Genomic DNA, 72,089 nt, shown 5'->3' with positions numbered 1-72,089 from the left:
TTCTCTTTCTGTTAATTAACCATGACAGTTAACCTCAACTGAACTCAACAGCTAATAGGCTAACATTTTCATGCCATTGATACTCCCTGCAAAATCTATCGTTTCCGCGCATGCAAGTGAATCGAATCGGGTGGTGGATGTTGATTCCGATTCGTAAATAGAGTATTGGAGCCTGGGTTCTTCAATTTGTATATTGCAATGTGAAGAAGGTGAAATTGCAGACGGAAGTGCGACGATGACGAAAACGTGATTCTACGAGGAGCGCTTTGAGCCATTTTTTGTGTGATGCTGGTCTGGTTTGGGCGTTGAACCAGGCCCAAGCGAATTTGTGTATTCTTGCACCACCAATCGCCAAGCCTAAACCCCCTCTGGTTTTCATTCCAAGCGAACCCTTTTTGGTTTGCTAACCAAAGCTTCTTGGGCTGAATCATTTTTAAGCCCGTTTTAGTTTGTGTGTGTGTTATTCTAAAAATTAATTAATATTATGTTTAGTTAATTAGAATCTTAATTAACTTAGTTAAAATTTTCTTTATGGAATAGATATTAACTAGATTTGTAGAAATTAGTATATTGTAATTAGGTCATGTTTAGGTCTTGTTTTGATTAGGATAATTAGACTAATTAGAATTAGAATTAGATAATTAGGCCTAATATAGCTCTTAATTTTGAAACTATTTTCCTAACTAATTCATTTTTAGCATAATGGCCATCTTGCCCTTAGGGCCTAAAATCTTAATTTTTTACATGATCCTTTAGTTTAGGGCTCTTAATCATATTTTTCTGATTCTTAACTAGTTGAATATCTCAATACTTTATTATTGTACATATCTCAACTATTATTTTAATCTCATTGATTAGTGTTGACCAAAGGTCGCTTTGGTAAATCAAATCTTTGTAATTGTGATGTAAGCCTTAAGCTTATTCAAGTGACCAAAAGACCCTTGATCACTTTAAAGGACAAGTTCATTGTGCTCAACCTATTGTGGATATACTGAATCTTAGGAGCTCAACACCTAAAGGTTCAAATACAAGATTAAGACTTCAAAGTCAACATTAGTCAAGCATAGCTAGCAAAGTGGACTACTTCTCAAAGCACAACAAAGGTATCAACATTTGACAAGTGCGATTCAAATTGTAAGCCATAAGCCTTAAGTAGTGAGGAATGATGAGACAACGTTTCTCCAACCCTTGTCTAGAATGACTTTGCGTACGGTGCGTAGGCCCTAACTATTCAAAGCATTCGTCCTCATTCATAGACTTCAGCGTAATTCGAATCAAACAATTGTCAAGTATTCTCAATACAACAAACAACATGGAATCATCAAGCTCAATAATCAAAAGCCTCTAACAACACCTGTCAATCATGATAACGATTACACACTATAAGCCTTAAGTAATGAGGAATGATGAGACGGAGTTTCTCCTATCCTTGTCTAGAGTGACTTTGCATACGGGGCGTAGGCCCTAGCTATTCAAAGTATTAGTCATTGTTCATAGACTTTAGTACAATTTGAATCATGCAATTGACAAGTCTTCTTCAAGCAAGCATCAATCATTCAATATTTCAATAGTGAAGCATCATTGCACATCAATCCTCCTTTAATAATGAATTGCCATTACTCTCTTCTTGGATTCAGTATCAGACTCTCCTCCTTGATGTTCATACATCTCCTAGGATCATCATCTTAGGTTTACGTACCCATTTCTCAATCATCTGCTTCATGCATTGTCTATCAGTTCAGACTATGTAATACTTTGTTGCTTGCCTCCAAGGTGAAGACCTTGGTAACTTCCTTCATCCCATGCAATTCAGACTCTGGCTTTATTCTTTGTCTATGAGGTACATACCTTAGCATCTCGCCCACACAGTTCAGACTGTGGCAACCTTTATTCTTTGCCCATAAGGTACAGACCTTGGCATTCTTGCCACGTTGAGTTCAGACTCTGGCAACCCTTGATTGTGCCCATACAGTTCAGGTTGTGGCATCTTTATCCTCTTCCTATAAGGTACAGACCTTGACATTCAGTCCATGGAGTACAACCTCTGGATTTAATCCTTGTCTATAAGGTGAAGACCTTGGCATTCAGCCCATGGAGTATAGACTCTGGATTTGTTTCTCGCCCACAAGGTGCAAACCTTGGCAACCTCTTTTAGCATATGGTATACAAACTCTGGCTTTGTTCCTTGCCTAAAAGATACAGATCTTGGCATCCTTGTCCTATTGAGTTCAGACTCTGACCACCTTGATTTTTCTTATAAGGTGCAAACCTTGGCATCTTGCCTATACAGTTCATACTTTGACATTCATTCATTTAGCCCATGGAGTTCAAACTCTGGCTATCTCTTTCATTGCCTTGCATTTCAGACTTTGGCATCATATTCTTTTGCCCTCACTGAGTTTAGACTCTGGCATTTAGATCATTTCTTTTGCCTTGTATAGTTTAAACTATGACATGCTTATACATCCTGCCCATGGAGTTTAGACTCTGACAACCTTTGACATTGTTTTAAAGTTTAGACTTTGGCATCATATTCCATTTCCCTTATTGATTTCAAACATTGGAAGCCTATTCCTTGCCTTTGTATTAGTTCAGACTATGAAATTCATCTATCTTGCCCTATAGAGTTCAGACTCTGGCTATATCTCATTCTTCCTTGTGGGATACAGGCCTTGGCAATATCTTTTCCTACCCCAGGGAGTCTCAGACTCTGGTAGCATCTTTGGTTCAGACCATGCCTTCATTGATACCTTATGGTTGATTACCATCATTGGTTAATGCCACGTCCTTACTTTGTTAAGCAATTTGCTTTGCCTCTGGGAAATCCCATGAAATATCTTCCTTTGTTTCAGCCTTACTTGGTTAAACTATGATTGCTACGATGAGAATACATAAGCACGAGGGTTCGAATCCTCCGCGAGCATACTTTTTATTTCTCCTCCACCCATCTTCATGATGCATTCATTATTCTACCTTCATTCATTTAATGTGATATACTAGTTATATTTGAGGCAAATACATTGTCACTTTGAGCTTCATCTTGTATTTCCTTGTGAGCCAAGAGTTATTTGGCTCGTATCCAAACACTTAATTCTCCTTGCTTTCGGCTATACCATATAGTGGCGAATGTTCAGACTATCCACATATTGGTCAACGCCGGTTTTACTCTTGGGTTCGTATTTCACCCCTTTTGGAGTTCAAACAATACAGTTCTTTGGTTCAGACCATACCTTATCACAATTATTTTCACCTCCCGCCACTAGTTCCATGAACTACGGAGCTCTGAATTCCTCATTGCACTATGAGGATACGTAGGCATGAGGGCCCTAATCCCCACCGAGCACTCTATCTATTTCCTTTCTTTCCCTTATTCTTTCGCGAGTGATCTTTAGATATAACACCCATTCAAGCAAGAACAATCAAAACGGTTCTCATGGAGCACCGTGGATGTAAGGGGTACTAATACATTCCCCTTGCATAACCGACTTCCTTACCCAGCATATCTCTTTCCCCCGGATTTGATCGATATTTTCCCTTTCCTTCGAGAATAAATAAAGTTCGATGACGACTTTATTGTATGTTCGAGCATGCGATGCGTTCGGGTATATTTCCACTAGCTTCACTAGTATAAAAATATTTCACACTGTTTCCAAAGGACTTTTTTTCTTCTAAATATGAGATTCAGTTGTATATCCAAAGTTGATACCTTAATTACTATATTATTTTTACACGATTTACAACAATGATTTACTAGTACATTTTACTATTATAACTAAAATACTAGTATTTATATAATGAATTTCGAAAAATAAAAATATTTCAATTCAATTGATATAATGGTTGGAGTTGCTTCTGAACCAAGAGCAATAACTTTTTTATGGATTGAAGGTCAATAACTTAGAGAATCATTATCCATCAAATCCATTTAGGTTCTTTAAAATTATTTTACACTTTACAATTATTTAAACAGCTCTTCTAAATTTTCAAAATATACATACAATTTATCAAAAACTTTAAGAATGTTTGGAAATTTGATAACGTGCATTAAGCTTGAATTATCTATAAAACTCTGACATTGAAGATTTGGGAGTAGTGTAGAAACGGTGCAAAAACACCGATAATGTTGCTCTTACACAACAATGAAAGTTACACTATTTCCTCCGACTTCAGTTGAAGAAAATTTCTATGGCTTGAAACCAATACGTCATTACATAAGCTATTCTAATGAAACAAACTTACATAAATCAAACAAACACAAATACAATTGATATATCAATCTCTATTCAATAAAAAAATTAAGAATTTATTCTTGTCACCACATAACCAAACAACACATAACGAAAACTTTAAAATGATAGTAAAATATCATAATCACGGTGGTCAAGTGAGTTGTCAAACATTAAACACACAGTCAATCACATTGTTACTATAGCATATAATAGATATATTTGATCTAAATATATATTTAAATGAAAAAAAAAATCATAAGTTGTTTAAAGAACCGTGAAGTTGCTTAAAGAAAATAGAGATACACGATGAAGTTGTTTATTGATAACAAATTCATACTGCTAAGATTCTGAAATCCATACTTCTAAGATTCAAATTTTATAAAATTGGATGAAGATTAATGGAATGAAATTTTTAAAGTATTGATTCTGAAATAAACTCTAAGTTTCTGCATAAATAAAAATAAAATCATCTTGTAATAGAGAAGTTGATCTAAAATTTATGAAATAAAAATTTAAGTATAAATATGGTATTCCAACTTTATTATAGAACCACTGAAATGACAAACATTAAACCAATGCAATAGATCAAATAAAAATGCCCAAATATATAATGCAATGGCAAAAAAATACTATTAAATATAATATTTTATTATTATAAATTTTTGTAAATCAATTAAAAAAAAAATCATCAACAAATTATAGGTCAAAGATCTCAACCGTTGAATATAAATAATAATATATCAAGGATTAAAAACCCCACTTCTATATAGTTTTCAAAAATTCAGTTGCATAAATGCCACCACATTTTCCTAGTGATGGGGTCAATGAAATAATTATGAGATTCAAATAAATAAATTTAAAACATGCAAAGGCAGGTTTCAAATTCTCAATGAAAAGGTTTGGGATCTTTTAGTAGCTAAATTTAAAACATGCAATAATACTATAAGAAATGGACAAGAATGAGGGCATGATGGACCCAAACCCAAATGAATTTGAAAATTGAATGATTGTACAAATTTAGCGGAGTGAGTAAGACGTGTGAATACTAACTGCACGCAACCTCTGACCTTTCATCACTGCCAATTTCCAATTATTTTTCTTCTCTTCTTTACCCCATTAACATGCCCCAATGCAATTATTTATCTACACTTTTTACAGCTTACAAATATTAAAACAAGAAATAAAAGGAAACATGGACAGAATACTATGTGAAAAACACGCAACATTGCATCGGATTACTAACCTAAATCCAATCCCACAACAAAAATTATATTAATTGAATTCTTGATTTTTTCTAAATAATTTATATATAATGAAAAAACAACGTATGAATACCAAAATGATAAGTTATGAACTGGCTTGTCTTATATATTTTTTTTAAAATAATTTTTAATGTTTCATATTATTATCTTGAGAATGAATATCTGGTTCTTATGGGTTTAGTTGAACCAGTAAAGAGTGGCTCAGAGAAAATGGTCTTGAACAACTTGGTTTGTTTTGATTATTATTAGAAGTAATTAGGTTATTGAAGTGTGGGTCATGGAGAGAAGGATGGGAATAAAAGTATAGAAAGATTTTCGGGAGTTCTGGTTAGATTTTTTATCGTGTTTTCAAGAATTACACGTCAGAGATCGTGTTTCTGGGATTGTGAGTTGTTATTGATCAATCGCTGCAAAGATGAATGGTAACGGAAATTTACCAAGCTTCCTTCCAACTCTTAACGGAAAGAATTGGCTTCGATGGAGAAAACAGATGCAATCTCTATTTGACTTTCATGAAATCCTAGAAGTGGTTACTAATTGTGTTCTTGCGGTTAGTGAAGATGCAATTGATGCACAGAGAACCGTTCACAATGATGCCAAGAAGAAGGATTTCAAGGAGACGTTTTACATCCAATCGGCAGTTGATGCGGCTAATTTCGACATAGTCACTCATGCTGAATCGGCGAAGGAGGCATGGGATATTCTTGTCAAACACTATAAAGGAGGCGACAACATCAAGGTTGTCAAGTTGCAAACTTTGGGAAGATAATATGAATTGTTGTCGATAGGAGGAGATTAAAAAGATTGCAAGCTATGTGTCGAAGGTGCATAAACTCATCCATCTCATGAAGGGTTATGGTAAAACCCTAACTGATAAGACGGTAGTTGATAAGGTAATGTGTACATTGACCTCTCACTATGATCATATTATCGTAGCTATTCAAGAATCCAACAATCTTGAAACCCTAAAAATGGAAGATTTGGTTGGTTCGTTGGAGGCGCGTGAGATTAGGGTTATCGAAAGGAAAGGAGTTCAAGACTCGATACAAGCACTATAGGCTCAGTCATGGAAGAAGAATGGTGGTTCCAACAAGTTCAAAGGTAAAATCGACAAGACTCGGGGTAAGAAGTCTTGGTCGATATGTTGGTGTAAGCCCTAGAGGCCAATACTTTTGGTACTTGTATCGAATTATTCATTGGTACTTGTATCGAATTATTCATTAATAATAAAAGGTTTTTTTCTTTATTATGTTTGTTTAATAGAGTCCATAGAATAGCTAGTCTGTTTAATGTATCAAGTGTGACTTAATCATGAGATATCATTAAACATAAGGACATTTTTCTTAAAGTACTTGTAGTCGAGCTTTGTTATAAAGTGAGATAACATTAAAGCATTAAGACTATTATGTATATAGACTGATGATCATATCTCATGGATCATGGATAAGGAGTTATCAAGTTTTAAACATAGGTATGAATATTAAGAGTAATATTTATACTGGATTGACCCGCTATGAGAATACTATATAGAATATTATGCAAAGTGTCATAAGTTATTCTCATGGTGATAGTGGTGTATACCATCCTTCGACCTAAAACCACTATGACCCTAGATGTAGAGTCGAGTGCTTTATTGTTGATCAAACATAGTCAGGATTACCGACTGACCCCACAAACCAACATGGGTCTTTTCAGCATATTTTGTCCTCACTCACACGCTTTCCAGGAAACTTACCAGAAGGTCACCCATCCAAATACTACTCCAAGTCAAGCACGCTTAACTATGAAGTTCTTATCGGTTGGGCTACCGAAAAGAAGATGCATCTTCTTTTCGGTAGCCCAACATATAAGAACTCATCAGTTAAGCGTGCTTGACTTGGAGTAGTATTTGGATGGATGAACTTCTGGGAAGTTTCCCGGAAAGCGTGTGAGTGAGGATAAAACATACTGAAAAGACCCGTGTTGATTTGTGGGGTAAGTTGGTAATCTTTAGTACAGTCTGAGGCGTTACAAATGGTATCAGAGTAAGACCTCTTCCAGTACGATGTGGTTCGGGAACAACCCAAGCGGAAGTTGGTGTGCATGTAACACTCGAGGCCATAAAGGGAGGAGAGTGGTTACATGTAACACCCGAGGACGTGGGAGTGGTTGTCGATGCATGAGGCATGACAATGAGACACTCTTAGCAGCTTCTGGGGAAAAACTGAATTCACATCGAAATGAGAGGGATCCTGAAACTGTACAAGCATGGGATGCATGGTTGAAGAAATGCTTATAAAAATTAATTGGTGATACCTATACCAACAAGATGCATCTTCTTTTCTGTAGCCTAACCAATAAGAACTCCATAGTAAGCGTGTTTGACTTGGATTAGTATTGGGATGGGTGACCTTCTGGGAAGTTTCTCGGAAAGCGTGCGAGTGAGGACAAAACATGTTGAAAAGACCCGTGTGGGTCAGTCGATAATATCGAAAGCAGTCTGGGACGTTACAATGGATACTCCACGAAGCATAATGAGGGATATGAGTGACCTAGATGGAATTTTCCCATCCTGCGTAACATGATAAATGTCTAAGGGCCCAATATTGAATTGGACAATGATGACACGGTATATGTCTTGTGTTCAGTATAGGAATAAGGGCAAAAGGATAAGTGTACACATAAGTATTATCACAAAAAGGGATTTGTCATATCACATGGCATTTTCGTGCCTTAGGTAGCAGTGATGTGTTGCTAGATACCGCTCACTGTTTATTATGTTAAATACGTGATTTAATATAATTGTCAATGTCGCGAAAACCTACAGGGTCACACACAAAAGGACAAATTGATGAGAGATATAGTAAGTAAGGAACACCGTAAGGTACGGTGCACTTAAGTGAATTGTGGAACATCATAAGGTACGGTGCACTTAAGTAGAATACAAAATATGGTAAGGTACCACGCGCTTAAGTGATTTTTTGGTATACCATAAGATATGGGCCACATACACTTAAGTGGGCTTTTTAGCTTGCAACCCACACAAGTGGTTCTATAAATTGAACCCTTGTGCAGAAGCATTTCATTAGATGAAATTTCGTTTTTCTCTCACACTCTCACTCAAAGTCTTCATTCGTAGCAGTTAGCACTGAGACTGAAGGAATATGTTCGTGTGGACTGAGTAGAGACGTTGTCACCATTCAACGTTCGTGATCACTCCTTAGATCTGCATCAAAGGTTTTAATCGCCATAATAGGTAACGATTTATATCATTGATCATGCCCATTCGTAATGATCACTAAAGGAGAAAATTTTAATTTCTGTTGCGTTTTGGATTGTCATTCTCCTTCAGAATCCTCACAAGAATAAGGTCGATGATAGAGCTTCTGAATCCTCAAAAAGAGGAAAAGGAAATTCTTATCAGAAAGACAAAGAAGAGAAAAAAAAAGGTGTGTAGTGCTATAACTGTGAAAAGTGGGGTCACATGGCCAAGCATTGTTGGTACAACAAAGACAAGGGATCGACAAAAGGAAAGGACGAAGGAGCGAACCTTGCACGTCAAAATTTAGATGATTCTGATGATATGGTGGTTATGGATGCAGTTGCAGATGACCATGTCGAATCCAAGTTCTGGTTCTTCGACTCAGATTGCTCGAATCACATGACTGGTCAAAAAGTATGGTTAGTAGATTTTGACGAGTCGAAGAAGAGCAATGTTAAACTTATTGATAATAGCTTGTTGCAAGCTGAAGGTACTAGAAACATAGTTATTCAAAGGAGTAATGGAGTGAAATCCTTGATCAAAGATATACTCTATGTCTCTGGAATAAAGTGTAATCTTCTAAGTGTTGGACAATTGGTTGAAAAGGGGTTCTCAGTGGTTATGAAAGATGGAGCCTTAGAACTTTTCGACATCCAGAACAACTTGGTCTTGAAATCTCCTTTGTTGAAGAATAGAATATTTAAGACCATGATCATTTCGACTGAGATACAAGGTATGAAAATAGTTGTCGGCCATAAAAATAGTCGGTTGTGGCATTTGAGGTTTGGCCATCCGAATTTTAGGTCGCTCAATCAACTGATCACTCAAGATATGGTAACCGTTATACCAAGTCTTGAGATGGCCGACAAACTCTATGAAGGTTGTCTATTTGGAAATCGGTCCTTGAAGTATTTCATTTCGACTATGGCAATAAGATCCTCCTGCATACTCGAAGTTGTACATTCAGACGTATGTTGTTCTGTTAAGGATCATACCATTGGTGTAAACAAGTATTTTGTTTCGTTTGTCGATGATTTTAGTCAAAAGTTGTAGATCTATGTTATCAAGAGAAAGGACGACGTATTCGAAATCTTTAAGAGATTCAAGATGCTTGTCAAAAACCAGAGTGAAAAGAAGATCAAGGTTCTGCGAACAGATAGAGTTGGCGAATACACATCCAAGATATTTGAAGCATTCTATGCAGAACATGGTGTTAATCATGAGGTAACTGCTCCTTATACTCCTCAACATAATTGAATAGCAAAAAGAAGAAACAGGTCCATATTTGACATGGCGAGATGGATGTTGAAGGAGAAGAGTTTACCAAAATCCTTATGGGTGAAGCTATTTTGATTGTTGTTTATATACTGAACATGTGTCCTACTAAGAAGCTGAAGAACAAGGTTCCTAAAGAAGCTTGGAGTGGAAAACGACCATCAATGAGTCATCTAAAGGTGTTTGGCTCTCTGTGATATAAGCATTTTCCTGATGCAAGAAGAAGGAATCTTGATGACAATAGTGAACCTATGATTCTGGTAGAATATCATAAGACTGGAGTATACAGGTTGTTCAATCCAATTAATTAGAGTATACAGGTTCTTCAATCCAATTAATTAGAGTATACAGCCAGCGGAACCCCCGGCTAACTCTTCGTAGTGTGATCAATCACTGAAATTTAATTTGGTTTATTTAATTAACAGAATTTAAATTAATAATAATGTGTTTATTATAATTGTCTTGTGGTGATCAGTTATGGCCTTAGTTTTCCTTTATTTTGTTTTTGGGATTTTAAAATACGGCTTGCCTGTCGTGCCTCTCTTTCGATCACTTAATGTAACTTCTTTTCTCATCTCACTCCCTCGTATGTAAAACGAGTTTCTTTTATGTAATGTAATATTATGAAGAAAGAGAAGAATATAATATCAAAGGAGTACAACCTTGAAGATCTTGCTTGGAGAAGCTTAGATCGTTATTAGGTTAGCTTAGGTTATCTCATTGGCTTGGGAGAACAATTGCAGTAGGGGTCATAATTGTTTCATTTTGTATGTATGTTGATGCATGTGAATGTATGTTGATGCATGTGAGATACGATTTATATAATAAATAAGCTGGTGAGATCAAAATAATTGCAATTTCACTCAAATTAAATATTAAGTGTATGATTTCCGAGCTTTAGCACTCACCAAGACTAGTATCGAATAATGTAGGTTTCACCTAGGCGAGGTGCATGTTCTATATTAGTAAGGTGCGACGGGATAATTGTAATATCCAATTGCTAAAAAAATGGGTCAAACTTAACTAAACAAAGTATAATAAGTTTATATACGTTTAGAAGGACTTATTCACCCAACTAAAATATTCTAGAGTTGTATTAGATACATATGGAAGGAGTTCCTACCTAAATAACCTAGTTTTGTGTAATCCGCCTACATGGACTTAAAACAAAGTGAAATGTAGATCTAAACCCACTAGAAAATCTTCCAACGGGACTTTCCGAATCAAATGGTGCGGGTCATTTATTTTGAGTAAAATAATGGGAGCATATTTAATTAAAGGCCTAATTAAATATGTTATTTTAGTGATACTTATATTTTCATATTTTTCATGTAGATTACCATGACAACAAACACCTTTAACAACATTTTACGATTAATCCTTAATAAGGAAAAATTGTCTGGGACAAATTTTCTGGATTGGCACCGAAGTCTGAGGATTATCCTCAAGCATGATATAAAGTTGTATGTCTTGAAGAAACCTGTTCCTGAAGAGGAACCTCCTAGTTCTCCACCTAAGGCAGAAAGAGATGCTTATAATAAGCATGTCGATGATGCCAATGAAACTGCTTGCCTCATGCTAGCTACCATGAACTCAAGGTTGCAAAAGTAACATGAGAACATGGCAACGTTCGATATGATCGGACACCTAAAGATGCTCTATCAAGAGCAGGCGAGGCATGAAAGGTTTGAAGTTTCAAAAGCAATTTTTCAAGGCAAGTTAGCTGAGGGATCCCTTGTAGGTCCCCATGTGCTCAAGATGATTGGGTATGTGGAGAACCTTGAGAGGTTGGGTTTTCCCCTCGGAAAGGAACTTGCGACTGATTTGATCTTGCAATCGTTGCCAGATAGCTTCAATCAATTTGTCCTTAATTTCAACATGAATGATATGGACAAAACTCTTCCTGAAGTGCTAGGCATGTTAAGAACTGTTGAGCAGAATATGAAGTCAAAAGGGAAGTCCATTCTGATGATCGGAAATGAAAAGAGACAGAACAAAAGGCCCACCAAGCGGGATGGTAAAGGAAAAGGCAAGGAAGTTACAAACCCAAACCCAATGCTCATGATTTGAAGCCTAGTGGAGGCATAGCAAAGGGAGGCACCTGCTTCCATTGCGGTAAGACCGGACAGTGGAAGAGAAACTGCCCAAAGTACCTGAAAGATAAGAAGAATTGAGTAGAGACTTCAACTTCAGGTATTTTTGTTATTGAAATTATCTATCTACTTCTACATCATGGTTATTAGATATTGGATGTGGTTCTCACATTTGTACCAATGTGCAGGGCTAAAAAGGAGTAGAGACTTGGCAAAAGGTGAAGTTGACCTACGAGTTGGCAATGGAGCAAAGGTTGTTGCTTTAGCCGTAGGAACTTATGCATTAACTTTACCTAGTGGTTTAATAATTAAGTTAGAGAATTGTTATTATGTACCTGTAATTAGCAGGAATATTATTTCTGTTTCTTGTTTGGACAAGTTTGGTTTTTCATTCATAATAAAGAACAATTATTGCTCCATTTATTTGAATGATATATTCTATGCTACTGCATAAATGAAGAATGGATTATATGTCCTTGATCTTGAAATTCCTATTTATAACATTAAAACTAAAAGGATGAAACCTAATGAGTTAAATCCAACTTACTTTTGGCATTGTCGATTAGGCCACATAAATGAGAAACGCACTTCCAAACTTCATAAAGATTGACTCTTGGACTCTTTTGATTATGAACCATATGAGACATGTAGATCTTGTTTAATTGAAAAGATGACAAAGTCTCCATTCAATGGAAAAGGTGAAAGAGATAATGATCTTTTGGCCTCATACATACTGATGTATGTGGACCACTAAACATACCTGTTAAAGGAGGTTTTCAATACTTCATCACATTTACTGATGATTTTAGTAGATATGGTTATGTGTATTTAATGAAACACAAATCAGATTCCTCTGAAAAGTTCAAGGAATTCAAGAATGAAGTACAAAACCAACTAGGTAAGAATATTAAAAATCTTCGATCAGATCGAGGTGGTGAATATTTAAGCCTAGAGTTTGATGACCATCTGAAAGAGTGTGGGATTCTATCCCAACTTACTCCTCCTAGAACACCCCAATGGAATAGTGTATCTAAGAGAAGAAATCGAACCTTGTTAGACATGGTCCGATCCATGATGAGTCACGCCGATCTTCCAAACTTGGGAACATGCACTATTGACAACGGCTTACACACTTAACCTTGTTCCATCCAAAAAGGTTGAGAAGACGCCATACGAGATATGGAATGGTAAGAAACCACATATGTATTATATGAAGATTTGGGGTTGCGAAGTTTATGTGAAACAATAAATTTCAACTAAGCTTGAGCCCAAATCTGAAAAATGCTTATTTGTGGGGTATCCTAAAGAAATAAGAGAGTATTACTTATACAATCCTTCTGAGGGAAAAATGTTTGTCGCTCGAACTGGAGTCTTCCTAGAAACGAATTTTATTTCCAAAGGAATCAGTGGGAGGAAAGTAGAGCTTGAAGAAATTCAAGAATCACAAAGCATTGATACACCTATGGAGGAATTAGAGCAGGAAACACAAGTAGTTATGGAAGAGCAACCTCCTCAAGTAGAACAAGACCAGCGTAGGTCAAGCAGGATATTCACCTACCTGAGAGATATGGATATCTCATAACTGATCAAGGTGATGTATTACTCATGGATCAAGATGAGCTTGTGACCTACCAAGAGGAAATAACTAGTCCTGAGTCTGATAAGTGGCTAGAAGCCATGAAATCTGAAATGAATTCCATGTACACAAACCAGGTTTGGACCTTGGTAGAGCCTCCTGTAGGAGTTAATCCTATAGGATGCAAGTGGGTCTTCAAAAAGAAGACTGGCATGGATGGTAAGGTACATACCTATAAGGCAAGACTGGTTGCAAAAGGATATAAACAAATTCATGGGGTTGACTATGATGAAACCTTTTCACCAGTTGCAATGCTTAAACCTGTTCGGATTTTACTTGCTATTGTTGCATATCATGATTATGAAATATGGAAGATGGATGTCAAAATTGCTTTCCTTAATGGGAATCTTCTTGAGTATGTGTAGATGACATAACTTGAAGGAATTGATATACCAGAAGAAGCCCAAAAGATATTCAAGTTACATAGATCAATCTATGGATTGAAGCAAGCTTCCAGGAGATGGAATCTTCATTTTGATGAAACAGTAAAATAATATGGATTCATCAAGAATAAAGATGAGCCTTGTGTCTGCAAGAAGGTTAGTGGGAGCATGATCGTCTTCCTGGTATTATATGTAGATGACATATTACTTATTTGAAATGATGTCCCTACCCTACAACAAGTAAATACTTGGTTGGGGAAATGCTTTTCTATGAACGACCTAGATGAAGCAGCCTATATATTAGGAATCATGATCTATAGAGATAGATCACAAAATCTGCTTTGCCTAAGTCAGAGTACATACATAGACAAAGTGTTAAGACGCTTTAATATGCATGATTCAAAGAAAGGATTCATACCTATGCAACATGGCATGTGTCTATCAAAAACACAATCCCCTTCAACTAAGGAAGAAAGGGATCACATGAATGAGATTCCATATGCATCTGCAATAAGATCTATCATGTATACCATGTTATATACTTGATCAGTTGTCTCATATGCTTTAAATGCAATGAGTAAGTATAACTCTAATCTCGGCAATGGTCATTGGGTAGCTGACAAGAATATATTTAAGTATTTGAGAAGTACTAAGGACTCATTCTTGATATATGGAGGTCCGGAAGAACTTGCTGTAATTAGATACACTAATGCTAGCTTTCAGACAGATAAAGATGACTTTAGATCGTAATATGGTTATGTATTCTGCTTAAACAGTGGCACTATGAGCTGAAAAAGTTCAAAGCAAGATACAATTGATGATTCTACAACTGAGGTCGAGTATATTGCTACCTCAAGTGCAACAAAGGAAGCTGTTTGAATCAAAAAGTTCATTAGTGAACTTGGCATAGTTCCTAGCATTGTGGATCCCATTGATCCCTATTGTGATAAAAATGGTTCTATCGCACACGCTAAGGAGCCTAGATCTCACCAAAGATCTAAACATATACTTATGCGTTATCACCTCATTCGAGAGATAATAGATATAGGAGATATGAAAATATGCAGAGTACCTACACTTAACAATATTGCTAACCCACTGACAAAGCATCTTGCGCAGCAGAAGCATGATGGCCATACTAGATCTATGGGTATTAGGGGTATGCCTGATTGGCTATAGTGCTAGTGGGAGATTGTTGGTGTAAGCTGTTGGTGTAAGCCCTAGAGGCCAATACTTTTGGTACTTGTATCGAATTATTTATTAATACTAAAAGACTTTTTCTTTATTATGTTTGTTTAATAAAGTCCCTAGAATAGCTAGTCCGTTTAATGTATCGAGTATGACTTAATCATGAGATCACATTAAACATAAGGACACTATTCTTGAAGTGTCTGTAGTCGAGCTTTATTGTGAAGTGGGATAACATTAAAGCATGAAGACTATTATGTTTATAGATTGATGATCACATCTCATGGACCATGGATAAAGAGTTATCAAGTCTTAAACATAGGTATGAATATTAAGAGTAATATTTATACTGGATTGACCCGCTATGAGAATACTATATAGAATGTTATGCAAAGTGTCATAAGTTATTCTCATGGTGATAATGGTGTATACCACCCTTCGACCTGAAACCACTATGGACCCTAGATGTAGAGTCGAGTGCCTTATTGCTGATCAAACATTGTCCGTAATTGGATGACCATAAAGACAGTTGATGGGTACTCCACGAAGCATGCTAAGGGACATGAGTGACCTAGATGGAATTTGCCCATCCTGTATAATAAGATAAATGTCTATGGGCCCAATATTGAACTGGACAAGGATGACACGGTCTATGCCTTGTGTTCAATATAGACATAAGGGCAAAAGGGTAATTATACACATAATTATTATCACAGAAGGATTTGTCAGATCACATGACATTTTCGTGTCTTGGGTAGCAGTGATGTGTTGCTAGATACCGTTCACTGTTTATTATGTTAAATACGTGATTTAATATAATTGTCAATGCCGCGAAAACCTATAGGGTCACGCACAAAGGACGGATTGATGAGAGATAGAGTAATTAAGGAATATGGTAATGTACGGTGCCCTTAAGTGAATTATAGAACATCGTAAGGTACGGTGTACTTAAGTAGAATACGAAATATGGTAAGGTACCACGCGCTTAAGTGATTTTGACATATTATAAGATATGGGCCATATACACTTGAGTGGGCTTTTTAGCTTGCAGCCCACACAAGTGGTTCTATAAATAGAACCCTTGTGTAGAAGCATTATTGCAGTTGCAATTTCGCTTCTCTCTCTCTCTCTCTCTCTCTCTCTCTCTCTCTCTCTCTCACTCACTCACTCAAAGCCTTCATTCGTAGCAGCTAAGACTGAGATTGAAGGAATCCGTTCGTGTGGACTGAGTAGAGGTGTTGTCATTGTTCAACGTTCGTGATCGCTCCGTAGATCTGCATCAAAGGTTATAATCGCCACAAGAGGTAACGGCTTTATCACTGATCATGCCCATTCGTAAGGATCATTAAAGGAGAAATTTTAAATTCCGCTGCATTTTGGATCGCCCTTCTCCTTCATAAGCCCTAGAGGCCAATACTTTTGGTACCTGTATAGAATTATTTATTAATAATAAAAGGTTTTTTTCTTTATTATGTTTGTTTAATAAAGTCCCTAGAATAGCTAGTCTGTTTAATGTATTAAGTGTGACTTAATCATGAGATCCCATTAAACATAAGGACATTATTCTTAAAGTATTTGTAGTTGAGCTTTGTTGTGAAGTGGGATAACATTAAAGCATTAAGACTATTATGTATATAGACTAATGATCATATCTCATGATCATGGATAAGTAGTTATCAAGTCTTAAACATAGGTATGAATATTAGGAGTAATATTTATATTGGATTGACCCGCTGTGAGAATACTATATGTAATGTTATGCAAAGTGTCGTAAGTTATTCTCATGGTGATAGTGGTGTATACCGCCCTTCGACCTGAAACCACTATGGACCCTAGAGGTAGAGCCGAATGCTTTATTGCTTATCAAACATTGTCTGTAATTGGATGACCATAAAGACAGTTGATGGGTACTCCACGAAGCATGCTAAGGGACATGAGTGACCTAGATGGAATTTATCTATCCTGCATAACAGGATAAATATTTAAGGGCCCAATATTGAATTGGACAAGGATAACACGGTATGTGCCTTGTGTTCAATATAGACATAAGGGCAAAAGGGTAATTGTATACACAAGTATTATCACAAAAAAGGATTTGTCAAATCACATGACATTTTCGTGCCTTGGGTAGCAGTGATGTGTTGCTAGATACCGCTCACTATTTGTTATGTTAAATATGTGATTTAATATAATTGTCAATGTCGCAAAAACCTACAGGGTCACACACAAAAGGACGGATTGATGAGAGATAAAGTAAATAAGGAACATTATAAGGTACGGTATACTTAAGTGAATTGTGGAACATCGTAAGGTACGATGCACTTAAGTAGAATACGAAATATGGTAAAATACCACGCGCTTAAGTGATTTTTTGGTATACCATAAGATATGGGCCACATACACTTAAGTGGGTTTTTTAGCTTGCAGCCCACACAAGTGGTTCTATAAATAGAACCCTTGTGCAGAAGCATTTCATTAGATGAAATTTTGTTTCTCTCTCTCTCTCACTCACTCAAAGCCTTCACTCTTAGCAGCTATCACTGAGACTGAAGGAATTTGTTCGTGTGGACTGAGTAGAGGCGTTGTCACCATTCAACGTTCGTGATCACTTCTTAGATATGCATCAAAGGTTTCAATAGCCATAAGAGGTAATGATTTCTATCACTGATCATGCCTATTCGTAAGGATCACTAAAGGAGAAAATTTTAATTTCCGCTGCATTTTGGATCGCCATTCTCCTTTAGAATCCTCACAAGAATAAGGTCGATGATAGAGCTTCTGAATCCTCAAAAAGAGGAGAAGGGAATTCTTATCAGAAAAACAAGGAAGAGAAAAAAAAGGTGTGTAGTGCTAGAACTGTGAAAAGTGGGGTCACATGGCCAAGCATTATTGGTACAGGAAAGACAAGGGATCGACAAAAGGCAAGGAAGAAGGAGCACACCTTGCATGTCAAAATTTAGATGATTCTGACGATATGGTGGTTATGGCTACAGTTGTAGATGACCATGTCGAAACTAAGTTCTGGTTCCTCGACCCAGACTGCTCGAATCACATGACTGGTCAAAAAGTATGGTTAGTAGATTTCGACGAGTCAAAGAAGAGCAAGGTCAAACTTATTGATAATAGCTCGTTGCAAGCTGAAGGTACTGGCAATATAGTTATTCAAAGGAGTAATGGAGTGAAATCCTTGATCAAAGATGTACTATATGTCCCTGGAATGAAGTGCAATCTTCTAAGTGTTGGATAATTGGTTGAAAAGGGGTTCTCAATGGTTATGAAAGATGAAGCCTTAGAACCTTTTGACATCCAGAATAGCTTGGTCTTGAAATCTCCTTTGTCGAAGAATAGAACATTTAAGACCATGATCAGTTCGACTGAGGTGCAATGTATGAAAACTGTTGTCGACCATAAAAATTGGCGATTGTGGCATCTGAGGTTTGGCCTTACAAATTTTAGGTCGCTCAATCAACTGATCACTCAAGATATGGTAACCGCTATACCAAGTCTTGAGATGGACGACAAACTCTATGAAGGTTGTCTAGTAGGAAATCAATCCTTGAAGTCTTTCCTTTCAACGATGGCAATGAGATCCTCCTGTATACTCAAAGTTGTACATTCAGACGTATGTGGTTTTTTTAAGGATCATACCATTGGTGTAAACAAGTATTTTGTTTTGTTTTTCGATGAGTTTAGTCGAAAGTTGTAGATCTATGTTATCAAGAGAAAGGACGAATTATTCGAAATCTTTAAGAGATTCAAGATGCTCGTCAAAAATCATAGTGAAAATAAGGTCAAGGTTTTACGAACAGATAGAGCTGGAGAATACACATCCAAGATATTTGAAGCATTTTGTGCAGAACATGGTGTTAATCATGAGGTAACTGCTTCTTATACTCCTCAACATAATTGAATAGCAAAAAGAAGAAACAGGGTCTTTCATTCAATGATTCAAAAGAAAAGGTAACAAGAAAACCCAACAATTGTTCACAAATTATAAAATGGAAAACACACCAAATCGAAAACCCATTACAAATAACAAACTCTAACATGAGGTAACTGCTCCTTTGTTCATTCAATGATTCAAAAGAAAATGTAACAAGAAAACCCAACAATTGTTCACAAATTATAAAATAGAAAACATACCAAATTGAAAACCCATTACAAACAATAACTTATAACATCATTCCTTAATCCTAGTCCTAAATTCCTCCACCATGTAATGGCACATCTTGAGAAAGTCACAAATTTCTCTTTGAGGTTTGAAGATGTCTGCCATGAACTCAGCTTCCTTTAGACTTTAGGGAATTTCCTCAATCAGGTCATTAGATAATATGACCAACTTTAGATATTTTTCCCGATAGTATCTGGCTTCTTCTTGAGGTTTTATCATAATGGCCTCGTCTTCCTCGAGAGCATCCACTATTTTTTTATTATGACCTTTTATATAAATGCACCAATTCCTCATTTCATCATATGCTTTTTCTAAGAGATGCATTTGTCTCTTAAGACCTACCACCTCTTCGTAGGCTTCACTCCATTTATAAGGAGGTAAAGGTTTAATCGCTCAAATATGATCTAAACATCACTCTCTTTAAGTCAAAGATATTATGGGTGAAGCAGAAGAGTTTACCAAAATCCTTATGGGTGAAGCTATTTCGACTGTTGTTTATATACTGAACATGTGTCTTACTAAGAAGTTGAAGAACAAGGTTCCTAAAGAAGTGTGGAGTGGAAAACGACTATCAGTGAGTCATCTGAAGGGTTTGGCTCTCTGTGTTATAAGCATGTTCCTGATGCAAGAAGAAGGTGATGACAATAGTGAACTCATGATTCTGGTAGGATATCATAAGACTAGAGTATACAGGTTGTTCAATCCAATTAATTAGAATATTATGATTAATAGAGATATTGTGATTGATGAAAATTCTTCCTGGGATTGGAATTCTATTAATGCAATTGACAAGCCATTGATGAGTTATAATTTTGACGAAGCAAGTAATGATGTCGAAGTCAAAGTTATTATCGATATTCCAGTTAAATTCGAATTTGTTGCTGACATACCCGACACATTTGAAGTCTGAGAGGTTATGGCTAGCACAAGTCAGAGACCTCAAAGAACTAGAGCTCGTCCAGCAAGACTTCAAGACTATGAAGTGGTTGGTGATGATGAAGTCACAACAGATGGAGAACTAGTTCCTTTTTCTTTACTTGCAGGTGTTGAACTAATAAAATATAGCAAGGCTTTAAAGTATATGAAGTGGAAGTCTGATATGGTTGAAGAGTTACAAGCAATCAAAAGAAACAACACATGGGAGTTGGTCGAATTTCCATCCTATACAAAAGCTATCAAAGTAATGTGGGTGTTCAAGTTGAAGAAAAATGTTGACGGGTCGATAGAAAGACATAAGGCGAGATTGGTAGCTCAAGGATTTCTTCAGTGAGCAGGACTCAACTACTCTAAAGTTTTTACACCTGTCACAAGATTGGAAACTGTTCGACTAGTGGTAGCCTTGGCATATAAGCAAGGTTAGTTGACATTTCACTTAGATGTGAAATCAGAATTTTGAATGGAACTTTTGAAGAGGTTTATGTCACACAACCTACTGGGTTTATGATTCAGAAGGAAGCAAGGAAAGTATACAAGTTGAACAAAAACGCTCGATGGTCTCAATCATGCACATAGGGCATGGAAAAAGAAGATCAACTCATACTTGGTCGAATTGGGATTCGTCAAATGCAAATCTGAGTATGTTATTTATGTTTAGGTTGTGGGACAAGATATAGAAATCATCTACTTATATGTCCATGCCTTGCTAGTAACTAGAAATAGCTTGAAGAACTTGTTAAAGTTCAAAGAGCTGATGAAGAGAGAATTTGAAATATCGGATCTGGGAAAGTTTTCATACTTCCTAGTCATAGAATTTCAAATGTTGAAGCAAGGTATGGTGCTACATCAAAGAAAGTATGTCAAGGAGATACTCAAGAGATTCGGAATGGATGATTCGACTCTTGCACCTTCGCCTATCAAACCAAATTTTAAGTTGGAGAAGCATGGAGAGGAATACAAAGTCGATGCAACTTTGTTCAAACGAATTGTCGGATCTCTGAGATATGTGTGCAATAATTGACCTAATATATGTTTCTTAGTCGAATTAGTGAGAAGATATATAAGTGAACCAAGAGTTTCACACATGAAGGCTACAAAAAGAATCCCGAGATACTTAAAAGGATCGATAAACTATGGAATTTTATTTCGATGAGACTCTGAAAGCAAATAAGCTATGGTTACTTATTATTCAGATGTTGATTGGTGTGGAGATAAGTAAGATTAAAGAAGTATTATTGGATATCTCTTTCAAGTATTTGGTGCCCCAATCTCACGGTGCTCGAGAAAGCAATTTGTGGTAGCATCGTCATCGTGTGAGACTGAATATATAGCAGGATCATATGTTGCGTGTCAAGAAATTTGGATCAGATCTGTGCTGGAAGAGATCGAGGTCAAAGTGAAGAAACCTCTGGTACTGCAGATCAACAACAAGTCAACCATAAATCTTGTGAAGAATCCAATTTTACATTGAATAAGTACGCACATAGAAGCTAGATTTCACTTCTTAAGGTAGAAGGTGAATTGAGGTGAACTTGAAGTAACGCATAATAAGAAAATTTCGGATATGAAGTGTGAACCCTAGAAAATGCAAGACACTTTTCTTATTACAAAATGCTTCAAAATGAAGAGTATTATACGTTTATAGAACATTTTTATCGCGTCATTACAACTTAACATTTGTTTATCAAAGCTTAACAGAAAAGACCTAATTGGCTAACTGACTCATTTTTTAGGCACTAAATAGTACTCCATATGGTCATATTTATAAGAGAAAGTGAACTTTTTAGATTCTTTGAATAATTAATGTATTCAGTCCATGATATAGTCCAAACACATTGATTATTCGATGAACATAAAAAGTAAATTTTCTCTTATAAATAGTACCGGAGGCAGTAATATTTATTATATGAAGGTATTAAAGTGAAATTTTAAATTAAGTTAAAATAACTCAAAACTAATTAAGTAAAAAATAAAACATAAAACAAAGATTAACTAAAAAATAGCAAAAGAAAAACAATTTGAAAATTTTGAAACGGAGTAGTCTGAAAGAGTACTAAAAAGTTCTCAGAGATGAAAAAGGAATGTTGTCCCAATGAAAAAAATAAAAACCACGAAATATATCCAAAATTTAGAAGTTTAACTACACATGTATTTCCCTCTCTTAAGACATGAGAATAAATCAATTTAATTGTAACTTCGTACAATTAAACCATTTATTTTGTATGTCTTTTGGAACTTACAAGATTTGGAAATGCACTAAGATCTTCAACTCTTATTTTTGATTGGTCACCCTTCCTTTGGATAACGAAGAGCTAGCTGAGCTTTGTCCTGCACTAAGATGTGGTTGATGGCGGCATGCATTGTGGTCACCGCACTATTGAATATCAAATCATTTCAAACAAGCCATATGCAACGTAGAGTATATACATTGAATATAATGAAGGTTTCCTTTGATTTTGGATGCCATTAAGGATTCCGAAAATTATAATAACGTCAGAATCAATCAATCAAAAGTACGTGAAATTTGACAATTTAACATGATAAATTATTTTTCTTGTTTGTAGCTCCATTAACTACAATAGTCATTTTCTCATTGGGATAATCTAGAGCTATAATGCATGTTCGGATGTAGAAAATATAAATTTCGTGAGATGAGGAAAGTGAACCAAACATGGGCACTGTTGGTGTAAGCCCTAGAGGCCAATACTTTTGGTACTTGTATCGAATTATTTATTAATAATAAAAGGCTTTTTCTTTATTAAGGTTGTTTAATAAAGTCCCTAGAATAGCTAGTCCATTTAATGCATCAAGTGTGACTTGATCATGAGACCACATTAAACATAAGGACACTATTCTTAAAGTATCCTCCGTAGTCGAGCTTTATTGTGAAGTGGGATAACATTAAATCATTAAGACTATTGTGTTTGTAGACTGATGATCACATCTCATGGATCATGGATAAAGAGTTATCAAGTCTTAAACATAGGTATGAATATTAAGAGTAATATTTATACCGGATTGACCCGCTATGAGATTACTATATAGAAAGTTATGCAAAGTATCATAAGTTATTCTCATGGGGATAATGGTGTATACCACTCTTCGACCTGAAACCACTATGGATCCTAGATGTAGAGTCGAGTACTTTATTGCTGATCCAACGTTGTCCGTAACTGGATAACCATAAAGACAGTTGATGGGTACTCCACGAAGCATGCTGAGGGACATGAGTGACCTAGATGGAATTTGCCCATCCTGCGTAACAGGATAAATGTCTATGGGCCCAATATTGAACTGGACAAGGATGACACGGTCTATACCTTGTGTTCAATATAGACATAAGGGCAAAGGGGTAATTATACACATAATTATTATCACAGGAGGTTTTGTCAGATCACATGACATTTTCGTGTCTTGGGTAGCAGTGATGTGTTGCTAGATACCGCTCACTATTTATTATGTTAAATGCGTGATTTAATATAATTGTCAACGTCGCGAAAACCTACAGGGTCACACACAAAGGACGGATTGATGAGAGATAGAGTAACTAAGGAACATCGTAAGGTACGGTGCACTTAAGTGGAATACGAAATATGGTAAGGTACCAAATACTTAAGTGATTTTGGCATATTATGAGATATGGGCCAAAATACACTTAAGTGGGCTTTTTAGCTTGAAGCCCACACAAGTGGTTCTATAAATAGAACCCCTTGGGTAGAAGCATTAGCACTCCACTCAGACTAACACTCAAGTGAAGACTTGGAATTTCGTTTCCCTCTCTCTCTCACTCAAAGCCTTCATTCGTACCAGCTAGCACTGAGATTGAAGGAATCCGTTCGTGTGGACTGAGTAGAGACGTTGTCATCATTCAACGTTCGTGATCGCTCCGTGGATTTGTATCCAAGGTTTTGATCGTTACAAGAGATCTGCACCAAAGGTTTGAATCGCTATAAGAGGTAACGATTCTATCACTGATCATGCCCATTCGTAAGGATCACTAAATGGAGAAATTTTTAAATTCCTTTGCGCCTTGGATGGCAATTCTCCTTCAGGCACCCCTTATAATCATTAACGAGAATAAATTCACACTTGTGTATGATCTTGTGTTATGGTAAAAATGTCACTGACATGGACCAATCGCCAACTTAGGCATCAAAGAGGTCAGACACTCATTGATCAAATGATTAATTATAAGTTGTGGAAATGCAAAGCTTCAGGGCTTCTCCCAACTACTTTGAAAATACTCTGGTTGATCCACGTGGATAATTAGTGGTAATGACCCTGTTCATCATCATACAATTGGTTTATATTAAAATATGTGACATCTTCTATCATATCTGTCAGAAACTAGTTCATATTTTTAAACTCATGGTTCACAAAGAGGTTCAAGATGTAAGATAATTTTAGGCCAAATACACCATTTTTGGTGATTATTCTATCACATCCACCATTCAAGGAGCTTAAGGGTGCCAAGTTCATACAAGCATTAAGCAAATTCACGCCACCAACAAAATGATAAGACATTCTCTAGTTCAACTGATCTTGACACAATATGTATCTTTTATCTCTACAAACTCTTATAGTAGTACTTTTTATTGTTACAAGTGAGTGACACATTTTCATAGTAAACATGTTATGTAAGATTTCATGACATGATGCTGAAACATATGGTCTCTATACGCTCAAAATAGGTTGAAAAGATGAGGTGCCAAATGTCTCACATGTGTTGGAACATTATGCACCAGTAGCTTTTGCACCTTGCCGATAATAGAGCACCAAATTTGTTTCCTTATTTATCTATAACTTTATGTGATTTTTGGAATTATGAAAGAATTCCTAAAATGGTAAAAAGATCAAGACCAAATTAGTAATTTAGATTTTATTTATGAAAGATTTAAAATCAAATTAAATCACTTTGTGAATTGTACTTTTAGATCTTTTTACTTCTGTAGCAAGTTTCGAAAACCCTAACGTTTAAGTTGCATATGTCGTGTTTAGATATTTAAAGAATGTTAATCATTAGCAGAAGATTTAGACCTTGAGAAAGCAATAAGGCATTTTGCGTTCATTGAGTCTTTGTGTTTTTGTGATTTACTTGTAAAACTATATATGTTGTTCATTCCTATAATAAGGAATATAGTTATGTCTTTTTTTGCAACCAAGTTCTTATTTAAATTGTTTTGTACTTGTCCAACTAGGACTAGTTGTTGATAGAAAGTGAAGGGTTCTCATAGTTAGAGGGATTCCTAAATAGAAATTCACGGGTAGTATTAATAAAAAAGACAATGAACTAGAAGAGTTCATCGAAGACAGATTTGTACTTTTACTATTAAGAGTGGATTTCCTTTATTGGGTTAACGCCCTCTAGACGTAGGTGTTATTGCATAAAACTGGGTTACCAATCCTTTGTGTTATATTTTATTTATTTTAATTTTAGTGTTATTGTATATATAGTGTCAAAGGGTGGACACATCATATGGTTACTACTGCAGATGGAACTCAATCTCTGAAGCTAGAAGTAGGTTGTCCAAATGAAGAAGATGAAGAAACACATGGAAACTCACGTGCTCTTAATGTTATATTCACTGGTGTTAACAAGAATGTCTTTCTTCTTATCAACATGTGTACTAAAGCAAAAGAAGCATAGGGGATTCTCAAAATTACTCATAAAGGAACCTCAAAAGTTAGGATATCCAGACTTCAACTTCTCACCACCAAGTTTGAAAACCTAAGGGTGAGGGAAGATGAAACCATAGTTGACTTCTATGTTCGTATTTGTAACATAGCAAACAGCTCCTTTGCACTTGGTAAAAAAATGTCTTAAGAAAAACTAGCCAGAAAAATCCTTAGATCACTCCGAAGAAAGTTTCACATGAAGGTTACGACTATAGAGGAAGCTCGAGACATCAGTTTGATCAAAGTGTATGAACTTATTGGCTCGTTACTAACTTTTTAAATAGCAATAATTGACAAACATGAAAATAAAAGCAAGAGAGTTGCTTTCAAAGCTGATGTGGTAGAAGAGAATGAGCAAGAAATAAAAGACACTGATGAGAACTTGTCCAACTCTATTACTATTCTTGCAAAAATATTTGGTATAGTTACAAGAAGACTTAACAAGCGTGCGAGGAATAATGTTATGAATAATGTGAAGGGAAAAATTCTTGATAACTCGAGAAATCTTAACTCCTAGCATAGGCTCAAAGATGGTGACAATCAGAACAAAGGCAAATGAATATAATGTCATGAATGTGAAGGTTTTGGGCACATACAAGCTGAATGTACAAATTACCTCAGAAAATAAAACAAGGGATACTCTTCTACCTTTTCAGATGAAGAAAATGAAGATGAGAGTGGGGATGAAACAACTAACAATGTAACTGCCTTTACTGTTCACCTATGGTACAAGACAGATGATCAATATGATAATGAGTCAAGTGATAAAGAAATTTCATATGAAGACGTGGCAGAAGTATACAGGTTGTTGTATATCAAGTGGAAAGAATAATGCATGGCATATGAGAAGGAAAAGTCTCAAATAAATACTTTTCTTCAAGAAAAAGCAAATCTCGCCAAAATATCTGTTGACTTAAGGGAAGAAGTTATTCTTCTAAATTCTAAACTAGAAGGCATGACCAAGTCAGTTCGTATGCGCAACTCTAGTTCAATATACTTGGTGAAATCCTAAGGTTTGGAAAGATATCTAAAGATATGAGAGGTGTTGACTTTGACTATAATTTTGTGAATGAAGAAGAAAACAAATTTATTCATCCTGAATAGAAAATGGAGTTCAAGATGTCAGATAACTTTTCAAAGCAACCTGCTCAAGTTTATTATCATCATAGTAATCATTTCCATTGAAGAATACCATTCAAGAAACCTTTCTAAAGATGTCATTATTATGGTAAACTTGGGCACATACAACCTTACTGTTATGAACTGCATTGAATATCCTTCTACAATCACAAATAACTACCACCCAAGCAGACTCCAAGAAAGGATCGTGTTGAACAAATCTAGAAAGTTAAGGAGGTAATTACAAGCAATATTTATCACACCTCCCTAAGAGCCTCCTATGGTGAAGACTGGTATTTTGATAATGGATGTTCTAGGCATATGACTGGAGAGAAGAACTATCTCAAAGAAATAAAGGCATACACTAACAGCTATGTTACATTTAGAGATGGTGTTAAAGGAAAGATAGTGGGAAAAGGTAAACTTGTATACCTATGTCTTCCAAATATAGAAAATGTTCTTCTGGTTGAAGGATTGGTTGCAAATATTATCAGTATTAGTTAGTTGTGTGATCAGGATCTCTGTGTGAATTTCACTAGATCTAAATGCATTATCACAAACAAGAATTAGGAGGAAATCATGAAAGGCATGAGATCATCTAATAACTGTTACATATGGAAATCACATTATTAGATTGCAACATGTATGCTAATTAAAGAAGATGAAACCAAGTTGTGTCATAAAAACATTAGTCGTCTGAATCTAAGAAGCAAGAGAAAAATCATTTCTGCAAAGGCCATCAAGGGCCTTCCTAACCTCAAAACTTAGGAAGGGAGAATCTATGGTGACTTTCAGATTTGAAAGTAGACTAAAATTCCACACAAAAAGTTGAAACATCTTACAACATCAAAGGTCCTTTAGTTACTTCACATGGATCTCATGGTACCAATGCAAGTTGAAAGCTTAGGAGTAAGGAGATACATGTTTGTCTGTGTTTATTATTACTCAAGATTCACTTAGATTGACTTCCTTAGAGAAAAATCACACACATTTGTCACCTTTCAAAGCTACGCCAAAAGTTACAGCATGAAAAAGGAAGAGATATTGGGAAGATTGTCATAATTTGAAGTGATCATGAAAGAGAATTTGAAAATTATAGTTTTCCAAATTATTGTTCCTCTGAAGGAATTGATCATGATTTCTCTGCTCCAATTACTCCTCAACAAATGGAATGGTTGAACAGAAGAATATAACTCTTCAAGAGACCGCAAGAGTTATGCTACATGCAAAGAACCTACCCTACTACTTTTAGGCTGGAGCTATGAACACAATGTGTTATATTCACAATCGAGTGGCCATTAGTCAAGGCACAAACATTATTAGTTATGAGTTGTGAAAAGGAAGAAAACCAAATTTCAAATATTTCCATGTGTTTAATAGTAAATGCTTCATCATGATTGATTGAAAGCAAAGACGCAAGATGGATCCCAAGAGTGATAAGGGATATTCTTAGGATATTTAGTCAAAAATAGGGTATTTCGTGTGTACAATAACCGCACTAAGAATATTGTGGAATCAATTAATGTTGTGATTGATGATGCACCTCAAACTGTGACAGGCGATGAAAAGAAAGACTACATTCACGGTAATGATCAAAATATGACGACTGAAGTGCCAAACAAAACTGACATCTTGAAAAAATTTGATACTGAAAATTCAATTTAAGAAAAGAAAGATGACTCAACAAATAAAATTCTCTCAGTTAGAATTAAAAAGGACCATTCAATTGAGAATGTGATTGGAAATCTAAATGATGGAATTATCACCAAAGCAAGAGAAGTCATTGCTACCATGTGTTTCATCTCGAAATTTGACCCCAAAAATGTCAAAGAAGCATTAACTGATGAATATTGGATCACTTTCATGTAAGAGGAACTTGTTCAGTTTGAAAGAAACAAAGTTTGGGAGTTGGTCCCCAAACCTGACTCAATCAACATTATAGGAACAAAATGAATATACAAGAACAAGTCATATGAAAACGGTAATGTAACTAGGAATAAAGCTCATATGTTTTCTCAAGGGAACACTCAAGTAAAAGGTATTTATTTTAATGAGACACTTTCTCCCATGGTACGTCTTGAATTTATTAGACTTATGTTAGGAATATCATGTCTTCTGAAATTCAAGTTGTTTTAAATGGATGTCAAAATGCCTTTCTAAATGGGTTCTTAAATAAATAAGTCTATGTTGAAAAAATCAAAGGATTCGTTGATCCAAACGCACCAAACCATGTCTACAAGCTGAAGAAATCTCTATATGGGTTGAAACAAGCTCCAAGAGCTTGGTATGAAAGAGTCACTGAAATCCTCGCCACTAATGGCTATAGCATATGAGGTGTTGACAAGACTCTATTTGTCAATAAGGACGAAGGAAAACTGATGATTGCCCAGTTTTATATGGATGACATTGTCTTTGGCGGAATGTCAAGAAAGATGGTGGAACATTTTGTTCAACAAATGAAATTTGAATTTGAAATGAGTTTGGTAGGTGAACTCACTTATTTTCTTTGATTCTAAGTCAAGAAAATGAAAGAAGGAATATGTGTGTCCTGAAGCTAGCGAAAATATACCCGAACGTGTCGCACGCTCGAACATACAACAGGGTCGCCATCGAACTTTATTTATACCCAAAGGGAAGGGAAAACATCGATAAAACTCGGGGGAAAGAGATATACTGGGTAAGGAAGTCGGTAATGCAATGGGAAGGTATTAGCACCCCGAACATCCATAGTACTCCATGGGAACCGTTTTGATTGTTCTCGTTTGAATAGGTGTTATCTAAAAATTACTCACAAAAGGATGGGAAATAAAGGAAATAGATAGAGTGCTCAGTGAGGATTGGGGCCCTCATGCCTATGTATCCTCATAGTGCAATGAGGAATTCATAGCTTCGTAGTTCAAGGAACAAGAGGTGGGAGATGAAAAGGGTTGTGATAGAAGTATGGTCTGAACCACAGAATAGTGTTTTGAACTGCAATGAGGGTGAAAAGATGAACCTAAGAGTAAGGTGATTGTTACCAATACGTGGACTAGTAAGACTTCCACTATAGGGTAAAGCCGAAAAGGAAGGAATTAAGTGTTTGAGGTTGTAGCCCAAACAACTCTTGGTTCGCAAGGTGATGCAAGAAGGAGCACAAAGAGGTAGTGTATTTGGCTCAAAGATAACTGGTATATCACATGGAGTGAATGAAGGTAGAATATGAGTGTATCATGGAGATGAATGGAAGGAAGTGACCAAAGTCACTGAATTGAAGGATTCGATGATAAGTGACTGAAGGAGTGTTGTTTGAAATTGAAAGGTGAAAGTGTATTGGAATCCATAAGAGAAATGAGATTTCTACCATAGAGGGAAAAGGCTTTAACCGCTATGTGGACCAGCAGGCCGCCACTGTAGGGTGTTTAGCCAAAAAAGAAGGAATTAAATGTTTGAGGTTGTATCCCAAACAAATCTAGGTAGAAAGTCGGACTACATTAGGTGTCCTAAAAGGATGTATATGGAATTCCAAAGAGAGTGTATTTCAATGTCAAAGAGATAATGTTTCATTGGGTGAACGATTTATGATCGAAGGTAGGTGATGAATAGTGAAAGATATGAATAATGCCCTAAGGCGGAAGAAGGAATGCTTAGAAGTATGCTCGCCAAGGATTCGCATCCTCGTGCCTACGTATTCTCATCGTGCAATGAGAAAGTCAGAGCAATCGTAGTTCGGAACCACGAGAGTAGAGAGAGGCATTTGTCTAAGCAACAGGGGCTCACAAGACAAACACCACTTTCAGAAGTTAATTGTCATGAAATAAGTAGCGAGATATTTATCTAAGCGGCGGGGACTCATAAGACAAACACCACTTCAAAGAATGATTGTAGTACTGTAGTATAAAGAATAGTATCACTTGTTGGGGAAACAAATAGTTCGAGATCAACGAAGGATAGTATCCTGGATCCAAGAAGGATATAGACCCTGAATCGGAGAGCAAGGTAGGCATTTACCAATACGTGGACTAGCAGACCGCCACTATAAGGTAAAGCCAAAAGGAAATGTTGAATTAAGTGTTTAAGGTTGTAGCCCAAACAACTCTCGATTGATGAGGTGGACTGTCGTTAAGACATCCCAAAAGGATAGACAAGGAGTCCAAGGAGAAGTATGATTGATCTCAAAAAGGGATGGTATAGATTGCATGAATGGAGAATGATTACTTGAGCAATAGATAAGGTAGATTGATAAAAAAGATAGCTCACGAAGAATCTGAATTCTCCTGCCTACGTACCCTTATGGTGCAATAAGGAAATCAGAGCTTTCATAGTTCAGCCCACTAGGGCTGAAAGCAAGGTGATTGAAGGCAAAAGAATGATTGAATATAAGTGAATAGAATGGAGAGATGAAATGAGAGACTCCATCTCATCATTCCTTACGGCTTAAGGCTCGTTTCGTGCAATTTGAATCATGTTAACCAAGTGTTGACCTTTGATTTGTCTTGTATAATCCATTGCTTGGTGTGACTGAGGATGCCTTGATTTGAAGATCTTGACTTGAGGCTTCGAGCTCCACAGTTTAGGAGAAAAGTCTTATTAAGAGACCAAGGGTCTTTTGGTCACTTAAATTAGATTGTGGGATTATACAAGTTCAAAGGATTTAATTGATCAAAATTGCTTTTGATCAATTTGAACCGTGGGTTTGAAATGATTTGGGATTTTTGGTTAAAACCTAATCTGATTGTTAGAATTGAATTAGACTATCCTAAGGGATCATGTTATGGTTAATTAAAGTTGATAAAAAAACCTATGTTAAAAATCTAGGAGAGCATGTGCATGTTAATCAATGTTTCAATCAAAATGTCCATGTCAATTCTATTCCTAAGGGAGCATGTGATTTTATGAGCAAAATGTCCAAAATTACCCCCAAAAGGGTAAAATAGAGTCGCTGCTTGAAACCACTAGGACATCTAATGATTCATAACCATCTTGCAGAATGGTTACATTACCATTATGATTTCCACCATGATTATTCAATCGATCATGGTAGACCTTTCTTGTGGAACCCTCCTTCTTACAATGACAACCCCTAATAGCAGGAGTATTACCACCATAAGAATTATGTAGAACTTTACCCTTCTTATTCTCAAACCTACCATTTTTCTTCAAGAATTTCCCCTTAACAGACAAACATTCACCAAGTGAAGATGGTTTGTGCTCCTTTCGTTCTTTCAAATCATTAAAATACAATGTTGATTGAACATCTTCAAAGGTCAACGAAACTTTTACATGCAAAAGAGTTTCTTTGAAATGAGCATGAGACTTAGGTAAAGCACACAACAACAACAACAACGTTTGATCTTCATCATCAATCTTGACCTCGATATTCTTAAGATCAAGAATCAACTTGTTGAATATATCCAGCTGCTCAGCCAAGACTTTGTCTTCACTCATCTTGAATGAATACAAAGATTGCTTCAGCTAGAAATGATTTACCAACGATTTTTTCATGTACAAACCTTCGAGTTTCGTCCACACACCAGATGCAGTTTTCTACTTTGAAACTTGTTGGAGAACCTTATCACCAGGGCTCAATACAATGGTGTTATGGGCTTTCTCGATCATCATCATCTTCTCTTTCTCCGTTAGGGCAACATCCATCTTCGCTGATCCTTTTAATTATTCTAACAAAGTCTGCTGAGCGAGTAGGGCTTGCATCTTCAGACGCCATAAACCAACCGGTGAATTTCTCAATCTCATGCTTTGTGAATCGACGTCATCAAGAACAAAATAAAATATAAGAAAGATTGAGTTTCTTGAACAAATACAAGAAATCCTATTAGGTTTTATAAAAGAGAGAGAAGAATAAGAAGAATCAGGATTGGTTATAATTGTTTTACTATTCACTTTCTCTATTAGGGTTCAAAGATTAGAACTGAATATCAACAACTCAACTTCTCTCAACAACCTGAGAGAACTAGTTTATTTATAGACTACTAAACTAACTTAAGCTACAAGCTAACTTAAACAATTTGACTAAACAAAAGGCCCAATTCGACATGCTAACAATTCTAGTATTTCGACTACTGCATGTTTAAGCATACTTCGACTACAACATGCAGGATCAACATGTGAACAGGCTTCGACTACATGCTAGACCTTTGCCGAACCAAGAAGTTATCATTGTCGATACTAGAGTTCGATCCAAATTCTCACAATATCAACCATATTATTGAAGATCCGATCATTCATGTCTTTCCACAATATGTCAAATCAACATCAACTCATGCTTCCTAAGAATTATAAAATAGCAAATAAATTGAATTAATTGTGAAAAAATAATTACTTTCCAACCATCACACCAAGAGTCATCCACGCCCGATATCAAAACTTTGAACAACTTCGTATGTAGCTCCTACTCAAGCGCTTCATACATAGTTCCACCACTAGAGGTTCCTTTGTCATTCACACATCTCCTAATTTACATTCCTTTTGCTCCGAGACTAAAAACAAGTGTGGAAAACAGAGTCTAAGAGGTTCATTTTCACCAAATTATCATTCTAAAACAAAGTAATCATACCATTCCCCACTCTTTTGTTCACTACACTCGTGATCCTCTCAGCATTGCCTCTATAATCCAAAGATTTTCCATTGGTGATTGACCAATAAAGAGAGTGTTGTTCGCAAACTAAAGATGAAAGATAAATAGGCTTGTATAACTCATTGAAAAAGGTGTAAAACTATTATCTTCCACCATTTTTTTCATAAGAGCACTCAATCACTAAAAGAAAGAGTAATGTGCTAAAGGACCCTTTTGGTTTAGCCCTTTCTAAATTTGAATTTGTTTCAATGGAATCTCATTCACCAAAATCGACATGCTTTCTAGAAACACACAAACATGAATCCAATATAACCTTTTATCATAGATATCAAATCTCCCCAACATATAATCTAGAAAATCTCAAATCACTTAATCATATGTTTTATTGAAACAAAAAATTTTAGGCCCTCAATTCTTGATACCTCTGCATCGAAGAACAAAAGACCAGGTCTAAGACCATTTCGCATCAACTCCTACAACCTTAGATTTGTCCATATTGCTAACCAAAACCCTATCTAATCTACTCGTCTAAACAACATTTGGATGGAACCAGGTTAACCTTTTGCCTAAAAGGAAGAACTATCATTCCCAACTCCAAAAACTGTAAATCGATCTATACACAATCGAATGTGATTTATCAAGTTTTGGTTTATGTAACAAGATGTATACACAATCAATGTGATTTATGTAACAAAGATAGATACAATGTAGATTACACAGCAACAATTGTGACAGATAGATTCTTCTATTGTATTTGATCATACAATAAAGTTTAACAAAGATATCAAATTCTAATAGTAATTCTATCTTTGGAGCTAACTACTATACGTTCAATTTGATTTCATTCAAAAGGATAGAGACATGTTGGACATAGAGCATCAACAACTGTGACCACCTGTGGCTGTAAAATTGATTTCTTCAACCTGTGGCCATTAGTTACAAATCATTCAAATCTTCACACACAAATGGGTGATTCATTTCAGAAGCATAAGCAATATACAAAGGAAGTTACCACTCTAAGCCTTTTTTTTAACTTTCTATATAACAAATCTATACCAAAATTCTTTCTTGTTCTGATTACTGCCAAAGTCACCACCTTCCCTTCAATCTGCTTTTTGTACAGCAGTCTTGAATAAAAGGATGTACAATTTCTGATCCATTGAGAAATATAGAAACCCTCCAACAGAATGGGTGACAAATGAACCAAAACTAGTCCCCACAATACAGTGCCATGCTGGCCCATACACCCCATCAAATTCCTGTAATGTTTCAACCACACAACCGAAATCATTGACCAATCAATCACACAAATGTTGAAATGTACTAGTACACCCAAAAAACATTGACCAATTTTCACAGCATCATCAGAATGAATCAAATTCAATTGAATAAAAATGCACATAATGAGTAATAATGATATGAATTGTACCTTCTTGAGAGAAGATGCAAGGGTTTTTGAAGTGAATTTCTCCATACTATCAACAGCTTTTCTAGCACAATCAACAGCATGGATCTGCATAAACGGTGGCATATCAGCCGACACCATTTTCGCTCCATTGATTGCAAAGAAATCACCTAAATCAACCATTGATCCACATAACGATTTTCTTCTTCCACCACTTTGACCCATAGGAACAGAAACTCTCTCCTTAACAACATTCGCTTCTTCCACAACAGCTACTTTCCTTGATTTTTCATCTTTAACATCTTTAACATCTTCAACAACACACCCTTTACAAGATTCCTTCTTCTCGTTCTTTAACAACCCCTGAAGTTTCCACCTTTCCAATTCTGAACCCGGTTTATGAGGTTTCTCTTTATGGGTTTTCTTTGAGGTCAAAAAAATACTCTCTTTTTCAAGCTTTGGTGTTAGTACTGTGTTCTGTGCGTTGTGGGTTTTGTTGGGTTTTGAGGATTCGAATATAGCTGAGGTTGTCATGGATTTTGTCTGCAAACGTGAGTCAACATGTTTGGTTTGAGAATGTTTGGTTTTTTTGCTACCTAAGTTAAGGCTTTGAAAGGGTTTAACCAAAAAAGAAGATTTAGTAGCCTGAATCAAATCTGAGTTTGGCTTAGTGTAATGAGAAGGAGAAGGTGAGAAGATCGTGGGTCTAGGTTGCTTTGCCGGAACTGGCGGACCTCCCGGAGCAGAAGGTGGAGTTGATTCCGGCGGTGCAGTGTTTCGCCGCCGGGAAGAACGGTGAGCCATTTGTTTTGGTGTGTGTTTTTGTTTGGTTGTGGAAGAAAGATGGGATTAAAGAATAGAAAGTGTAAAGTGAAAGTGTTTGGGATATATTTTGTAGGTGTTGGGGGAAAGAACAGGGTGAGTTTGATTGAAACTGTGTGTTTGATAGAGACTTGTGCGGTGAGATTTAGATTAGTGAAGTTGAGTGTTGGGTTGGTTTTGTCACGCGCCAAGGGTATGTGTGACCTTTGACTAGCTCTTACGTGTGTGAGAATGAAAAATAGAGGAAGAGCATAAGAGGATGTAGGTTAGGTGAGGTTAGGTCATGTCTTGGATTTAGAGGTACAAAATGGATTCTCTCATAATTGTTGATTCATCTTTCATGGCTTGTGTGAGTTGGTTTAATTTTTGAAAAACAAAAATGATTTTAGAGGTTATTGATTTTTTTTTTAAATAGAACATTAAATGCAGTTTTGGTTTCTTTTTATTTATTTTTCTAAATTTTTAATCTCCATTAGAAAAATTAGGTTTTAAATATTCTTGAGTTCTTTTTTTCCGGTTGACTATGTGGCACATTCAGCTATGAGGTGGCAAATGAAATGTTGACATAAGTTATTTAAAAACATAATAAAAAAAAATATTTTAAATGAAAAACATTATAAAACTCGACATGAAGTTAAGTTGGGTTTGTGTTCTTTCCCATTTGCACCCAATAAACCTTAAAAAAACGTGATGTTCTTATTCTTTTCTAGAAAGTCATAAGTTTTGTATCAATCTTCACGATCCAGCGCTTAGCAATCATGTCCCAATATTCAACATCAAGTAATCGTAATGTGTCTCACTCAATCATGTCGAATGCAGGTGTGGTTTTCCTTCTCCATTGATGACGGCGTGGAAGGATTTGAACTCGGGTCGTCATTTTTTTGGGTGTGGGATGTACAAGGTTTGTTTGATTTGTAATATCCATGAACGATGTTATTTTGTGATTTCTAGAATCAGTGATACAAGAGATGTAGTCACTTCGTCTGGTACGACGAAGAAATGTCTCAACGGGCCAAAGAAGTAATATCTTCAATGCACCAAAAACTAAACCAAAAAAATGTCAAGTTGAATGAAGCCATTATCAGAGAGGATCAACTGAAGTTGAAGATCAAGTTCTTGAAAATGATGAACAAGTTTACCATGGGAATGACATTAGTGTTGTTAATTGGATTGGTTGTATCAAATGTAATAAATTAGTTGATTAGGTTATGTTGTTTATGTTAGGTTTGTTTGTGTTTGATTGTGCAATGTAATGTATTATTAATGTTGTGTGAACTACAATGCAATGTAATTGACTATGTTAAGTTGAATGAAGATTATTGTTGTCGAATATTAAGTGCAATGTTAAGATTGTTGTTATGACATACCTATAATTGTTGAATATAACAGACATGTAATTGTTGTTATGACAGATATATGATTCTTGTTATGACATAATGTGTAGTTGTTATGACAGACATGTTCATGATAGTTTGTAATTTGATCATGACAAACCTGCAATGTTAATTTAAGTGCAATGTTAACAAGTGTAAACCTTGAACAAAACACAATGAAATACAATTTATAATTTGTATCATAAACCTGTAATGTAACAATGAAATTTCAAGGCTCAAAATATCATTGGCATTTCATAAACTTGTACATGACAGTTACAACTTTTTTCATGGCAAACCAAATCAAAACACCAAAATACTGAAACATTACAACTTGTTCATGACATACCAAAATACATGACCAAAATACATAAATATTACAACTTGTTCATTATAGACCAAAATACATAACCATTATAACTTATTCATGACAAACCAAAATACATAAACAGAACTTAATCCTATTCTTGAGTAGTTGGAAGGCCTTGTGAGCAAGATTCAACTTTTTGGGTAGGTTGTGTTACACTCTTTGACTTTTTTGTTACCCTTTCCCTTTGTAGTTGTTTTGCTTCTTGGTCTTATTTCCTTCCTTTGGCATGGCCATATCTGCTGCCCTCTTTCCTTTAGCTATTCTCTTGTTATGTCCCATGGATCCATATTTTTGACATGTGACAGTTGCTAGCTTCTTTGGCAGAACATGTGGATTTTTTTGTTCATCATTGGTCTTGTACCTCATATTTTTTAAATGTCCAATTGACATTCTCATAACAGATTAATTGACCATTAATGCACCATCTACAGGCCATAGTTGAGGACCATTTGTAGGGTAGATGGTGTGTGAGTGTGTTTTTTGAAAATTTGATTTCCTGCACAAAATACCAATATTCAAAAATATATTCATAAATAACATGACACCAAATAACATGACTCAGTTCATTACAAACCTATAATACTCAGAAATATATTCTTCAGGTTGTTTCTTATTATGCCATATACATGTTATGGCATGGCTGCAAGGGATCCCTGATAAGTCATATTTACTACAAGCACAAGTACCTTATTTGATGTTGACACAATAAGTTTCTATACCATTTTTTACACCAATTATAGCCATGTCGTCATCACCATGCCAAGTTGGAGTCAAACTTTCAGCAGATTTCGTATTCTTCTCAAGTACTAACTAGATTCTAAGGCATACATTACCAACATATTTAACCATAAATTCTTTATGGTTAGTAATTCTTTTAGTCAAGTAATATTGTATCTCTCATACAACCTTATATGATGGAAATATGTCACACTCTTCATCATCTTTACTCTTAGGTGGTGTCTGCAGTTGGTTAGAATCTTCACCATTATCATGGGGAAAGTCATTCTCATTTGGTCTAGTTGTTTTAGTTGGCATTACAGTTACCCAATCTAACTCAAGTTCATTATCCTCACCACCATCTATTTTAGCATCATCACCTACTTCAACATCATCAACTACTTCAACATCATCGCCTATTTCAACATCATCGCCTACTTTAGCATCATTGTCCACTTCAGCTTCATTGTCCACTTCAGCTTCCACTTCATTATCAACAAACTTCTCACCAGTACAATGAACTTCATCGTCATTAAAAGTTATGTCATGCCTTATTTCTGCCTCGTCTACAATGTCAGGTTCACTAATGTTATACTCAACATGCAAATCTATTACCTCACATCCATCAGCATCTTTAATAAGTTGTAACACATTATCATCACAGTTAAGTGTTCGAAGGCCACGACTAAAGTTAAACCTAGGGCTCCAATACCAAATACACCTAATGTGTCTATATCCCTCTTTTTTAATCAATTCCAACAATTCAAAATATGACAGGTAGTCAACATCCCATTTCCAATTCATTTCTGAAATTAGCCCAACAACATACAATTTCACACGGGTGTCAATAAAGTAGACTCTATGATGAATTATAAACCTAATTTTCTTATACTTTGATGGCTTGGAATAGATAATTAATACAAGTCAGAATGAGACAGGGGCCACAAGAAAAATTTACAAACCTTAAAATATTATGGGACCACAAGCCATAAATGACAAAGGAACACAAACCCTAAAATAAAATGGGACCACCGCGTACAACAAGAAATTCAGACAATGATGTTTCTATCATGGGGGACAGAATAATACATACCTGAGACAAAACTTCTCATCTTCATTGCTTTTCTCTGCTGCTGGAGGAATTTTGTACATTGTTGCTCCTAAATCTTAATGAAGCGTGGTTACAAAGAACGATTAAGGATACTAAAATACTGGGTTGGGGCGAATTAGAATTAGGGTTCTTCAAAATTTAAGGGAAACAGGATTTATGGGCTAGGGTTCTTGAGTAATTGGGGGAAAGACGTTCGAGGAATGAAGTGAAACACGTTTATGACCTATGATGTTTTTATAACATAACTGCATAATAATTATTGTTTAGTTTTGATTATTTTCTAGAAAAATAAATATAAATCAAATATAAGATGTTTTAAAATGACGTGGCATTGCTTTTCCAATTTGGGTCAATATTTCATTTGCCACCTCATAGCTGAATATGCCACATAGCCAACTCTGAACAGAGGACCCAAAAAACCCAAGAATATTCAAAACAATGGACTTAAAACTTGATTTTTTTTAAGGGGAGATTAAAAGTTTAGAAAAATGAATGAAGGGGGACCAAAACTACATTTAAGCCCAATTATTTTTACTTAAATTAGAATTTGTAATTTTTGAATCTGAATGTGATTTTTACATTAAAATTTGTTGTTTAACTCAATCTTGCATAAAATTCAAATATAAATTATTTTACATTCAGCTCACTTTTACTTATTTTTTAAAATTTTACATATATTTTCAAAGACACATTCTTAAGCTTGGTTAAGGTGAAGTTTATTGAACTTTTTAACACACCTGCACAGATAAATCGAGAGTGGTGGAACTTCCAACTGAGTTTCATAGAGGTATTGTCTCTAAGGAAGGTGAGTAGGTCGGTGACAAACTTAAAGGCATGAAGGACCTAATGATATTCCTCAACAACGTTTTAGCCGAAAGACAAATCAATTTGAGGGTAAATTACGCCCAAATTGAACAACAAAGAGCCTTTTCCGAGATGAATGTTTTCTTTAGGGGCTTTTAGCTTCAATTTGAAGGAATTAAACTAAATGAAGGTTAGGAAAAGGAAACACCCATAGTGTTTGTGCTAAGAATTATAGGCAGGTTGAATGGCCAAAGCATTCCTCAAACATTATCAATACAATACTGATATGGCGCCAAACCGCATGCAGTTGTAGAATCTAGTACATAAGTCTGAGGAAACCTTTAAGGAGTATGCTCGGAGGTGGAGGGAGCTAGAAACCAGAGTACAACCTCCATTGCTTGAAATAGAACTAGTGGACATGTTCATGGGTAACTTGCAAGACCCATATCTCGATAGGATGGTGGGAAGCACGTCCTCAGGCTTTTTTGACCTAGTTTTGGCTGGCGAGAGAATCTAGAATATGATCAAGATGGGTAAAACCCATAACTCCGCAAGTACCTCTGGCATGGTAAAGAAACCTTTCGTCTCCTATGGTGAGAAAAGAGAAGGAGAGACCAACGCAACAGCAGTAGTCCGAATCAAGACTCCAACATATTGTGTTCCCTATCAACAAGTAGCTGTCGTGGCTCCCGTTCAACAATCACAACAACAACCTTTCACTATTCCTATTCAACCTCAATAACAACAATAACAACAAGAACAATGCTATCAGCAACCTCAATAACAATATCAACATTATCAATAACAACAACAACGCCAATAATATCGAAAATAAGTTTTAATCCGGCTCCGATAATGTATAGCCATATTCTACCATATCTATTGAGAGGATCACTTGTACAATGAAGGGAGTTGGGACCCCCTCTGGCGGTTCTTCCTCCCGGGTACGATACGAATGCCTGTTATGAGTTCCACTCCAGAGCTCTCGGACATTCCATTAAAAATTGCAAAGCTCTAAAGTAAAAAGTGCAGGGTTTGATTGACTCAAAGGAAATTACGTTCGCGTCCAACGGCCCGAATATAAATAGTAATCGCATGCCTCCTTACAATCAAACAAATGTGAACATGGTAGAAATTGATAATGGACGGAAATTGATAGCCTCTGCCAGTGAATTGAAAACTCCGCTTATTGAAATCAAGAACGTGTTAATAAAAATGACGCATTTCCAGTTTGTGCAACAACTTGTGAGTATTGTTTAATTGACCCGCAACAGTGTGAAAGTTTGAAGACCACCACTCAAAACCTGATAAATCAAGGGATTCTTTTGATAGACCGTCCCTCTACAATCCAACACATGTCCACTCTCGAAATACCATACGATGAAGTTTCACCTCTACAAATTCCATACAATCTCTCTCAATTAACCCTATCAATAACTCCTATAGCTCCAATGATAATAACGGTCTCAATATTGTTCCCTTATGATAACACAATGGCAGTCTCATGGGTGTATGACTCCTCAATCTACATTTATGGCCAAAAGATATAAGAAGAGCCTCTGAAATTCGATGACCCAATAATCAGCATAGTCGGGACTGGCGAGGTAACAAGAAGCGGTGGGATCTTTGCACCAGCACATCCTTCAATTAAGAATAGCGATCTGTTGACCCAAGACAAAGGCAAGCAAGTTGACCATGCCCAACAGAGGCGAGACTCTCTACCAACCAATAAGGTAGACGAGTTCTTGTTGTTGGTGTAAGCCCTAAAGGCCAATACTTTTGGTACTTGTATTGGATTATTTATTAATAATAAAAGGCTTTTTCTTTATTATGTTTGTCTAATAAAGTCCCTAGAATAGATAGTCCGTTTAATGTATCAAGTGTGACTTAATCATGAGATCACATTAAACATAAGGACACTATTCTTAAAGTATCCATAGTCAAGCTTTATTGTGAAGTGGGATAACATTAAAGCATTAAGACTATTATGTATATAGATTGATAATTACATCTCATGGATCATGGATAAGGAGTTATCAAGTCTTAAACATAGGTATGAATATTAAGAGTAATATTTATACTGGATTGACCCGCTATGAGAATACTATATAGAATGTTATGCAAAGTGTCATAAGTTATTCTCATGGTGCTAATGGTATATACCACCCTTCGACCTGAAACCACTATGGACCCTAGATGTAGAGTTGAGTGCCTTATTGCTGATCAAACATTGTCCATTACTGGATGACCATAAAGACAATTGATGGGTACTCCACGAAGCATGCTAAGGGACATGAGTAACCTAGATGGAATTTGCCCATCCTGTGTAACAGGATAAATGTCTATGGGCCCAATATTGAACTGGACAAGGATGACACGGTCTATGCCTTGTGTTCAATATAGACATAAGGGCAAAAGGGTAATTGTACACATAAGTATTATCACAAAAGGATTTGACAAATCATATGACATTTTCGTGTCTTGGATAGCAGTGATGTGTTGCTAGATACAGCTCACTGTTTATTATGTTAAATACGTGATTTAATATAATTGCCAATGCCGCGAAAACCTACAAGGTCATACACAAAAGGACGGATTGATGAGAGATAGAGTAACTAAGGAATACCATAATGTACGGTGCACTTAAGTGAATTGTAGAAGATCGTAAGGTACAATGTACTTAAGTAGAATACGAAATATGGTAAGGTACCACGCGCTTAAGTGATTTTGGCATATTATAAGATATGGGTCATATACACTTGAATGGGCTTTTTAGCTTGCAACCCACACAAGTGGTTCTATAAATAGAACCCTTGTGTATAAGCATTTGTGCAATTGCAATTTTGTTTCTCTCTCTCTCTCTCTCTCTCTCTCTCTCTCTCTCTCTCTAAGCCTTCATTCGTAGCAGCTAGCACTGAGATTGAAGGAATCCGTTCGTGTGGACTGAGTAAAGGCATTATCATCGTTCAACGTTCGTGATCGCTCTGTAGATCTGCATCAAAGGTTACAATCTCCACAAGAGATAATGATTCTATCACTGATCATGCTTATTCGTAAGGATCACTAAAGGAGAAATTTTAAATTCTATTGCATTTTGGATAGCTCTTCTCCTTCAGTGGTATCAGAGCCACTTACGAAACCATGCATCTGATAGCTGTTTATTTTCTATATTTTTTGTATTAATACGATTAAAAGACAGAATGTATCAAAGAATAAACGAGTAATTAAATTTGGCATCATGTGTGTACGATTTGGATGATTGATGTTGACTATGCTTCGGAATCCGACATTAGTATGGTAAAGCAGCGATACATTGATCATCCTTAGGTTATGCAATTGAGATCGACCAAGTTATATATATGATATAAGTAATCCTGATGCAAAATACAGTATATATGATATATTGTTTCTGTTTCGTTCATTCAAACACTTAATGGTTATTTTCCTTTGAGCGATCAATGGTCGTTTGCTTATTGATTCGACATTAGTATGGTGAAGCAATGACATGTTGATCAATCATACTAAATCAACAATCGAGGTGTGTTTGACAGTCTGAAATTGGTGCATTAGGGTTAATGACGGCGCAAGGATTGTGTTGTCAAAGAGTTATGCGATTAGGGTTGTGACTGCGCAAGAGTTGTGCTTTAAAGTACAAGTGTTGATGCGAAAAACCCTCGTCCCACTGACCGGACAGCGGACCCCCCGCTAACTCTGCGTAGTGTGATCGGTCGCCGAAATTTAATTTGGTTTTAATTAATTAAAAGAATTAAAATTAATAATAATAATGTGTTTATTATTATTGCCTTGTGGTGATCGGTTATGGCCTTAGTTTTCCTTTATTTTGTTTTGGGTTTTTAAAATACGACCTGCGTGTCGTGCCTCTCTTTTAATCTCTTAATGTAACTTCTTTTCTCATCTCACTCCCTCGTATGTAAAACGAGTTTCTTTTATGTAATGTAATATTATGAAGAAAGAGAAGAATTCAAGATCAAAGGAGGACAACCTTGAAGATCTTGCTTGGAGAAGCTTAAATCGTTATTAGGTTAGCTTAGGTTCTCTCATTGGCTTGGGAGAACAATTACGCTAGGGGTCATAACTGTTTCATTATGTATGTTGATGCATGTGAATGTATGTTGATGCATGTGAGAGACGATTTATATGATAAATAAGCCGGTGAGATCAGAATAATTGCAAATTCCCTTAACATTAAATATTAAATTTATGCTTTCCAAGTTTTAGCACTCATCAAGACTAGTATCGGATAATGTAGGTTTCGCCTACGCGGGGTGCATGTTCTATATTAGTAAGGTGCGATGGGATAATTGTAATATCCAATTGCTAAAACAATGTGTCAAACTTAACTAAACAAATTATAATAAGATTATATATGTTTAGAAGCAAGAGTTAGAAACGATCCATGTGATGGATTGGAATAAGGAGTTATTCACCCAACTAAAATATTCGAGAGTTGTATTAGATACAATTGGAAGGAGTTCCTACCTAAATAACCTAGTTTTGTGTAATCTGCCTACGCGGACTTAAAACAAAGTGAAATGTGGATCTCGACCCACTAGAAAATCTTCAAACGAGATTTTTAAAATCAAATGGTGATGGTCATCTGTTTTGAGTAAAATAGTGGGAGCATATTTAATTAAAGGCCTAATTAAATATGTTATTGATACTTATATTTTCATTATTTTCATGTAGATTACCATGACAATAAACACCTCTAACAACATTTTGCAATCAATCCTTGACAAGAAAAAATTGTTTGGGACAAATTTTCAGGATTGGCACCGAAATCTGAGGATTATCCTCAAACATGATAGAAAGTTGTATGTCTTGGAGAAACCTGTTGCTGAAGAGGAACCTCCTAGTTCTTCACCTAAGACAGAAAGAGATGCTTATAAGAAGCATGTTGATGATGCCAATGAAACTGCTTGTCTCATGCTAGCTACCATGAACTCAGAGTTGCAAACGCAACTTGAGAACATGGCAGCGTTCGATATGATCGAACACCTGAAGATGCTCTATCAAGAGCAAGCAAGGCATGAAAGGTTTGAAGTTTCAAAAGCCCTTTTTCAAGGCAAGTTAGCTGAGGGATCCCCTGTAGGTCCCCATGTGCTCAAGATGATTGGGTATGTGGAAAACCTTGAGAGGTTGGGTTTTCCCCTCAGAAAGGAACTTGCGACTTAATTGATCTTGCAATCGTTGCCAGATAGATTCAGTCAATTTGTCCTAAATTTCAATATGAATGATATGGACAAATATCTTCCTGAACTGCTAGCCATGTTAAGAACTGCTGAGCAAAATCTGAAGTCAAAAGGGAAGTCCATTATGATGATCGGAAATGGAAAGAGACAGAACAAAAGACCCACCAAGCAGGGTGATAAAGGGAAAGGCAAGGAAGTTGCCAAACCCAAACCCATTGTTGCTGCTTTGAAGCCTAGTGGAGGCATAGCAAAGGAAGGCACTTGCTTCCATTGCGGTAAGACCGGACACTGGAAGAGAAACTGCCCAAAGTACCTGGAAGATAAGAAGAATGGAGTAGAGACTTCAACTTCAGGTATTTTTGTTATTGAAATTAATTTATCTACTTCTGCATCATGGGTATTAGATACTGGATGCGGTTCTCACATTTGTACCAATGTGCAAGGGCTAAAAAAGAGTAGAGATTTGGCAAAAGGTGAAGTTGACCTACGAGTTGAAAATGGAGAAAAGGTTGTTGCTTTAGCCGTAGGAACTTATGTATTGACTTTACCTAGTGGTATAATAATTCAGTTAGAGAACTGTTATTATGTACCTGCAATTAGCAGGAATATTATTTCCGTTTCTTGTTTGGACAAGTTTGATATTTCATTTATAATAAAGAACAATTGTTGCTCAATTTATTTGAATGATATATTCTATGCTACTACAAAAATGAACAATGGACTATATGTCCTTGATCTTGAAATGCCTATTTATAACATTAATACTAAAAGGATGAAACCTAATGAGTTAAATCCAACTTACCTTTGGCATTATCGATTAGGCCACATAAATGAGAAACACATTTCCAAACTCCATAAAGATGGACTCTTTGACTCTTTTGATTATGAATCATATGAGACATGTAGATCTTGTTTAATTGGAAAGATGACAAAGTCTCCATTCACAGGAAAAGGTGAAAGAGCTAATGATTTTTTGGCCCTCATACATACTGATGTATGTGGACCACTAAACATACCAGCCAGAGGAGGTTTTCAGTACTTCATCATATTTGCTGATGATTTCAGTAGATATGGTTATGTATATTTAATGAAACACAAATCAGAGTCCTTTGAAAAGTTCAAGGAATTCAAGAATGAAGTACAAAACCAACTAGGTAAGAATATTAAAACTTTTCGATCAGATCGAGGTGGTGAGTATTTAAGCCTAGAGTTTGGTGACCATCTAAAAGAGTGTGGGATCCTATCCCAACTTACTCCTCCTGGAACACCCCAATGGAATGGTGTATCTGAGAGAAGAAATCGAACCCTGTTAGACATGGTCCGATCCATGATGAGTCACGTCGATCTTCCAAACTCCTTTTGGGGACATGCACTATTGACAGCAGCTTACACACTTAACCGTGTTCCATCCAAAAAGATTGAGAATACACCATATGAGATATGGAGTGGTAAGAAACCACATATGTCTTACATGAAGATTTGGGGTTGCGAAGTTTATGTGAAACGACAAATTTCAACTAAGCTTGAGCCAAAATATGACAAATGCTTATTTATGGGGTATCCTAAAGAAACAAGAGGGTATTACTTCTACAATCCTTCTGAGGGCAGAGTGTTTGTCGCTCGAACTGGAGTTTTCCTAGAAACGAATTTTATTTCCAAAGGAATCAGTGGGAGGAAAGTAGAGCTTGAAGAAATTCAAGAATCACAAAGCATTGATACACCTATGGAGGAATTATAGCAGGAAACACAAGTAGTTATGGAAGAGCAACCTCCTCAAGTAGAACAAGACCAGCGTAGGTTAAGCAAGATATGTCACCTACCTGAGAGATATGGATATCTTATAACTGATCAAGGTGATGTATTACTCATGGATCAAGATGAGCCTGTGACCTACCAAGAGGCCATAACTGGTCCCGAGTCTGAGAAGTGGCTAGAAGCCATGAAATCTGAAATGGATTCCATGTACACAAACCAAGTTTGGACCTTGGTAGAGTCTCCTGTATGAGTTAACCCTATAGGATGCAAGTGGGTCTTCAAAAAGAAGACTGACACGGATGGTAAGGTACATACCTATAAGGCAAGACTGGTTGCAAAAGGATGTAAACAAATTCATGGGGTTTACTATGATGAAACCTTTTCACCAGTTGCAATGCTTAAATCTGTTCTGATTTTACTTGTTATCGCTGCATATCATGATTATGAAATATGGCAGATGGATGTCAAAACGGCTTTCCTTAATGGGAATCTTCTTAAGGGTGTGTACATGACACAACCTGAAGGATTTGATATACTAGAAGAAGCCCAAAAGATATGTAAGTTACAAAGATCAATCTATGGATTGAAGCAAGCTTCCAGAAGCTGGAATCTTCATTTTGATGAAACAGTAAAACAATATGGATTCATCAATAACGAAGATGAGCCTTGTGTCTACAAGAAGGTTAGTGGGAGCATGATCGTTTTCCTGGTATTATATGTAGATGACATATTACTCATTGGAAACGATGTCCCTACCCTACAACAAGTAAAGTCTTGGTTGGGGAAATGTTTTTCTATGAAGGACCTAGGGGAAGTATCCTATATATTAGGAATCAGAATCTATAGAGATAGATCACAAAAACTGCTTGGCCTAAGTCAGAGTACGTACATAGACAAAGTGCTGAGACGCTTTAATATGCATGATTCCAAGAAAGGATTCATACATATGCAACATGAATAAGATTCCATATGCATCTGCAATAGGATCTATCATATATGCCATGTTATGTACTCGACCAGATGTCTCGTATGCTTTAAGTGCAACGAGTAGGTACCAATTTGATCCTGGTGATGCTCATTGGGTAGCTGTCAAGAATATGCTTAAGTATTTGAGAAGGAATAAGGACTCATTCTTGATATATGGAGGTCGGGAAGAGCTGACTGTAATTGGATACACCGATGCTAGCTTCCAGACAGATAAGGATGACTTTAGATTGCAATCTGGTTATGTGTTTTGCTTAAACGGTGGCGCTGTGAGTTGGAAAAGTTCAAAGCAAGATACAGTTGCTGATTCTACAACCGAGACCGAGTATATTGTTGCCTCAAGTGCAGCAAAGGAAGCTGTTTGGATCAAAAAGTTCATTAGTGAACTTGGCATAGTTCCTAGCATTGTGGATCCCATTAGTCTCTATTTTGATAACAATGGTGTTATCGCACAAGCTAAGGAACCAACATCTCACAAACGATCCAAACACATACTTAGGCGTTATCACCTCATTCGAGAGATAATAGATAGAGGAGATATGAAAATATGCAGAGTACCTACACTTGACAATATTGCTGACCCACTGACAAAGCCTCTTGCGCAGCAGAAGCATGATGGACATACTAGATCTAGGGCATTAGGGGTATGCCTGATTGGCTCTAGTGCTAGTGGGAGATTGTTGGTGTAAGCCCTAGAGGCCAAAACTTTTGGTACTTGTATCAAATTATTTATTAATAATAAAAGGCTTTTCTTTATTATATTTGTCTAATAAAGTTCCAAGAATAGATAGTCCGTTTAATGTATCAAGTGTGACTTAATCATGAGATCACATTAAACATAAGGACACTATTCTTAAAGTATCCATAGTCAAGCTTTATTGTGAAGTGGGATAATATTAAAGCATTAAGACTATTATGTATATAGACTAATGATCACATCTCATGGATCATGGATGAGGAGTTATCAAGTCTTAACATATAGGTATGAATATTAAGAGTAATATTTATATTGGATTGACCCGCTATGAGAATACTATATAGAATGTTATGCAAAGTGTCATAATTTATTCTCATGGTGATAATGGTGTATACCACCCTTCGACTTGAAACCACTATGGACCCTAGATGTAGAGTCGAGTGCCTTATTGCTGATCAAACATTGTCCGTAACTGGATGACCATAAAGATAGTTGATGGGTACTCCACGAAGCATGCTAAGGGACATGAGTGACCTAGATGGAATTTGCCCATCCTGCGTAAGAAGATAAATGTTTATGGGCCCAATATTGAACTGGACAAGGATGACACGGTCTATGCCTTGTGTTCAATATAGACATAAGGGCAAAAGGGTAATTGTACACATAAGTATTATCACAAAACGATTTGTCAGATCACATGATATTTTCATGTCTTAGGTAGCAGTGATGTGTTGCTAGATACCGCTCACTGTTTATTATGTTAAATACGTGATTTAATATAATTGCCAATGTCGCGAAAACCTACAGGGTCACACACAAAAGGACGGATTGATGAGAGATAGAGTAACTAAGAAGTACCGTAATGTACGGTGCACTTAAGTGAATTGTAGAACATCGTAAGGTACGGTGTACTTAAGTAGAATACGAAATATGGTAAGGTACCACGCGCTTAAGTGATTTTGGCATATTATAAGATATGACCCATATACACTTGAGTGGTCTTTTAAGCTTGCAACCCACACAAGTGGTCCTATAAATAGAACCCTTGTTTAGAAGCATTTGTGCAGTTGCAATTTCGTTTCTCTCTCTCTCTCTCTCTCTCTCTCTCTCTCTCTCTCTCTCTCTCTCTCTCTCTCTCTCTCTCTCACTCACTCAAAGCCTTCATTCATAGCAGCTAGCACTAAGATTGAAATAATCCGTTCGTGTGGATTGAGTAGAGGCGTTGTCATCGTTCAACGTTCGTGATTGCTCCGTAGATCTGCATCGAAGGTTACAATCGCCACAAGAGGTAACGATTCTATCACTGATCATGCTCATTCGTAAGGATCACTAAAGGATAATTTTTAAATTCCGTTGCGTTTTAGATCACTCTTCTCCTTCACTTGTGCATCATAAAAAGAAGCGATTACCGAGTGGTTGAACAACTCAACCAAACTCCATCCAAGATCTTTATGTTGTCTCTGCTTATGTGCTCCTAAGCACACCTCGATGCCCTGGTCAATTTTCTAAAAGTTGCTCACGTACCGTAAGAAATATATGTGTGCAAGTTCGAGGGGGTGGTCTTACAATATAGCTACCAGTCTAAGCTTGGGGTTCAATGATGAGAAGCTCTCCGCTGAGGGAAGAAATCATAACAAAGATTTGAACATCTCTATTGATTTTGTAGACACAGTACTATCAAGAGTCTTGGTGGATACTGGTTCCTCTCTCAATGTGATGCCTAAGAATTATCTTGTAAAATTGACCATTGAAGGACTCATGATGAAGCCGAGTGAGTTGGTAGTGAGGGCATTTGATGGATAATGAAGAACGGTGATTGGCGAAGTAGATCTTCATAGCAAAATATGCCCTCATACTTTCTTTATTACCTTTTTTGTAATGGACATACACCTGGCATACAGTTTCTTACTTGGCGACCATGGATTCATTCAGCTAGAACCATTACTTCAAGGCTCCACCAAAGGCTGAACTTTTTAGTTAACAACAAACTGGTGGTCTTGGAAGGTGAAAAGGACATTATAGTGAGTCATCTAGTGTCATTCCAATACGTCGAAGCAAAAGGGGAGTTAAAGGAAATCTCATTTTAGTTGTTCGAAATTGTCAATGTTGAAATGGTTTGCCTTATAAGGGATGAATTGAAAAAATGTTGAATTTCCAATGGCCTCCCTCAAAGATGCTTTGACTATCATAAGAGTGGACACCCTGTAGGATGGAGAAGAATGCTTGAGTTGCAGAACAACAAGAACCGTACTAAATTGGGATATAATTTCCAATACATGAAGAAGATAACATCGATAGTTGAAAGAGGACATGTGCTCCCATTATCAGAGTACTTCTCAAGTGTTGGGCATCTTGTAGATGGCCATGTCTGTACCCTGAAAGAGGATGAGGTACCTAACGATGCAGGACTAATCTTCGAGAAGACCAAAGAAAGAGGTGCTACCAAATGGACCATGTTGGAAATACCATAAGTGACCATGATCAATAAGTATTTTCCTTTGTTTTTTGTTTTCCCTTTTTATCAATAAAAAGAACCCATATTATGCCCAAGGCATGGGGGAATCACTTGTAGGGCCTCCATGAAATTTTCCTTTTAAATCAAATTAATGAAAAATTCACGTTTCACATTCAATTTTGTGATCTTTGTCTTTCTTCCATTTATTCACTTTTTTAAAAAATGGCAATGTTTTTCTTTTTCTCTAAAGTTTTTCTCAAATCATTCTTTCTCCTTTCATATCAATAAAAACATGAACCCTAAATCGTGCAGATCACCCTTGGTAACCACCAATAACAACTCTGTTATGGTCCCATATGACTTTGACAATCCAATTAATCACATTGCTGAAGACTGTGATGAAGATTGTGAACTCCCAGAAGAGTTAGCACGCCTACTCAAGCAAGAGTCAAAGGTCATCAAACCGCATGAAGAATCAGTTGAAGTGGTTAACCTTGGAACGAACGAGGAAGCTAAGGAAATTAGGGTAGGTTCGGCTCTACAAAAAGAAGTCAAGGCAAAGTTGATCAAGCTCTTGAAAGATTACATGGATGTGTTTGCATGGTCTTACAAAGATATGCCCGACCTCGATACTGATATTGTGGTCCATCATCTACCTCTCAGAGAAGAGTGCCCTCTCGTATAGAAAAAACTACGATGACTCATTTTGACATGGCTATGAAAATCAATGAGGAGGTATAAAAGCAGCTCAGCATAAGCTTTCTAGCAGTCTCCAACTATCCCCAGTGGAGTCGTCAGCTTTCGCTACCAGGATTTTCCATGATAACGAAAACTAGGACGTCTGTCTCGTTTCAAAGAAGAAAACAAGAAAGTCGCCATTAAATTTTATTTATGTGCCTGTAAGAGGAAAGGGGAAATAGTCGATAAAACCCTCGAAAGAGATGCATACGGGAAGCGCGTAGATAAGGATTCGGTCTCGCAATCGAGATTTGGGTTCGTAAGTCGGTTACGCAAGGGGAAGATATTAGCACCCCCACGTCCATGGTACTCCATGGAACCATTTGGGTTGTTTGCGTACATGGGTATTTATCACATTTATTGTTTTGTCTTTAAAAGGGGTATGGAAGAGTGGGATTTTGATTTTTTTTATTATTGTGCTCACCAAGGATTGTGGTCATTGTGCCTACCTATCATTCATCGGATGATGAAGAATCAGAGCTCCGTAGTTTGGAGTAGAAAATTTTTGTGTGTTGGTTGATTTTAACTTTGAGAAAAGGGTTTTCATGATGGTTCCCTAAGGCAAAAATGAGGTTTGATGGGTTGAATTGATTTTACCTTGGATAAGGGTTTATGAAAAGATTTTTGTGTGATTAGATTTCACTAAAGTCTATGGGCAGAGGTGAATATTCTAGACAAAAAGCCAAGCGTCTTGCGCCCAAAATAATTAGAGTGAGGGTAGGAATGCTCCATTCTTACTCATTCTCCACCACTTAAGGCTCGTGGCGCACAATAATAATTGTAGTTTTATTGTTTTTTTTTATTTTGATTATGAAAATGTCATTTGACGTTTGATTAATGGTTTGTTTATTTGGTTATGAAATTGGACAATATAATGGATATACAAAGTAACCAACAAGAAAAATAAAGGGTTTCATTTTAAGGTAGTCCAAGAGAAAGTCTTGTGTGTGCAGAAATGCTTAAGCTAAACAAAGGATAATGATCTTACAAACATGTCCCCCTGAGGTGGTGCCATGATGCCATTCCTACAACAGGTATGTAAGTACATATGAAACCTAAAGTCGAACCAAGTATCATAGAGATAAGAAAAAGGCCTCAAAGAAAAGGTCCTAGGATGATATCATCTAAGTCCAAGTTGATTAAGTGGAATGAATTGTTTTTGGTCTCCTCGTTTTCATTGTATAAACTTCATCATGCATGTTTATCTATTTGTCTTTACTTTATTGTTATCATTACATTTAAGAAAAACATGATAAAATGATAAGACCAAAAATAATTCATTCCACTTAATCAACTTGGACTTAGAGTATCTCATTCAAGGACCTTTTCTTGGAGGCCTTTTACTTATCTTTGTGATACTTGGTTCAACTTTGGGTTTCATTTGTACTTACATACCTATTGTAATAATGACATCATGACACCACCTTAGGGGGACATGTTTATAAGACTATTATCCTTTGTTTAACTTAGGTCACTTTTACATACACGAGGATTTCTCTTGGGCTACCTTACAATGATACCCTTTATTTGTCTTCTTGGTTACTTTATATATCCATCATATTGCCCAATTTCATAACCAAATAAACAAACCCTTGATGCAACGTCAAGTGGCATTTTCATAATCAAAATTCAAAAAAAGTACAATAAAACTACGATTTTTATTGTGCACCACGAGCCTTAAGTGATGGAGAATGAGCAAGAATAGAGCATTCATACCCTTACTCTGATTATTTTGGATGCAAGACGCTTGGCTTGTTGTCTAGAATATTCACCTCCGCCCATAGACTTTAATGCAATCTAATCATAAACAAATCTTTTCCTAAACCCTTATTCAAGGTAACAAAAATTTAACCCATCAAACCTCATTTTCTCCTTAGGGCACCATCCTGAAAACCCTTTTCTCAAAGGTAAAATCAAACAACGTATAAACATTTTCTACTCTGAACTACAGAACTCTGATTCTTCATCATCCGATGAATAATATGTAGGCACAAGAGCTACAATCCTTGGCGAGCACAATAATATAAAACTCAAAACCCCACTCTTTCATACCCATTTTAAAAATAAAAAAATAAATGTGATAAATACTCACGTACGCAAACAACCTAAATGGTTCCTATGGAGTACCATGGACGTGAAGAGTGTTAACACCTTCCCCTTGCGTAACCGACTTCAGAACCCAAATCTCGGTTGCGAGACCGATTTCTTATCTCAATGCTTCTCGTGCGCGTCTCTGTTGAGGGTTTTATCGACTATTTCCCCTCGCCTCTCTGATAGAGGCACATAAATAAAATTCGGTGGAGACTCTCCTATTTTCTTCTTTGAAACGAGACAGACATTCCAGTTTTATTTATCCTAGAAAATCCCGGTAACGACAAGAGTACACAAAGATTTGTTTATCCAAATCCCTAATCGACCTCGTTATGAGTACGCCTGCCCTCAATTCGAACTCGAATTGAGATAGTTTAATCAATCTTACTTTGCAAATGTATGTATACAAGAGAAATGTAGAAATCCAACCCTATAAACCCTAAGTTTGATGTTGATTCTAACACCTTATATTCCCTTGATCAGAGCTTTGATTCACCGTCTCATGCTACTTCTTTGCAATAAACACCTTGTTCTCCAAAGCTTTCACTCGATCAAATCCAAAATACGCAATTGTTGTAACCTAAGATTTACCAATGTGATCCACCGTCTCATGCTACTCCTTTGCAAGAATCTCCAGTTGTTCAAAGACTTCACTCGATTGGATCTAGATTGCGTAATCTTGTCCAAAACCTTCAAACCCTAAATGATCATGAAGGAAAATAACACTTTGGTTTTCTGATTTGAAACCCTTAAAGATCTCAACCCAATTTATAGTATAATTAACCTAAATTGGACATTATCAACCCTAATTCTAGATGGCACTCATTCAAAAAATGGTTATGTGTAGTTTGATTGTGTGTATGTATATAATGAGATTGAAGATGGTGAGAATGCTTTGAAATCCTAGTTTTGTATAGGTTTTACTTCTAGAAACCTTTTCCAACTTTGGGACTTCTAATGGTTGCAACAATCCTCCTTGTATTTGATGTTCAATCTTCACCTGTTAACATACTACACATTCAACCACATATTTGGCGATACTCTTCTTCAAATCAGGCCACCAATAATCCTTCTTCAGATTTTGATACATTTTAGGTGAACCCAGATGAATGGTAAACATACTTTTATATGTCACTTCTAAATTGTCCTTTTTAACTCTGCATCCTTCGGAACATATACTCTTTAGTTAAGCAAAAAAATTCCATCTGCGACCTAAGTAAACCTCGTTTGATTTTCCATTGACTGTCACCCATCATCTAATAACTGACTATATCGAATCATATCCCTCAAATCATAAGTGACATTCAAATTACCCATCAATATACCATTCTTAGTCCATACAAATTGAAGGTTTAAGATACCGAAACTTCTATAATAAATCATATTATAACATCAATAAATCAGCCTTATGCATTTATTTTCGACTTAACGCGTCCTCCATTTTATTTGCCTTACCTGGATGGTATTTCAATTCAAAATCAAAATCCTTCAGGTACTCCATCCATCTTTTATGTCGCATGTTTAACTTTTTCTGATTAAATAGGTATTTCAAACTCTTGTGATCACTAAACACTTCAAAATGCACTATGTATAATAATGATGTCACACCTTTAATGCAACCACAACATCTACTAATTCAAGATCATGTGTCGAGTAGTTCTCTTCATGTATTTTCAGTTGTCGAGATACATAAGCTACAACCTAACCATTTTGCATTAGAACTGCACCTAATCCTTTCTTGGATGCATTATAATATACTTCGTAAGGTGTGATAGGATTTGTAATTATCAAAACATGGGAGGTAGTCAACGTTTATTTTAGATTAGAAAAGCTTTGTTCACAATCTGAATCCCAACTGAAGGGATCTCCTTCTGGGTGAGTCGGGTCATTGGTAAGGCAACTTGCGAAAACTTTTGATAAACTTAACATAATAACCTGCCAATCCTAAGAAACTTCTTACTTCATAAACATTATTCGCTCTTTCCCAATTGACAACCACTTCAACTTTAGATGGATCCACCGCTACTCCTTCTTGCGATATAACATGACAGAGAAATATTACTTCGGTCATCCAAAATTCAAACTTGCTAAGCTTTTCAAAGAGTTTCTTATCTTGTAACACTGATAGGATAATTCTCAAATGTTCCTCGTGTTCTTGTTGAGAACGAGAATATATAAGGATATCATCGATGAATATCACTACAAACTGGTCCATATAAGGTTGGAATATTAGGTTCATATAATCCATAAATACAGTGGGTGCATTTTCATTCCGAATGACATCACAAGTAATTTGTAATGACTATATCGAGTTCTAAATGTAGTCTTCTGTGTGTCAAAACTTTTAACTCGGATCTAATGATTGCTTGATTGCAAATCTATCTTTGAGAACATACAAGCTCCTTTCAAATGATCCAGGAGATTGTCTATCCGAGGTAACATATACTTATTCTTAATGGTAACCTTATTCAATTGTCGATAGTAAATGCACAAATGCATTCTACCATCTTTCTTCTTCACCAACAACATTGAAGCTCCATACGGTGAAACATTTGGATGAATGAAATACTTACCTAACAACTCTTCCAATTGGTTTTCCAATTATCCAAGTTCCATTAGTGACATATGATACATGGTGATGGAAATTGGGGCAGTTCCCAGTATAAGATCAATAGAGAATTCCACATCTCTTTTTGTTGGGAGAGAAGTAACATTCTTGGGGAAAACTTCTGGAAATTCACATACTATGGGAACTTGTGCAACATCTAATCCTTCACTTGATTCCTTGGTGAGAATCAAGAGAACATACTTTTCCCTCTCAAATAGAAGATTGGTCATATTAATTGTACCTTCTAATCGAGTATTTATTTCATTTCTAGGAGTGGTTTCATTGGTTGGAATAAAGATTACCTTTTCCTTGTAAGCAATATACACCGAATTGGCGGAAAGCCAATCTATCCCCAACACCACATTAATCTTCTTAAGTGGTAAGCATATAAGATCAATTTGGAAAATTCGACCATTCACCGACAACGAACAATTTTCACACTTATACTGCATCTCTGTAATATCATCTGTGGCGATGTTTACCACCATCAGAAGAGATAATGGAATTACCTCCAGCCCAAGATGTTTCACACATTGAGTCGACATGAAAGAATGTAATACTTCATAATCAAATAATACCAAGTAATTATGGTTATTCAAGTGACACGTACCAACGATCAATTCATTATCACCTTTAGCCTTCTTAGCATCCAAGGTATAGACTCAACCGATATTCTTCCCTTGCACCTGAACCTTCTTCTGAGGGCAATTTGTAGCCATTTGACCTTCTCCTTGACATTGTTAACACAAAAATGCTCCAGTAACACACTTCCCAAAATGAAATTTCTTACACATTTGACATTGGGGAGGTTTAATGGGCCTTGTATTTAGTCATTTTTCCCTTAAAGGATTGAGTCATAGGCTTAAATTGATGGCTTGGTCTTCCTTGGTCCTTCTGACCAAACCTGTACTAATTTATTTCCTCTCTGACCCTTTCCAAACTATCTTCATCAACATAACATTGCCTCAACAATTGAACATGAGTAATAAACTCTCTCTGAAAGACACTATGACCAAATTCACTTCTTAACCCAAATATGAACTTATCCCCCATCCACTTTTCATCAGGTGCATACATGGCTTGCCTAGAGTAGACATTCATGTTCTCTAACTTGTCTACATACTCAGATACTGACATGTTACCTTGTACGAGCTGCTGAAATTCAAATTCTTTTTGAATTCTCAAACTACTTGGAAAATACTTATCCATAAAAGCGATCTTAAAGTGTTACCAATCCATTGGAACTTATTGATTAGTCATGATAGTTGAATTACTTTCCCATCATCTTGCAATGGGGGCCTTCATCATCTGTGAAGCAAAAATTAGTTTGTTCTCTTCACTACAGGGCACAATCTAAAACACTCATTCCATATTGGAAAATCAATCACGAGTCTTTAATGGATCTAGTCTACCTTGGAATTCAGAAGGATTCATCTAGAAGAAATCTTGGAAATTACCACCCGTAATAACTTACGGAGCGACTTGTAGTTGAAAACCACCATTCATTTATTGCATTACATGCTGCATAGACTACAAGAACTGAGGTGGCCACTGAATCCCATTATCTTCAACCGTTGGTTCTGATTCCTCATTCTGAGTTATGGGCCTTCTAGGACCTATGCGTCTGTTAGTGATGCTCCTAAATTTCATACATATAGAATTAAGTTGATCATGCTCAATATTATAATATATAACATCAAGAACAACAACAACAACTACACATATGAGGCAAAATTTTATTTACTTATGATGTTTCATATCTGGGTCGAGAATCGACCTGCTCTGATACCAATTGTAACACCTGCATCTAATATGCATCTAGAAAATACATTATACATAGTGTAATTAGTACATATACAACATAAGAGCATATCGACATCGTTATATATACATGTCCAAAACGAGTAATATATAAAATAAGGCACATGATATACAAGAGTGCCTGAACAAAAGTTACGATCCATGTACAACATCCATATGATCCACAACGGAAGATCATAATAAAAAAGTCAAGTCGTCAAACATCATCAAGTAAGCTTTCCTTCTCCTTTTACCTGCATGGAACTACCTGAAAAACAACAATAATGGTGGGGTGTGATAATAATCTTAGTGAATTCCCCTATTTTATATGTCCACTCGACTCTAAAGGGTACTCTTACTGATTTCTTACTTAAGCCTTTCCAATTTACGCTACTTGTATATCACTCACACAAATATAATAAGGACTTAAGCATTTAAGGGGTTTTATGCTTCCTATGGAAACACACAACATGAGTTCACATAAATCAATGAATCATTATTCAGAAATGCAACAAAGCATCTTTCCCCGATCGATCCTACATCTAAGACTATGAACACGAGTCATAGATGTTTGTATCATGATTTGTCTTTCTTTGTGAAGTTAGCTCCTCCATGGGACTCGAACCCACTTTAAGGATCATTACTCGTATGAGACTCTAACCCACTTTAAGTTTTACTCCTATATGGAACACTAACCCACTTAGGAGACATATTTACTCTATGTGACTTTAACCTACTTATGAGGATCTTTACTCTTATGTGACTCTAACCCACTTTGAGTTTGCGAATCAATGGCGCATATATCTCAATTCTACTTTATATAAGCATCGCAATCGGGACGAGCATGAGTATGGGTTTTTTCTGAATACGTGATTATTCTCATCAATCTCCATGTGATTATATCACAACCATCATAAAATTAAACACAATTTCCATGTGATTATATCACAATTATAATATATCATAACATGTTTCCATACAAGCTCATTGAATTACAACTATGACATTATTTCCCATTCATGCTTCGATATTCTCGTAGATGAGATGATTCATCTCACGTGACTACTCACTCATGAGTATACACTAAGGTACCTTGAAATTCTAGTTATCAGACTTTCGATGTCACACGGGTTGTTATGACATCCAATTCTGCGCAGACAAGAATTATGCAGAACTTAAAAAGTAAGTGCAGTAAATAACACAAGGAATTGTTTACCCAGTTCGGTCCAACATGACCTACGTCTGGGGGCTACCAAGCCAGGGAGGAAATCCACTATTAGTAGTATTAATTCAGACCTTAAACTAATTGTTTAACCCTATCACTTAATACCTACCCAATGCAATTTCAATCTTACACTAAGATCAGAGTTCCTACTCACTCCCCCTCAATCACCTCAGTGATTACAACCTTTAATTAAGATTAAAGACAATTGTGAAGTCACACTTCAAACAACTCTTGATTGTGCTTAACAACTTTAATCAAGATACACAACACTCACGCTTAAAAGCTTAGAGTGACACAACACTTACAACTCAATGAACACCCTATACCAATGCAATCATCTTAGTGATAATAGCTTGGCTCACAAGATACACCTAATACAAGACACACAAAAATACAGCAGTGAAGTATGATGGACACACAAAATCTTCATGCCTAAAATCCCCGAGTTCTGAAAGAAGGATTGCCATCCTTTTATATTGCAGCACTTGGGCCTTGTACTTGTATTTCCTGAATTTAAGGTCAAGTGAGTTAACCTAAATTCCACAACTAGGTTACTAACAAATAGGCTATTTGTTAGGTTCATTTATTGTAGCTTAGTTGTTAGTTTCCTGGATTTTAGCTCAGCTGTTGACTTCCTGAAGAATAGCCTGAGAAAAATGCTGAAACAGAAAAACTAAACAACCTACAATTTAGCATATGTTGCCTGGAGTGAATGTCACAACATTTAGTTTGACATCCAAAGCATAAACCATATGCTAAGTCTGTTATCTTCCTGAAAACAGACTATACAAATTTGTTGTACTGTACAGGACCAATCTGTCCATACTTCAGTAACAGCGTACATTCATAAATGTCAAAGCATCCAATTTGACATTTACACAATGAGCCTTACGTCAGGTCTGTTATCCTCTTGATAAGCAGACTGAGAAATATACTGAACTGTAGCAGACAACTAACCTGCCTATTATTCAGTATATGCTGTCAATGATAAATGTCATAACTTCCAATTTGACATTCAGACAGTAGGCTTTGTGTCAGGTCTGTTATCCCCTTGATAAACAGACTGGAAACAAATACTGAGTTATTAACGAACACCAGCTGTTCTATTCCTCAGTAACTGCTGACAGGGATGAATGTCATAACATATAGTTTGACATTCAGTAGATCCTGTATTAGCTAAACCTGCAGCATACAACTCAAGTATGTCATGACATCAGTCAAGACATCAGAGTACAGTTAGATGTTCTAACATACAATGCAGTCAGCATGTCATGACATCAGTCAAGACATTAGAATCCAGCTAGTGTTTTACCATACAATGCAGCCAATCAAACATCTACAAATTCCCCCTTTGGCAAATTTTTTGCTAAAACACTTTGGCCTCACAACAGAGTCCACAGCAGCGGAAAACACACATCTAGTAGGAAATTAACCTAGCTAATACACTCAGAGTAGCAACACACTCACACACATGGAAGTTAAATAAAAACTTCACATATCAGCACACATACAAAAGTTAAATAAAAACTTCTAATTGTAGCACACATACACACACTCACACTCATAGAAGTGGAACATCAGCTGCAGCACAACCTCTGGATTAGAGGATCTTGAATATCTGTCCTGAATATCTGTTTAGCAAAATAATCTGTTGTCCTGGGGCATCACAGGTGTTACTCCCCCTTTTTGTAAAAAATGTTGCCAACGCAACACTTTAAAATACATACCAACATAACATAAACAAAATTACACACAAATGACAGAATTACAGACTTGATTTTACTTCATAGTTTCAATCAAGATTATCCCCTCTTGATCTTGCTTTACAGCTTTGATCAAGACATCACCCACTTGACCTTGCTTCACAGCTTTGATCAAGTAGTCACACACTCTTGCTTTACAGTAGGTACACCCATATCAGATGCCATGACTTTGAGTCTGGCATCTTGAACCACTCCTGCATGAACACTTTCTTGAAGTCCAGCAGGCACACAAGATGTCTCATGTCCGAATATCCCCTTAACATCTTGTTACTACACTTGCAGCAAGTAACATAACTGTGAACTGTTGTCCAGTCATAGCACACTTTCAATTGTTTAATAGGTTGAGATATTAAACAATACATCCCACACATCATTGGTTGCTATAAGTCCTCAGAAAGGCATATTCCCAGTTTGCCCCTTAAATTTTCAAACTGAGTAGCATCCAGAGCCTTTGTAAATATGTCAGCCAGTTGTAGTTCAGTGGCTACATGTTCCAAGGTAATCACTTTGTCTTCCACCAGATCTCTGATGAAGTGATGTCTAATGTCAATATGTTTGGTCCTGCTGTGTTGGATGGGATTCTTGGAAATATTGATGGCACTGAGATTATCACAGAACAATGTCATGACATTTTGAGAGACATTGTACTCAGTAAGTATCTGTTTCATCCACACCAGTTGGGAACAACTACTTCCAGCCGCTATGTATTCAGCCTCTGCAGTGGACAGAGATACACAGTTCTGCTTCTTGCTGAACCATGATATGGGATTGTTTCCCAAGAAGAAACATCCTCCTGGTGTGCTTTTTCTGTCATCAACACTCCCAGCCCAATCAGCATCACAATACCCAAATAGGACAGACTCAGAGCCATGAGAGTATAACATACCATAGTCACAAGCCCCATTGATATACTTGAGAATCCTCTTGACTTGATTCAAGTGGCTCACTTTGGGCTCTGCTTGGTATCTAGCACACACTCCAACTGCATAGGAAATATCAGGTCTACTTGCAGTTAGGTACAGTAGACTACCTATCATGCTTCTATACAAGCATTGATCAACACTGGGACCTCCATCATCTTTGGTTAACTTTAAATGAGTAGGTGCAGGAGTTCTCTTGTGCCTAGCATTATCCATACCAAACTTCTTAACTATGTTTTTGGCATACTTGCTTTGGGAGAGAAACATAGAATCCTCCATTTGGTTGACTTGCATTCCAAGAAAATAAGTCAGTTCCCCAACCAGACTCATTTCAAACTCAGATTGCATCTGGTGAACAAAATGTTTCACCATTTGCTCTGACATTCCACCAAAAACAATATCATCCACATAGATTTGGGCAATCATGATTTTGCCATCTGTATCCTTCACAAACAAGGTCTTATCTATCCCACCCTTTCTGTACCCATGAGAGGTCAGAAATTCAGTCAACCTTTCATACCAAGCTCTAGGTGCTTGCTTCAACCCATACAAGGCCTTCCTCAACTTGTACACATGTTTAGGTTGGTTAGGATCACAGAACCCTTTAGGTTGTTCCACATAGACTTCTTCATTTAAGTAGCCATTTAAAAATGCACTCTTCACATCCATTTGGAACAATTTGAATTTCAGAATGCAAGCTACACCTAACAGCAATCTGATTGACTCAAGTCTAGCAACGGGTGCAAACGTCTCATCAAAATCAACCCCTTCAACTTGAGTATATCCTTGAGCCACTAGTCTTGCTTTATTCCTAGTGATTACTCCTTTCTCATCAGACTTGTTCTTGTAAATCCACTTGGTACCAATGATGTTAGTCCCTTCAGGTCGTGGCACTAGCTCCCATACTTTATTCCTTTTAAACTGCTCTAGTTCATCTTGCATGGCATTGATCCAATATTCATCAGTCAGGGCTTCTTTCACATTTTTTGGTTCAACCTTGGACACAAAACAGGAATTTGAGCTAATTTCCCGTGATCTGGTAGTCACACCACTATTGGGATCCCCTATGATAAGATCCTTAGGGTGGTCTTTCTGAATTCTAATAGATGGCATTTTGGTGGGTGCATCTACCTCACATTCAGGAGGAGTCTCATGTACTTCTTCAGACTTAACTGGTATGTCTGTAGAAGTATCAAGGAATGTTCCAACATCCTCTATGACATCGATTCCTTCCTCTTTATAATCCACAATAACATTTATGGATTCCATCAGAACATTGGTCCTGTAGTTGAACACTCTGTAAGCTATGCTGTTAGTTGAGTATCCTAGGAATATACCCTCATCACTTTTGGGATCCATTTTCCTTCTCTGTTCACGATCTGTGAGAATGTAACATTTACTTTCAAAGATATGAAAGTACTTCACAATGGGCTTTCCGCCTTTCCATATTTCATACAGAGTGGAGGAGGTTCCTTTTCTCAAGGTGACTCTATTGTGAACATAGCAAGCTGTATTCATAGCTTCAGCCCAAAAGTGCATAGGGAGCTTCTTTGCATGAATCATAGTTCTGGAAGATTCTTGAATAGTTCTGTTTTTCCTTTCAACTATCTCATTCTGCTGAGGAGTTATAGGAGAGGAGAACTCATGACTTATTCCTTCAGACGAGCAAAACTCATCAAACTTGGAATTTTTGAACTCCGTACCATGATCACTCCTAATTCAGACAACACAACTGTCCTTTTCCCTTTGAAGTCTGATGCACAGTTCTTTGAAGACATCAAATGCATCTAACTTTTCTCTGATGAAGCTTATCCAAGTGTATCTGGAATGGTCATCAACCACCACATATGCATACCTCTTTCCACCCAGACTTTCAACCTGCATAGGTCCCATTAAGTCCATGTGCAACAATTCCAGAATTCTGGAAGTTGTAGGATGTCCCAGCTTAGGGTGTGACATCTTGGTTTGCTTGCCAACCTGGCATTCTCCACAGACTCTTCCTTCATCAATAAGCAGCTTTGGGATTCCTCTAACTGCTTCCTTGGATATAATCTTTTTCATTCCCCTTAAGTGGAGATGACCAAGGCGTCTATGCCACAGCTTCACCTCCTATTCTTCCTTGGCTGAGGAGCACATTGTGGAAAAGTTTGAGTGCTTAGGTTCCCACAGATAACAGTTATCTTTGGATCTGGATCCTCTCATAACTTCTTGATTATCTCCATTTATCACAACACATAGCTCCTTAGTAAACTGAACATAGAACCCTTGATCACACAACTGGCTTATGCTGGTTAGCAGTTAGTCCTTTTACTAACATCACATTATTCAGTTCTGGAACTCCAGAGCAGTCCAGCTTACCCACACCTTTTATTTTTCCTTTAGCACCATCACCAAAGGTCACATAACTGGTAGTGTGAGGTTGTATATCCACCAATATATTCTCCATACCAGTCATATATCTTGAGCAGCCACTGTCAAAGTACCAATCTTCTCTGGTAGATGCCCTTAGAGTTGTGTGAGCTAACCAAGCATACCCTTGTCGTTTCTTGATGGGGGAATTATGCCTATATGCCTTATGCTTAGGTCTGACATGGGGGGCTTGGTTAGGATAACCATGCAGCCTGTAGCAGAAGACTTTTATATGGCCAAACCTACCAAAGTGATGACACCTCCATCGCTGAAATTTCTTCCGATGATGATTACTCATCCTGGTTCCCTGATGTTGAGACATCGGGTGTGACCTCCGCTTGAATTTCTGAACTTTAGCCTTTGAGCGTTTGAGTTCAGCTGAGGATTTTTTCACAAAGCCTAAACCGTACATGGTTGCAGACTTTTGTCCCACCTTTAGGATCTCTTCCAAGGAATTTGTTCCTTTATTTAGCATTCTGATGGATTTCGTCATTTGATCCAACTTGGAGGTCAGCAAGATTATCTCACCATTTAGACCATTTATGACTGTCAGATGCTTCTGTTTCTCATCCTCCATCTCCTTGATGAGCTTCTTCTGCTTTTCTCCTTGTACACGCACTTCTACACTGGTGACACATAGCTCCTTATATGATGCAACAAGTTCAGCAAAGGTCAGTTCATCTGCACTTGAGTCATCATCAGTGGCACAAACACTAGTTAGTGCAGTGACATGTTTAGCAGATTCTCCTTAAGATTCACTCTCAGAATCTCCCTCAGACCATGTGACAGATAGCCCCTTCTTTTGCATCTTGAGGTAAGTAGGACATTCAGCTCTAATGTGTCCATAACCTTCACATCCATGACACTGGATTCCCTTGCCTTGGTTGAACTTTTCTTCAGAAGTTGATCTTTTCCTGATGTCAGACGAGATGTTCTTGACATTTGGTCTACTTTTTTTATCAATCTTCTTCACGAACTTGTTGAACTGTCTCCCAAGCATGGCTATGGCTTCTGATATGCTTTCATCACCTCCAGTATATCCTGATTCTGACTCCTCTTCAGTATTTGATACAAAAGCTACGCTTTTGTTCTTCTTTTCAACATTCTCACACAAGCCCATTTCAAAGGTTTGGAGAGAACCAATGAGCTCATCCACCTTCATATTGCAGATCTCTTGAGCCTCTTCTATTGCGGTGACCTTCATGGCAAATCTCTTAGGTAAAGACCTGAGAATCTTTCTTACAAGTTTCTCTTCAGCCATTTTCTCACCTAAGCCACCAGAGGTGTTGGCAATTTCAAGAATATTCATGTGAAAGTCATGAATAGTCTCATCCTCTTTCATCCTCAAATTTTCAAACTTGGTGGTCAGCATCTGAAGTTTAGACGTCTTCACCTTGGAGGTACCTTCATGAGTTATCTTGAGGGTATCCCACACTTCCTTGGCCAGCTCACAGTGGTGCACCAGTCTGAAGATGTTCTTACTTATTCCATTGAACAATGCATTCAAGGCCTTAGAATTTCCAAGGGCTAATGCCTCATGCTCCTTGTCCCACTCTTCTTCTGGAATTTGCATACTGACTCCATCTTCACCTGTCTTCGTTGGATGTTCCCATCCTTTGTTGACAGCTCTCCAGACTTTGCTATCTAGAGACCTTAAGAAGGCTACCATACGAGGCTTCCAGTCATCATAGTTAGAATCATCCAGCATGGGTGGTCTATTTGAGTGTCTTACATCCTTGTCCATGGTACTAGAAAGTAACTTCCCTAGATCTCACCTAGAAATTAACAGGCAGGATGCCTGCTCTGATGCCAATTGAAATTCTAGTTATCAGACTTTCGATGTCACACGGGTTGTTATGACATCCAATTCTGCGCAGACAAGAATTATGCAGAACTTAAAAAGTAAGTGCAGTAAATAACACAAGGAATTGTTTACCCAGTTCGGTCCAACATGACCTACGTCTGGGGGATACCAAGCCAGGGAGGAAATCCACTATTAGTAGTATTAATTCAGACCTTAAACCAACTGTTTAACCCTATCACTTAATACCTACCCAATGCAATTTCAATCTTACACTAAGATCAGAGTTCCTACTCACTCCCCCTCAATCACCTCAGTGATTACAACCTTTAATTAAGATTAAAGACAATTGTGAAGTCACACTTCAAACAACTCTTGATTGTGCTTAACATCTTTAATCAAGATACACAGCACTCACGCTTAAAAGCTTAGAGTGACACAACACTTACAACTCAATGAACACCTTATACCAATGCAATCATCTTAGTGATAATAGTTTGGCTCATAAGATACACCTAATACAAGACACACAAAAATACAGCAGTGAAGTATGATGGACACACAAAATCTTCATGCCTAAAATCCCCGAGTTCTGAAAGAAGGATTGCCATCCTTTTATATTGCAGCACTTGGGCCTTGTACTTGTATTTCCTGAATTTAAGGTCAAGCGAGTTAACCTAAATTCCACAACTAGGTTACTAACAAATAGGCTATTTGTTAGGTTCATTTATTGTAGCTTAGTTGTTGGTTTTCTGGATTTTAGCTCAGCTGTTGACTTCCTGAAGAATAGCCTGAGAAAAATGCTGAAACAGAAAAACTAAACAACCTACAATTTAGCATATGTTGCCTGGAGTGAATGTCACAACATTTAGTTTGACATCCAAAGCATAGACCATATGCTAAGTCTGTTATCTTCCTGAAAATAGACTGTACAAATTTGTTGTACTGTACAGGACCAATTTGTCCATACTTCAGTAACAGCGTACATTCATAAATGTCAAAGCATCCAATTTGACATTTACACAATGAGCCCTACGTCAGGTCTGTTATCCTCTTGATAAGCAGACTGAAAAATATACTGAACTGTAGCAGACAACTAACCTGCCTATTATTCAGTATATGCTGTCAATGATGAATGTCATAACTTCCAGTTTGACATTCAGACAGTAGGCTTTGTGTCAGGTCTGTTATCCCCTTGATAAACAGACTGGAAACAAATACTGAGTTATTAACGAACACCAGCTGTTCTATTCCTCAGTAACTACTGACAGGGATGAATGTCATAACATATAGTTTGACATTCAGTAGATCTTGTATTAGCTAAACCTGCAACATACAACTCAAGTATGTCATGACATCAGTCAAGACATCAGAGTACAGTTAGATGTTCTAACATACAATGCAGTCAGCATGTCATGACATCAGTCAAGACATTAGAATCCAGCTAGTGTTTTACCATACAATGCAGCCAATCAAACATCTACATACCTCTTACATTTGAGTTTTACAACTTAAGTTAATTACCATAACCTAAGTTATCTTTACTAATTGCATTCACCTAACTATAACTATAGGTTTACTCTTATTCATCATCATGGAACTTGCTTTATTCATTTTAATACATATACATCATAATATGATCCATGAAGCATATATAATAGTTCATTACCATTATCCAAGTAATAATTGGAACACAAGCATGGTTTCTTTTGACCAAAAGGTAGAGCATTTGACTAGCTTTCCGATCTATCTGACCTCACATCAATTAGAGTTACAAATGCCATTTTATGGTGGAAATAGAGAAACAAGCAATTTATCAAAGTCTCAGAACTCTCGTCTAGCGATCCCTAGCGAGACGTCAAAGTGAGCTCTCGCTTAGCGAGTTCCCAGTGAGGCTCAAAAGAGGTCAAACAAAATGACATTTCCTCAATATTTGTTGTCTCGCTTAGCGAGACATGTCCTCGCCTAGCGAGTATAGCATAACAACTTTTGCATTGGAACTGATACGCTCGCCTAACGAGAATTACAGAACTCGGTCAGTAAGAAAACATAACAGGAAGGGAAATATAGTCACAAATATCATCATATTGCTCACAATAACACCAATTAACATGGTTTAACACAAATAGGCATGCAAAACAACAAGATGATCATGCATCAACTTCAATTTCACACATATAGCAAAAATTCTTAAAATATAATTCTTATTTCATGAACTTTCTCCCAAAGCTAGGTTTAATTAGGAATCCACCTCTAGGAGATGAAGATGATGAAAGATAGAAATGAGTTCTTGATGATCCAAGTTTTGATTTCCACTTCCAAGATTTTTCTCTTTTCATTTCTTCTTTCCTTCTCTTTTCCTCTTTTTTTTCTTCTTCTTCTTACTAGCAAAATGATGGAATTTATGGTATAAGAGAGGGTAAGAGAAAATATATAGGTTGGGTTTTTGTCCTCTAGTGAACAATGATTATTTATCAATGATACCAAAATATCATTTCTTTTACTAATTAATAAAGGTCAAAAGAATTGAGTAATAGTCAACTGATTTGTGTCAACTGACAAGGAATACAGTATTTAAGAACTCAATTTGTCTCAACTGACAAAAAAATATAGCATTTAAGAGCATATGGAGTATTACATAAACATATAATATAGCATTTAAGAGCATATGGAGTATTACATAAACATATAATATAGCATTTAAGAGCATATGGAGTATTACATAAACATATAATGAAGTTGTCTCTAAACCTTTTCCACTTCCAAACACAAGATCACAATCATGCACCACATCATAGTAAGTCTTGGGGGCAACCGTTATGAGTTAAGCTCAAAACCAATTCATGAAAGACCTAATATTCATCACTCCATAAATATCACCATATGAGTAAAAAAAATGATTTTAATCCATAATTTACTCTATCCTTTTTGAAAAAAAAAATATAAATACATAATTGTTAACCTTACAATTCTATCCGTACAACCTCATCAATATAGCTTACACCACCGAATTAAAGATATACACTAATAATTTTAATTCTAAACGAAATAATACTAAAAATAAACACTAGATATATTTGATTTATTGTTAAAGAGTTTTTTTAGATAAATATTAACGTGTCTCAAAAGCACATATTGAGAAATTGAATATAAAAATAAAGTGGTGGGTTTTAACTTCTTGAAAATTATTATTTTAATATGAAATAATTATTTTTTGGTAAATTGTTTTTTGGTTTTTAACATCTAGTCTTAGGAGCCTTTCGAATTTTATACTACCGAATAGAATAACCTTTATTTTTAGTGTCTGTGATTCTAACTTGTACAAAATCTGTTTGCGTATAAATATGGTTGAGTTTTGTAGTTTAGTGGAAGAAAACGTAGATAAACAAAGCATTCATTCAACATGGTCCTATCGTGTTTCTAGATTCTGGTCTCATAGCGCACATGTGGTCGACGGAGTCATTCATTCTAGGCGGTGTTTGTTGGTCAAGACCGGGGCCACCCAAAATGGAAAATGTTTCATGACATAACTACACTTGAAAATCATTTGTCCAAAATTATTGTTCATCCGTTTCAAATAAAATTAATAAATATCGTTCAAATTTAGAGATTAAGAAATACAATAATATTATCATAAAATATTATATTTTTATTATTATGTTAATCATATTAATACGTTAGAAATAGTGTAGATAATACATTGGAGTAATAATTGAAAGAGATAGTTGAAAAAGTGATAAATATTTTTATATTAAAAAATGAGAATGATAATAATAATAATAATTTTAAAACAAATTTTAATTATTAAAATGATTGTTATTTTAAATTGAAGAAGTACAAGATTTGTTTTAGGATGATAAAAACTTTTTAATTTTTAATATAATATTAATTAAAATTTAATTCATAATTACTATCAGTTTAAATATATTTTAAGATCATAATATTCTTTTTAAATTTTATTTTAACATCTCTAAAATAATTTTTTTGAACATTATAAAACTTGTGTGCATAAAAATTAAATTATTTTTTTCTTTTATATAAATATTTTTATTTTTATTTTTCATTTATGTGAAAAAAAAAGTGATTGACAAATTAATGGTTACGAAAAAATATTTATATTTTATAATTTACTCTTTCTTATGTTTGAAGTTATTTGAATATCACAAATACAAATGATTTGATATTTCAATAATGAAATTACTTGCTTGTTTTTTTTACCTTCAATAAAATTTCTTGTCTAGATGTTAATTTTTTAAAAGTTGATTTCTTTTTTTCTTAAGTTGATTGTCTCAACTTGTATATGTGTTAATTGAATTAAATATGTATAATTTGGTTAGAGTTCAGTTTTTAGTGATAGTAAAATAAATTATTGATATTTATAAATTAATTTTTTTTTTTGAAAAAAGATAAATAGTAATAGCATAGTTAATAATTAAATAATAAAAAAACATATTATTTACCTGAAAAAAATGAAGATACTACAATTTAAATTTGTCTATACTTTTTTTTATAGTTATTGTATGATTTATTTTTATTTTTATGCTACCGAATATATATATTTTCATGTTTATGTGCTTACATAATCATATATAATTTATTTCTCATTTCATTTTACATAACTTTACACAAATGAAATGATTTAATATTTTTAGTGGGGTAATAATGAATCTTTAGTAGAAGTAAATATAAAAAAAAATTAACTAAATAAAATATAAAAAGTAAGTATATTAGTCCGTGAGAAACTTTTAGTAAAAAGAGAGATTTTTTTTTACTCAAATAACCCATTTTTTCAAATTAATTCCCCAAATAACTCATGTTTTAAAAAATTTCCCGAAATACCCCACTTTCAGATGAGGATGAAGTGTTGTTGTCAGATGAATTGACGATAACCTTATATTTTTAAGAGGAGACGCCAATTAGATTGGCGACGCTATATGACGTTGTCAATTCAATTGGCGTCAGTGTACAAGTGCATAATGGAGACGTCAATTGGTCTGACACCAGTGTACAAACATAATTTTTTAGTATGAATAGAGGTGTCTCCTACCATTTTCTATAATTCACATCCCATTTCAATTTTTTCTTTCATTTTCATCACTAGCTCTATCATGATTGTTAAAAGATATTTGCATGTTTGTTATTCCGCAACGAAACCTCTGATGAAAATATTTTTCTGGAACATACAAAACTTTGAGCATCTTGAGATGAGTTTGAAAAGTTAGTTAGATTGAAATATTAATGACGGAGA

General features: G+C 36.1%; 1 protein-coding gene across 2 annotated transcripts; it reads right to left on the bottom strand.

Annotated features, from left to right (window-relative positions):
• Positions 1–34,444: 34,444 nt before the first annotated feature.
• LOC127073862 (uncharacterized) lies at positions 34,445–36,293 on the bottom strand. Of its 2 annotated transcripts, XM_051015103.1 has the most exons (3): positions 35,210–36,293; positions 34,837–35,039; positions 34,445–34,703 (listed from the first exon to the last, which is right to left on the bottom strand). In XM_051015103.1, exons 1-2 carry the CDS (start codon positions 35,987–35,989, stop codon positions 34,884–34,886), a joined length of 936 nt encoding a protein of 311 aa, XP_050871060.1. In that variant the 5' UTR covers positions 35,990–36,293; the 3' UTR covers positions 34,445–34,703; positions 34,837–34,883. The 2 variants fall into 2 exon arrangements, with proteins under 2 accessions (XP_050871060.1, XP_050871059.1); XM_051015102.1 differs by having other exon boundaries at positions 34,445–35,039.
• Positions 36,294–72,089: the final 35,796 nt, after the last annotated feature.

This window comes from Lathyrus oleraceus, chromosome 4 (assembly GCF_024323335.1).
Source record: "Lathyrus oleraceus cultivar Zhongwan6 chromosome 4, CAAS_Psat_ZW6_1.0, whole genome shotgun sequence".
In the NCBI taxonomy this organism is placed as follows: Eukaryota; Viridiplantae; Streptophyta; class Magnoliopsida; order Fabales; family Fabaceae; genus Lathyrus; species Lathyrus oleraceus.
This window is presented reverse-complemented; position numbering and strand designations above follow the sequence as displayed.

Excerpts from the sequence above, each read along its gene's own strand:
- LOC127073862 (XM_051015102.1), bottom strand. The coding sequence starts at position 35,989 with ATGGCTCACCGTTCTTCCCGGCGGCGAAACACTGCACCGCCGGAATCA. Across the intron at positions 35,040-35,209 it reads TTGCATCTTCTCTCAAGAAG|GAATTTGATGGGGTGTATGG; the intron begins GTACAATTCATA and ends GAAACATTACAG.